This window comes from Hibiscus syriacus, unplaced genomic scaffold (genome assembly GCF_006381635.1).
Source record: "Hibiscus syriacus cultivar Baekdansim isolate YM2019G1 unplaced genomic scaffold, ASM638163v2 tig00112072_pilon, whole genome shotgun sequence".
In the NCBI taxonomy this organism is placed as follows: Eukaryota; Viridiplantae; Streptophyta; class Magnoliopsida; order Malvales; family Malvaceae; genus Hibiscus; species Hibiscus syriacus.
Window position 1 is genome coordinate 1188189 of NW_024063249.1, and position 72089 is coordinate 1260277.

A 72089-nucleotide genomic window follows, 5' to 3' on the forward strand; every position below is an offset into this window, starting at 1 on the left:
TCTATTCCTCAAATACATTCTGTTGTTACCCTCGCAAGTTTGGTAGATAAACAATCATAACTTTTTTTTTTGATAAAAGGGTAATTTTACTCTAGTAATAAACTCAATTTATCACTCTCGCCCTTTTTTTTTGGTAAAAGGGTAATTTTACTCTTGTAATAGACTCAATTTATCACTCTCACCCTTATAGTATTTTCGCACCAATTTAACCCTCAAAGTGCTCAATTACATCATTTTATATCATACCCTAAACTTAAAACCCTAAATTAAAATTATAAGATTTATGGTTTAGAGTTTATGAAGTTATGATTTAAGGTTTACAATTTAAGGTTTTAAATTTAGATAAAGTATAGAATGATGTAATTGAGTAACTTCGAGTACTAAATTGATACGAAAATTGGCACTAAATGAATTTATTACCGGGACAAAAGTACCCTTTTGCCTATTTTTTTTAAAAAATTGGCAGATTATTTTTGTTTGTTTAAACATATCATCTTTATTATAAAGATACAACTTAAAGAAAAAATAGTACCAGACATATCAGTAGAAAGGAAGTTTTTATTCAATATACTAAATGAGAAAAAATAGGATATTCATTAAAATGATTGTAACTCATGCACATTTTAATAAGGGAAAATAAAAAAATGTGGACAATAAAAAATGGGGGTAGATCTACTTAGACTTATGTGAAACTAGATGAAATTTACACTTCCATAAGTTTATAATTGTTACAGTAATAATCCAACCGTTGAATTTACTAATAAAAAATGGCAAAATACTTATTACACATAAATTTTCTAATCAATCTGATATCTCTATCATACTGATCTAAAATAATATTTAATGACAATTTGAAATGCATAATTTACTTAGAACATGAAATTCAAAGGTCGGATTGTTACGATATCAACTATAGAAAAAAACTTATGAAAATATATAAAGCTCAGTTAGTTTTATACCAGTACAAGTAAATCCCTCCCACATAAAGAATTAGGGAAAAAATAATATCTAGAAATAACCTGAGAGAGAAAATTGTGGTGTGAAAAAGGTATTTCCAACTGAGTTACTTTGAGAGAGGAGAGCCATATCCATATGGGTTTTTATTGGCCCAGTTCCATTGATCCATGCACATCTCCTCAATGCCATATTTTGCTCTATAATATCACAATTGAACATAATGGTAATTTTTATATGGATGCAAGAAAAAGTCGAGTGACTCAACAAAGCAATTCCCTATAGTTAGGGACCATTTTGTGACTTTTAAAAGTCGAAAAACTCAACAAAGTAAAGTCCTATAGTCGGGAGACCGTTTGTGTACTTTATCCTGAAAAGTATGAGGGCTTACCCGAATTAGTGCTCAAGTCAAGGGTTTTTCTTGTATTGTTTTAGCCTAAATCAAACTGGTATTACTATGCAAGCAGTTAATGAACCTGCAATAATATAAACTGTATGTAAGGCTCTTACTTCTATTTCAGTTCAGTCTCAGCCTTTTTAGTTGAAGCATAAACGATTTCGGCATCACCAGGTCGACGTGGAGCCATTTTAAGAGGGATTTTCTGATAAAAAGCAACAAATTTGGGATGTTAAAACTAAAATACCAAGAACAACAAATATGTACAACTCTATGTTAAAAAAAAACAGTACCTTCCCGGATGCCTTTTCGAATGCAGTAACCATCTCCAAAACCGATGTTCCCTTTCCGGTTCCCAAGTTGTAAACCTCACAACCTGTAATAGCATAGGTAATAAGGACGGATTCTATTGAATTCTACCTTCAATGTTAAGTTATTATGCGTGTAAAGTGTAAACTAACTAAATAGAATGCAGATATATACCTATTTTCGGATCGGATAGTTTTTTCAATGCAGCGATGTGGCCATATGCTAAGTCCACAACATGGATGAAATCACGAACCTGAAAAGATCGAAGAAATGGTCCCTTTGTCACAAGTGATCGAAGCATCAAACCCGAATTTAACCAACAAATATTGATGTTTGATTTACGAAAAGAACATTGTCATTCAAAATATAGTCCAAAAGTCCTCAAGATTATTTGTTTAAATTCGAGACTTTCGGGAAGGCACATACTTTCCACAAATTCTCTCTTAGCGCCAAAAGGGAGCCAGAGAAAGTATAGACAAATTCATAGAGATGTTAGGAGTTAAACAATATCAAGCTTAATCGACGAAGAGAGTTGTAAATAGAAGCTCAATAGAATTCAAAACCATATCACAGTTCATAGACATATTCAAAACGAATTCTTAAATACGAAATACGATTCATCGGAACCTAACACCTGACATACCGACAAAAACTAACCCCCTGTACATTCCTTTGTTGAATAATCACTTCCAAACACTGTCAATGCCGGTCGCCTCCCGACAGCAACTTGTTGCACAAAAGGCATGAGATTGTTTGGAATACCCCGGGGATCCTCACTTATGTGGCCGCTGGGATGTGCGCCAACTGGATTAAAATATCTTAATAGTATGATCTTCCACTTAGAATCAGAATTACAGAGATCACGGCAGATCTCTTCAATGAAAAGCTGACCAACCATGTCGGATACGATTAGATGACACTATGGGAGAAAATGCCCAAGTACTACTAAAAAAGGGGTAAAAAGTGTAATGGCATACTGTTTCCTAATCTTCTAATTACATGCACTTGAGAGATATCCATTGAATACCTTGGTTCGTCCGTATGGATTCACGGCAGCCAGAGGAAACTCTTCTGTACATGGAACCTCCTTTGGCCAGCCATAAACAGTAGCAGATGATGAAAATACAAGCTGAAACGTATCGTATTAGATTGGACAACATCCAAGACTCAAGAAGACAATACAATTCATAACTCATCAAAATATACAAAAGTTCATAAACAGATTCTAGATTCAACAGGATCCTACTTTTTTTCCTTTTCAATTACACCCTGAAGTTGCACAATCTATTTCTTGTATGGAACGATTCACATAGAGTATGCAAAAGGAAAAAAAGGTAGAACAATAAGGTCAAGAAATGTGCATTTTTACATCCGTGTGCAGCCATCACTTCGAACAGGATAATTGTCCTTATGAGATTGTTGTCATGATAGAGCAATGGTTCATTTACACTTTCACCAACTGCTTTTAGTCCAGCAAAATGAATCACAGCGTCAAACCTGATAATGTAATAACCTTAGAAATAGAGAAAGTTGAGAAGTCGCAATAAAAACCAAGGTATAAATTCTCGAGAGTACTTTGTCTGAGCAAAGATTTCCATCGCCGGTCGATCCCGAAGGTCCACCTGCAGTTGAAACATGTAGTCCAAACTTAAGTCCATCATATGTTGATGTTCATAATAAATCTTGGACACACAAATAAATACTTCAATGGCTTAAATGTATCTTGCAAACAGCAGCACATGGTGGATTTGATTTATTGGCAAAATCAGACAAATTCCAATGAATACCAATAGAAGCCAAAACATAATAACAGAGACACTTCAGCTAGTTTCCGGATGATTAGAAGCAGAGATTTGAATTACGGTTACAGTTGCATTGCGTTTATCACGATTGCGACAATAACGGGAGCTATTGATATCATTATGGGTATCATGGATGACACCTCTACCGCTATACAACAGCAGCTATTCCTAACATAAAGCTATTTAAATCCCAGATTTAAAAGTTAACAATAAATTACCAAAGAAAAGTGTATGTGTGAAGCTTTTAAAATATCATCAAGAAAAACAATTACTAGATCCAAACATTCCCAATCAAAGGAGTGGTTCCATGTGTAAAGAAAAAGTGTAAAATACAGTTCAAAAGACACGGGAGAAAAATACTTTTTTGGGTACCGCCGACAATATAAAATAATACTACCGAAAAAGAAGAAGAAAACACTTTATTTATTGTTATATTTTTACCTTGAAGGAATCTTCAGCTGACAACCCAATCAATCTGTTTAATCGATTATTATGCAGCTCACTCAATTGAGCAATTTCTCATAAATTTTCAAAAGCAGTTTTAAATCTATTCGTTAATCTAAATTAAATCTTCGAAAATCAAATCTACTATTCGCAATTATTTCCAACAGTTTTTCGTCTAAAAAAGAATCCAACATAGAATCACCGAATTTTCACAACACAACATGTTGCCAGCTATGGCGATTGAATCAATCGAAGTTAAACCAATGAGACTCCAAATTCAAAGTTTTCTCTCTCCGGCATACAACTAAGCAATCTCGCATTAAATTTAAGAAGAAGAAAAAAGGAAAATTGGTGAATTGAAGCGTTAAAACGAACCTGATGAAAGGAAAGGTTGTTGCCGAATTCACGGGCGAGTTCTTTGACTCTCTTGATAAAAACGTCGGGTTAATTGACGAGATTATCAAAGACCACCGGTTTGTAACCGCCTAAGAGCAACTGCAACACCGTCTGGCTCCCTATATAACCGGCGCCGCCGGTCACCAGAATAGTCTTGGACATACTCGATCCAATCAAACCCAAAAAAAAAAAGAATGAATGAAATTAAACAAAGAAAGAGAGAGAAAGGAGCTAACAAAAGGCTAAATATTGGGGAATTGAATGAATGAAAGGGCTGTTTGGATTGAAAAGAAAAGGAAGGAAGTTTTGTTTCCCGGAAGATGTGGAAAAAAAGAAAGAAAGGTCACAGAAAGAAAGAAAGAAAGGAATAAAAGATTATAGAATAAGATTACTGATAATGTTGTATTTTGTGTTTGGTTGGTTTAGTATTATTGTAAGATTATTGTATTTGGTTAAATGAATAAAAGATTATTAGAATATATATTTAATCAAATTGTCCTTATTATATATTTGTATAATATTATAAATTGTAAAATATTTATATATTTTTTTAAAAAAATTAAATTCATAATATTTATATAATTTTTTACAAAATTAAAAATATAAAAAATATTTAGGGTAAAAAAAATTTTAACTCCTGAACTTTATATAAAATTTTAATTATAGATTTTTTTTTGTAAATCTAAAATAATTTAAGGATAAATTTGTAATTTAACATTCGTAGAATTTTTATTATTCAATGACATAATAACGATATTTTTGGAAAAAAATAAAAATTTAAGGGTATTTTAGTCTAAAACGCCGGTAATATTACAATACCTAAAGAAATGGAGGTAATGACATTCCCGGTAATATACTCCAAAAAATCTACTATTGGTAATAAAACATTATCAGGAATGAGATTCCCGACCAACCAAATATGAGAATATAGATTCCCACAATCAATGAACCAAACACCCCTGAGTATTTTAGAAGACTAGCCACGTGGACCGAATATTGTGTATTTATTGGACTCCACATTACGTGGCACTTTTGGATCGTTTTAGCAATAAACTATCTTTTTCGCCTGCTTTTTTTATGTTTTAGAAGAAAAAGGATATTCTTTCTCTCTTAGTTGTTTATAAACAAATTATGCAGTTAGTAATTAAATTATCAGTTTTGATCTATTTTAATATTAAATTTTTTAATTTTGTTTTAAAATTATATCTTAAAATTTAGTTTTTATTTCAATTTAGTATAATGTTCAAAATTTAATGTTAAGTTTAAAAAAATTAAAAATTTAGGTACTAAAATGAACTAAAATTGATAGCTGAGGTACTAAACGCGATAGGTTTTTAACAGTGAGTACTAAAATGATAAAAATATAGTTAAATATGAATTTGAAAAAATGAAAGTTTAAATATTAAAATAGACCAAAACTGATAGTTTATACCTAAATTTATTGAATTACTATGCTTTTTATTTAATTTAATTTTAAAGTAAAATATATTTACGACATTATTTTGCTGAGTCATTTAGTTATTAAAAATTATAAAATGATTCTTTAACTATAAAATATTATTTTCGTAAGTCCTTTGTATTTGTAGTGTTCACAATCGAGACTTCAAGATATAATAATAAACATTTAATGTTTCAAAATAGTGTTCCTCCCTTAAATTGATACGTTGGGCTAAAATGTTTTTGAAAAATAATAAAAACTAAAGGGTAAACTATATACAGTTGACTACCTAATTATCTAGTTCTTTTACTTTTGCCACAGGTTTTTTATTTTTGTCAATCAGACCACTTAACTATTTAACTGATGTCAATCAAGTCACTAATCGTTAACTATGGACCAAAATGTTCACGTGACAGTTAACAAAATTAGTGTAATTTTGCATTTGATGTTCAATACTTATACATTCTATCAATTTAGTCCTAAATTTAATTTAATTCAATAAATTTAATCAACCAATTAGATAATGACACGTCACCATTAGATTATATATTTATATAATCATAGGGGATGGGGGAATCGAATTTGGGTTAGATGGAAAGGGGCACACACGTTTCAAGCCACTGCGCCAAACTCACATTAGTGATATGGTTTACACATTATTCTATATATTTGTATTAATTCCATAACGGTGAGACTTGAACCTAGGCACTTAATGAGAACTAAGCCACTAAAATAAGCCTTACATTTAAGTAATATATAGGTAGATTTTATATATATCAAACACTTGGGCAAAAGTCACATAATAATCCATTTGGGGAGATTTAATTCCCCAAATAATACAGTTAGTAGATTATTTCCCCAAATGGGGTGAAATCTACAGTAATTGCCTAAAGTCCCCAGGATTACCTGACATCTTTAGGCCAACCAGGAAGCTCCAGGATTACACGGCGTCTTCGGGCAAAATAATATACAGAAGTCCACGGGAATACCTGGCGTCTTTAGCGTTATTTGCATGGCGTGGCAAGCAGCAAAAGCTACTGCTGCATGGCGTGGGAATCTTTGCAAACCACTGATGCATGCGTTGGGAATACGTCTAATAATGACACTATTATTAGACCAATAATGCAAGCACCGGGTTTTGTTATAAAATAGGGGTGGGGATTGTATTGCATGCATGAGTTGGGTGAGTTGGGCTTAAGTTACAGAAGCAAGTGAGGTGTGTTGGAAATTTTTTTGCATTAGTTTCAATTGGAGATGCTGCTTGAAGTGGGTTTTAAGTGGTATTGGAGATTTTTGTGGGTTCGACAATCTTCCGAGTTTTGGTTTAACGCTGTTCAAAAACACGTAAGTTCTCTCTCATTTCCCATGTGAACTCTGTTTATTTTTCCCCCGTTGAAAGAATGCTCATATATGTTAAGAGAATAATAAAACCTTTATTACCATTTGACAGAGGGTAAAGTTGATGGCATTCAAATATTTCTGATATATTATTTTATGAAAATTTTAAATTATTATATATTTTAGATCTTTATTATATAATTTTTTTAAAAATTTAATTATCTTATTCATTATTAGTAGACTTAAAGTAGAAATATATATCGTGATTAGCACAACTTTAGATTCAAAACTTTAGATTTTAAAAATGCAAAGAATGATTTTAATAATAAAGGATGATACATTTATTGTGATTAGCACAAATCCTTGTAATATTTTTATTTGATACATTTAAATTTTGTTCATGAGACCATTGTAATTTGAGTATTATTGTTAATTTAAAATTAGAAAATTTAAGTTTGATTGATATACATAAAATTCATGAATATAAAATTATCGAATTTTATTTAAACTTAAAATCAAAAACCGAAGTTAAATTCGAACTCAAAAGAATTTAAACTCAAAACTTCTTGAATTTTGTTCAATTGAAATTTAAACCTAAATCTAAGTACATGAAAATTTAATATAATATCTCTTATAAAATATAACAACATATAAATGTATAAATATTTATATTATTAATAATTTACTTAAGAAAAATAAAAACTAATATATAACGTTTATAAATAGTATAAAACTAATATATTATGAATTTGATAGTATGATTTTACAGATTAAATCGTATTTGAGTAGTTTGGTAAGTTTAGTTTACATTTTATTGTTTTATTTCTTTATTGTAAATATAAATTAAATAGACTATTTATTTTTTTGATTTAACAAATTGTTTTGTTTAAATTTTATTTAATTATTGAAATATTTTTTTTATAGATTTGTTGAAATATGGCAGAAGAAAATGTTATTTTGAGGCTAGATGGTCGACACATTTCTAGTCATTTGGGAGCACTAGTATTTTGATCGAATAATATTTTTTTATTTGAGAACGGTGAATTAATTCTAATTACATAGAATAACAAATTGCAGGATGACGAACAACGAGTCATTCGTTGTCGACTTACCAATTGTGAGATGCCAGATGAACGTATTGTCGATAATTTAAAAATGGTAGGCTTTTACGATGTCACATTTCTAAGAGAATTTAGGTTGGTCCCCGATTTGATTAGTGCATTAATTGAACGGTGGAGACCAAAAACTCATACATTTCATCTTCCGTGTGGTGAATGTATGATCACTTTGGAGGATGTGGTTTTACAACTCGGGGTGCCTACAAATAGAATGACAGTGGTGGGAAAAAATGATCATGACGTGTTTGAAATATGTGGGGAGTACCTTGGGAAGGTACCAAAAAAAAGCATTAACAAAAGGGTCATGTGTGAGATTATCATGGTTGACAAATAAGTTTAAGCTCGGTCCTTATTGTACTGAGCAAGACATTATATATGCAACTCGAGCATATATATTATGGTTGATCGGGGGAGTCTTGATGCCGGATAAATCCAGTAATCTTGTTCATATACAATATCTTCCGTTTTTGGGTAACTTTATTAATACCCGTCAATATAGTTAGGGATCGCCAATATTGGCGTTCTTGTATTGCGAGATGTGCAAGGCGTCATTACTTGTAAATTATGTGTGTACGACGAAAATCGGTGGATGTATGATGTTATTACAATCGTGGGCCTGACACAGAATTCTATGGTTAACACCCATTAGCCGAACTGCAGTTGACTTTCGTCTTGCCGGAAGGTAATTTTTTGATTTAAAATATTTTATCTTAAATTAATTAAAGAATATTTTGTAAAGGAAAAATAATTAAAGAATTTTATTTTGATTGATATACAGATGGAGGCACAAAATAGAAAGAATAGGGTTGGCGCACAATAATGTGAAAGAGTTTACATTTAAGATGAACATCAAATGCAAAGTTGAGGTATATATATAATTAATTAGCGAATTTAATTTTTATTTTGTTTTTAATATTTTGTTTATTATTTAGTTGAATTTTATAATTATTTAATTAATTAATAACTATATAATTTTGTTTTATAGTTTATTTGGAGGTCGTACGATGATTACGAAATTATGTCGTGCGTACCGTAACATGTATGAGAGGGTTGTCAATATTAGTGTGTTGTTACACCATTGATCCATTTCACATTTGTTGAGTTCCAATTTTTCGATAGAGTGTTCAGTTCGACCTCCACCAACTTATGCCAGGAATTCCAGAGAATCATGATGCTCTCCACAGATTAAATGGGTGGGGTAGGGTCGGTGAGGATTGGGCTGTGAGGCATACCAACCATATCAATCATTGGAACAATAGGGCTTCATACTTTCCAACGCTCACTCCCATACAAGCGGATGACTTTGACTTTTAGAGTTCAGATTACCTGAATTATTATTGGGAACATGGAAAGCCGTTCTTGACAACGAACATAGGAAGACGACAATTTATACAGTATAAGAAAAAAATTGGTAAACTCGATAAACCAAGAATGAGTAGGAGTTCTTCTCACCATGGAGCAGAACAAGTGGCAATGGATACTATCCCACCAAATATTTTAGCGGCACAGGGTTATTTCATCAAGTGTTTGGTGATTCTGGTGTTACGCCCTATACGCCTCAGCTTGTTCCTCATCAATCACCCATGTTCTCTTCATGTTTGGGGTAACATATGATTTTGATTAGAGGACATCTATGATGTCAAAAGTATTTGTCCTCATATGGGAGAGCATAGTGGTAGTGGGCATATATTTACAACACCGAATCATATACCCTCGGTGAATGAGCAGGTTGGTTATGATGAACAAACTCTGAACATGTGCAACGACCACAACAAAACCGATGTGTGCCTCAACATTATTATTAACAACATCCCGGCACTGACAAGAGTTGTAAACGCTTTATATGTTTGAATTAATAAATTTTAAGTTTAATTAATATCCATCATTCAACTATTAATATCCATCATATTAATTCAAATATTGATATTAATCACATTAATTCAACTATTGACATTATTCATATTTCTTTTTGTATTGATATTAATCATATTAATTAAAATATATCGTCAATAAATATCCATAATATTAATTCAATTATTGATATTAATCGTATTAATTTTACTATTGATATTGTTCACATTCATTCAACTATTGATATTATCCATAATATGCTTTAATTAAAATAAATAAAATTAAACATTCATTGAAATACAAATAGGCAAGAAATTCAATTATTCGTTCAAATAGAAATACGATTACTAGTGAGGCATGTACCATGGAGGGTTTGGACAATTTCTTTTTGAATGACATTCACCTCTACATAATCCACATCTCTTCGGTTGACCTTTCTCTCTAATATGGATATCCATACTGGTATGAATACGAGTAAATTCAGGTTGACCCGTCGGAGTTCTACGAAGTAGTGGATTTGGCAACCATTCATCGTGATGTTGATTCTCCCAATAAGATTCATTTGGGATCGGTCTAAACTCATGGTTGTATATATTTAATATCTTCTGTAGGTGAAAGCACTCATCAACATAAGTGTATGAATTGATTCTAGTATGCATACATGCAGCGACTGCATGAGCACACGGATATCTCCATGACTGAAAGCGGCCATAATCACACCATCTTTGTTGTAAATTAATTGTAAATGATTCTCGATCTTCTCATTCGTTGTGACGTATGCATGCGATGACATCAAAAGTATGTCCAATTTGATCGAAGTCATGAACAAACATTGAGGTTGCCAAACACTAATTTACTTCCATTGCTTCTACCACCGTCGGAGCCCAGATTTTACCTCGATTTATCAGACACTCGATCTATTTCCCTTTATCAGACCAAACTTTAGCCAACCTAAAGTATGTATCTTTCACCTCCTCGCTATTGGGAGATGGCGTGTACCTTTTAGTAATGAATTAATGGCCTCAACAGGTTGGTAGTCATGTGTCCGTATCGCCAACCACCATCGTATGCTTGCAACCACTTTTCCTGCTCGATTTTCAACGCCCACTTCCAAACGCGCTCATCTATGACCTTCAAATCCTCCAATCTCTTGTCAAAATTTGGTTGGCGTAGATCATATCATGTTTCAAAATATATATTTGTTAAAGTCAATTTATAAACAAACACATAAATAGGTACAAATGCTGAAAAAAAAACTTACCCATGCTGACTATCTCTCTATGAATACGACAGTTATGAAACTTCTCAATAAAATTCTTACCAATATGACGGATACAATATGCAAGATATGCGTACGGAGGTGTCTAACGACTTCCGATCGTTAAATTACTGCCAAAAGGCCTGCTCCTCAATCGGATATCAAGGAAACTCCATCTTCTCGGATGAAATACTTACGTAGATTAGTCAGAAAGAAGTCCCATGCCTCAATCGTCTCTCCTTTAATGATGGCGAATGCAATTGGGAATATATTTCGTTGACCATCTGCACAACTGCTATTAATAATATATGCATGTATTGACTGTATAACCACGTACCATACTTGGACCATACATTTGCAAAATGGAAAACCTTCTATGCATGACTTGAATGCCCAGAAGAGTCTATGGAATATTCTCTTCCCTTGAAGAAGTTGACCTTCTCGGTTGTATGCAGGCATGGTCTGAGACTTCACGATGGTTCCAGGTATGAATTATTTCATAGCTTGTAACAAATCAGGTAATTCATTGTATGATGTATCACAATCACCATATATCAACCTCATTACCTTCTCCTTCGTATGCCAAACGAGTTTGTATTTTACATTGTATCTGAACTGGTCTCGAATAGATATAGCTAACACCGAGCAAGGGATCCTTGGATTTTGTTCAACCAACACATTCACATATTGACATATTACATCGGAGTACAGTAGTCGGTGGTCTTGTTTGATAGAGTTTTGCAAACATGTGTGTGGACCACTGTACCTTTTGATGACCTAAGTATATTGACTCTGCATTTTGGACACTTTGATCAGCCACTACACTCGGGCCCATATTTAACACACTTCACGTACATAGTTTTCTAGTTTGACTTTGCAACCTTGCAATCTACATGGCCTATTATACAATACTCTTTAATCACTAGTGTAGCTTCTTTTTTTCCTCTGTATTACTTCCTAACTGATAATTCACTAGATTTATCGGACGATTCAATCATGTACCTTGAAGTTAAATGTGACATTTATGGGAATTCAGGTGCCCTCATTGCTTCATAATCAATCTCCTGCATGTGAAGGGTAGGTTGATATGGTATCATATATTCATCAATATTGATATCAGCTTCATCACCATCAAACATATCGTCATGCTCAACCAAAAGGGGTTCCTCAATTTCTTCATCCTCACTGGAATCATCAAGTATTTCTTCCCAGCGGTTTTCAGCGTCATACTCTACGGCTCCAGATGTTCCACCAACTTCATTTGCACTTTCCAACATCGCCACAAAGCTATTCATCGACCTATTTATCGGGTTATCGAATTGACTATTGAAAGCCATTTGAGATGAAGTTCCAACCGCATTTCTTGATGACCCAGGCACATTAGATATATTACACAACTCAACAAATAACTCAATAATTGGAATATTTGTTGAGTCATGTAATTCACCATAGTTGTAATATCATCATCTTCTTGAAGTGGTACTGCAACATACCTGACTGAATTGGGACATACCATAAATCTGTACCTCAAACCATCAACTTTAGCACGAATTTTTCTTTCTATCCTCTCCTTCATCTTTACAAATATGATGTCCCTTTTAAACATCATATCCATTGTAATGGACCTCATTTTCCATAATATATCATTGTAATGGACAATCGTGAAAAAATTGTTGCTCATTTTCTCTACACGTAAAAATATAGATATTCAAACAAAGTACATTTATAATTATAATGAAAATAAATTATTTACAAAATTATAATTAATAAATGTAAATATGTTAACAATTTTTTTTAAAATAATGCTTAAATACTATGATTTCATTAATGGATAATTATTAACCACCAGCCTATTGATATTATTAACATATAATTAATGATGCAATTATTTTTGGTCATTATATAATTTTATTTTTCTACTACAAATACTAAATTTATTACTTCGGATTTTTTATAGCTACTTATTATTACTTCGAATGTATTACTCTCTAATTCATTATACTTTCCCGTTCAACCACCAACCACTAACTTACTCGGGTTATTAATGGATAATTAATAACCACCAACCTACTCGGGTTATTAATGAATAATTAATTACTGGTGTCATTATTTTTTGTCATTATAATTAATATTATTTTTTGTCATTATAATAAATATTATTTTTCTACTACAAATATTAATTCAAATATTCATCTAAATATCTTAAAATTTCTACTACAAATACTTTATTGAAGTGTTTAATTTTTAATTCTATTAACGATAAAAATCTATTTATTTATTTTATTCATAGGAATTAATGAGAACAAATACACGAAAAATGTAAATTATTTTTTTAAAATAGGAATCAAACTTAAATTTAAAAATTTTAAATTAACAATAATACTCAAATATATGATTAAGTTTGTGAAACTAGAAAATAGAATTCGGTACCGGAATTTTAGTAAAAAGAGCCACAGAAGCACTGGATGTAAAACTTATAACATATACGATTGCCAAACATGCAACTTACATAAACCGTATAGCTCATAACAACATCGGGAAAAACCAATGCAAAGAAATAAGATAACTATAAAAACACTGGATTTTTGACAGATATACACATCAAAGGTAAACATAAAATTTAAAATAAAAATAATGGAACAATAAAATTTACATAAAACTTACCAAATATTCGAATTATTTCTTCCTTTGTTCGAACTTTTTATCTATTTTCCCCTACTATCTCTCGGTCATGCAAGCTTTCTTCATTTCTTTTCTAACTTTACCCTTCTTCTCCCCCAAACTCCCAACACCCTATATTTATAAACCCTATATCAGTTTGAATTATTGGTGCACAATAATTGCACCATTTTCCCCCAATAATGGCACCAACGCATGCATGAATCCCATCGCTTTGGTTCTTAGTCCCCATGCGCTCTGCAGCGGTTTGCAGAGATTCCCACGCCATGCAGCAACAGCTTTTTCTGCTTCCCACGCCATGCAAATAACGCTAAAGATGTCAGGTATTCCCGTGGGTTTCTGCTTATTATTTTGCCCGAAGACGACGTGTAATCCTGGAGCTTTCTGGTTAGCTTGAAGACACCAGATAATCATGGGGACTTTAGGCAATTACTGTAGATTTCACCCCATTTGAGGAAATAATTTACTAGTTGTATTGTTTGGGGAATTAAATCTCCCCAAATGGATTATTTTGGGACTTTTGCCCAAACACTTGTCTATACAACATTAAAAAAAAGTTAAATTTAAGATTTATATATTTTAAAAATAAATTTAATAATTTTATTTTCATATTTATATTTATAATACAAGAATTATTTATAGTTTTAAATTGAATCTTTTTTTAATTAAAAAATAAAATATATTAGCCAATGGGTGTTGGCACAAGTTGTTGAGATTCAGGATTTTGAGTTTGTAAGGCCAAGTTAAAATCCTACCGCCGTCACTGGTTGACAATCTGTAAATTCCTATGTAAATCCCAATTGGGTCTTAGGTATGACTTAACCCTCCACTGGGGGAGTTACTCCCAACCTAAACTTTTATGTACCAATATATATATATATATATATATAAATCATCTATATTTTAATTAATTTATTAACAGACATGGTAGTTCAAAATGCGTAATTTAAGTTATATGACACTATTAAAATCGATTTTAAATTACACATTTTGAACTACCCAATTTAATAAAAATTAATTAAAATATAGATTATTATAAAATCATTAACTAAATTAAAAAATCAATTTAAAATTATATATAATCCTTGAATTATAAATGTGAAAAATGAAAATATGAAATTTATTTTTAAAATATATAAATCTTAAATTTATTTTTTCTTTTAATATTTTATAAACAAGTGTTTGATATATATATAATCTACCTATCTATTCCTTAAATGTAAGTCCTATTTTAGTGTTTTAGTTCTCATTAAGTGCCTAGGTTCAATTTTCTCCATGGGCATTTTCCTTTTTTTTTGAATTAATGCAAATATATAGCATATTGTGTTATTCAAATTAGAAACATGAGCTTGGCACGGTGGCTTAGTGCGCATGTTCCCTTTCCCATTAACCCAGGTTTGATTCCTTTATTTGTGTTTGATTTTCTTTAATTATATGGTAAGATGTTCCACCATCTGGTTGAAAGATAAATATATAAATTATAAAAAAATAACATTTGATCTAATGCACCATCTAATTGGTAGATTAAATTTATTGAATTAAATTAAATTTAAGACCAAATTGATAAAATGTATAAGTATTGAGGATCAAATGTAGAATTACACCAAATTTGTTAACTGTCACGTCATATTTCTGTCCACATTTAAGGGTTAGTGGCTTGATTGACATCATTTAAATAGTTAAGTGGCTTGATTGACAAAATTAAAAGATCGGTGGCAAAAGCAAAAGTTAGATAATTAGGTGGTCAATGGTATAGTTTACCCAGAACTAAAATGATTATTTAGTTAAACATTATAGATCTTTTATTCTAAAATCAAATGTTGGGAGTCAAAATACTCCAAAAAATAATATAAAAATAAACTAATTATTTAATAAAATATTATGAATATTTCTTTAGTATTATACATTTAATTTTACTCATAAATCTTTTATTACAATTTAATTAAATACATATTAAAATGAATAAATACATTCATGTTAAAGAAATGTAATTATTTTATATATAATATAAAAATAGAAAATAATGTTACATAGATAATAATATTAATTTTTTAACAAGATAGAATTCACTAATTTTATTAAAAAATATTCAAATTATAATAAATGTTTACAATCACAACTGTAAACTGAACGCAGAATAAAACCATTTTCCTATAATCATTAATACAAAAAATTAGCCACTTAAGATCACATAAGAATTATATAAGGAAAAGGTTAAAAAAACCTAACCAAATAAACTCAAATAAAAGGTATATACGAACATATTTATTAGGTTCAAATTGATCAACTGAAAATCATCAAAGGGGGTGAATTGGCCTTTAAAAAACTTTGGTGTTGATGCAATAAAAGATAGACAACTTGCACAATGATTTATATTGGTTCAACTTCCTTAATAAAATCTACATCCACTACCTTAGCTCCACACTATGGATTTCTAACAAATCCACTAATTTGTTCGTTCATTTTCTAGGTTCAATTGTAACTTTTACAATTCGATAGTTTTTCAAGGTTAAACTAGAATCACTCTCCTTTTCAACAATGGATAACTTGTGTAAACAAGAAGACCTCTCTAGGTAGGTGTTTACAATGATTAAGCTCACAAGAATACGAATAAAAGATATGCAATTAAGCTCTATACACTTATGTACAACGAGTTAAAATGAAGGAAATAAAAAAAGATGACTCTTTTCTCTTGATCTCTAAGCTTGGATAGATGTAGTAACCTTCTTCAAGTGTCCTTGGGTTATTTTTATATGATGAATGAGCTTGTGGTCGTTTTTAGCTGTTAGGGATGTTTTGGAGCCATTGGAAGCCTTTAATCCCCTCAATTTTAGCATTTCTACATAGTAGTTTCAAAATCACTAGAGGGGTTTTGAAACCCTCTTGAAAAAATGTGATCGTTGGAAAAAGAGTTTAGAAACCATGCATGGGTTTTGAAACCGGGGGTTTTGAAATCGGGGGTTTAGAAATCAATCAAGGAGTTTTAAAACCCTATGGAAATTTTGATCATTTGAGCATTCTGTCTTAGAGGTTTTGAAACCTTAAAGGGGTCTTCAAAACCTTACACCATAAATTGAATATTTTGACTTATTTTGATTTTCTAAACATATTTAAGGTGTAAATCAAGTAAAAAAAAATACTTAGAAAACATTTTTCAAATTTTGTGGACTTTGAATTATTTTTGAATCATTTGAACAAATTCAATTAAGTCTAAAAACATTTTTGCCCTTATTTCTTATATCAAAATATAGGTTCAACAAGATCTGAACGCATCGATAAATGAATCACAAAAAGAGATCAAGCTATTGAAAGATCACTGACAAATCGCAAACAATGGCGAAACTAAAAAAATTATTAAAGGGGGTTAAAATATATTTTATTTTTTAGAAATATATTTTATTTAATTGAGGAGGGCCTAGTGAAATATTCTTTATTTATTATAAAAATATTAAAAAAAATAATTGGCATGGATCCAAGCTCATGCTGGTTTATGCTATGTTATGTTCATTATCACAAATTAAAATTGAGCGACGTGAGAAAATTATCTACGAGCGCAAATTATCTACGATCGCAAATCGCGTATCCAAATCTTATTCGATGGTCAAAAGTAGGAAAGATCAACACGATAACAAATCATTGTCATCTTGATCAATGTTGCGATGTCAAGTCTAACCATGAAAAAAGATAAACAAAAATAATGATCAAACGAACAAAAATGTAAAGGTGCCATGAAGACAAAAAAACATACAATGAAGACACGAATATTAAAATTTTAAAAAATTTAAAGAAACAATATAATAAAATTTTAAAAAATATATCGACAAAAAGTTAAAGTAAAATTATGATGATTAAAATAGTATTTTTATCAATAAATTTTAATTTAATAATTATACATTTATTAGAGAAATTTAAATTTAAATTTTAGAAATTATATTGTTGACAACTATAAATTTAAGAATGAAATTAAAGTTATTAGGGATTAAGAGTAAATTATAATTTTTAAAGGGATATACTATAATTTTATTACCGTTCTAGTTTATAAATTTATAATTTAAAATGGATTAAACTGAAATATTATAATTTCTGAAAGATTAAAATATAATTTTATTATAGATTTAAATTTTAAAATTTTAAAAGAGTAAAATGACAAGTTTACCGTTTTAGGGAGTCATGGCCATCATCGGCCCCTCCAAATTTTAAACACACATAAAATATTTATAAAAACAATATGGACTTTCATTTTTACTAAATAAATTTAATTATTTCGAGTAATCACAATACTAATAATATGAAAAGAATCCTGGATTGATCGAGAGGGGGCAAATAGGGATGGTTGTTTTTCTTTCAAATTTTTAATTTTTTATATATTTTTAATTTTTTGTTGAAAACTTGCTTTTACCCCTAATTTTTTTTAAGTTTAATTATAAAATTTTATAAGTTAGTCTCCTTTAACTTAAAATATTGTGAATAGTTATTAATTTAATATCAACATGTGTTGTTCTTTTGAGCTTCAAGACAAGGAAACTTCTATTCTCAACTATGTGGAAGAAAGCCATTGAAGAAGGCATCATTAAGGAAATGTAATATATACCAGGCATAATAACAAAATTTTAACCTTGGACATTTTCATAAATGATCACTTTATTCTTTATCTTTCTTTTAGAGTATTTTAACATCCAACATTTTATTTTGAAGCAAAATTTCCTCTGAGTGGATAGAAATCATTAGTCGACTAATGGTTAATGCTTCTATTGACGTGGTAGGTCCAAGTGTAATGTCACATTATCAAAAAAATATTTTAAACTATTTCTAAATATATTTTTATAAATGTATATGTAATTAATTATAATTATAGTTTACTCTAAAAATAACTTTTTCTTGAAGTGGCATCACACATGGACTTGTTACGTCCGTATGAAACATTGACAGGTAGTCAACTGACAATTGTCATCTAATCAGGTGATATTTTGTTCAAAAATGAAATGTTGGAGGCTAAAATACTCTAAGAAAAGATAAGAAATAAAGTGATCATTTGTACGAACGTTGAAGGTAATTTTATTATTATGCATCTGTATATATATATATAATGTGATCAAATTCACAACTCATATTTGGTATGCTTCATTTGTCCTTAACAGCTTCCTAATCCTGGAGTTTTATTGGAAGGGAGAATGTGACATACACCCAAATGGAAATGAAAGTTGTCCAAACAACTCTATATTTATATTCATGTAAAGTGTAATCTTTCAAAAATAGACATTTAACAACTTAATATCTTTTTAGTCTACTTAAATAATGGTTCAACCTTTAAACAAGATCAAATAAGGATTTTACATTTTTTAGTATACTCGGATAAGGATTTAACATTTTATAAACAAGAGAGAAAATGAGAGGAAAAATTGAGAGAATTTTGAAAATTTTAAAAATATGGAAAGTTTAATGAATTTTTGGATTTTTTAAAAATTGTTGTCTCGTTTTAACTTTTAAAAATATTTTTGGAAATTTTCAAGAATTAATGTTTGAAAATTTGCCAACCCTAAAATATATTATAATTTTGGGTAAATTCTATCATTAAACTTTTATTTTTTTTTTCAAAATCATGCCTAACATTTCGTTTTGTTTCATTTTAGTATATGTCGTCAAAAACTTAATGGACATGCTAACATGGCATAGTTCTGATGGACGAACAACCCATCCATGCGATGGACCACGAGAGAATGAGTTGACCAACATAGTCCAATTTTAGACCCATTAAACGGTGGACCAAGGAGATTGAAGGATGAAGAAATCAAAGAGTCCATCATCAATTTGGTGAGATTTAGGCATTTTCGGTGAAACAGAGGTCGAAATTGTATTTAGGGGTGAAAAAGGTGTGGGCTTAAAAGTTTGGGCTTCATTGTCCGATGGATGCGACATTTGACAACTGTATATGCTACGATCGATGAGCTCTGCCATACCCTAATTTAAGGGTTAAATTTTTATTAAAATTAATTTTGGGGATTAAATTGAAATTCTAGTTAAACTCAGGGACCTAATATGTAATTTTTCTATTTCCTAAGTATAGTGAGTTTAAAAGCTTTTCAAACTTGAAACTTTCTATTTTGGAAACCCTAAATCTCTCACTCTCTCATATTTCCTGTTTTGGAAACTTTTATCTAAGAAACATCAAACGTCGTTTTGTCATTGATTGAAGTTCTGTTTTTGACAACCCCATACAATCGTGATCCTTGCATTATCCTGAGTCCATCGATGTTCGTTTTATTATCGTTTTCGTCGGTGTGTGAATGGGTGAGGAAGAATAAATTCTCGATGTTGCGTAATTGAGCTCTCCGCCATTCATCAATGTTAATCGAGCTTGTTAAGTGTCTCAAAACCCCATAAAATAATTTTAATTTTTGTCATTTTTTCGATGCCCAACGTCGCATACGCCACTACATGCGCCACTATGCTTGGGGCTTTCCGTCGCCTGGTGGATCTTATAGAATCGAGTCAACCTGACTTGTTGACCCGCATCCGACCCGACTGCCTAACCCGTCTAGCCTGAGTTGAGCCGTGTGTTGATTGTCGCCATTCACCTTTGACCGACTTGAATTTGACCGTTGATCGTCATTGACGTTTTTTGAAAACCTTTCTCTTGATGTTTTTTTGACGTCTTGATTTCAATTCTATGATCCGTTTTGCCAAATTCTGACCCAAAAGCACCGAAATAAGCTCGTTAACCCGAAAATGCTTAGTATTTTTAGCATTTTTACATGATTATTTGGGTCTTGATTATAGAATTGATTTGGGAATATATTTTTATGAAGGTACTCGTGTTTCTCCCGATCGAAGGTCGACTATTTCAGTGCTTACCATATGTAGATCAACATGATCCACATACTATGAGATTTATTCATAGGTTTCTGTAAATTGTTTAAGTATAATTTATTATTTATTATATTAGGATTTTGATACAGTTCTTCTGATTCATAGGATATAGCATTGTCGCTGATCGTGATAGGGAGACCTAACAATAAACTACCCTACCTGATTCCTAAGACCTATACATGTGTGTTCTTGATGGTGTTACATTACTGTTTTGAATTACCTATTTGAATTGTTTTGAAATTCTGATGATATTAAATATTTTGATTTCATGATATCTGATTTACCGTATGTATTGGGTTGATATCTAATTTACCGTATACTTTTGACATGATATCTAGTTAATGTATTTTTCTATTTGATCTTGGAATATGGAATGTTTTCATGTTTTAATGAATTAAACTATCGTTTTCACTCAAATACATGCACATTTACTGTCATTGGGGGTATTATTAGATGAAATATCTCAAGCTTAGTCTATGACTTGTAAGACTTTCATGCATACTCCTCTACTTTGTGTACCGGGTAAGTCCTTATGTCCTTATAAGTAAGGTCCGTACGTGTGTATATATGAGTTTATTGTATCAGAGAACCTACACATTTTGGTATTCAGATGGGGGTAGCTTCATGTTTTGAAAGCTTGTTTTATGAATTTATTTTACCAAAGTATTTATCTGATTGTTTTTATACACCGCAAGGAGCACATTGGGTGATTTAACTCACTCTTTAGTTTTTAAATTTTCAGATATTACCTGATAGTAGGCTAGCAGATTTGGCATCAGGAGAATCGACCTTTCTCCTTTTTGTACCCACTATATATTTTGATATGCCTTTTCTGTTATATTTTGATAACATGAGTTTTTACTAATGTCTTTATGTATATGTATTACCGGTATTCTATTCTGAACCTTTTTTTATATGGGCTACCGATGTTGGTATATGTATATGTTTACTGTATGAGCCTTATCATTGGATATTTACATATTTTTACTGTTATATATATATATATATATTATTCATTGAAATAGATTCTAACTACGTTTTGAATATGGAAAGGATTTCTGAAAATGATATGTGACCACCTAGATTCGGTCGTAACGTCTAGGCCGGGACTAGGGCCTAGACGTTACAAGCTTGTATGTTAAGTTTTTAATGATGGGGGTACTAAAATGAAATGAAAACTAAACATTAGATACATTTTTAAAAAAAAGTTACATACTAAAATAAAGCAAAATCGATAGTTTAAGTACTAAACGTGTATTTTACCCTAGATTTTTAAAAGGATTTCAAAAAAATAATTCACCAGAACTCGATCCAACCAACCATCGGAACTACTAAATACTACTAACCTAATTTTTAGGATGTTACTGAATTCGCGGACAAAACGATTAGTCTACTAACTACGTCTATCCGAGTACTATTGTAGATTGTGGGAAAGTTTTGACTTAGTGAAAACTTAATGTCGTATTTTTAAGTGTATGTTTACTCGAATGTTGAGTGTTATAAATATATTAATAAATTATTATGTTTTGAATAATCTAAGATAATATTTGTTTAAAATATTTATTAGTCATCGACAACACATATATATCCGTAGGTACATCTGCTTAAACTCGGGATTTCTAAGTACAATAACACTCCCTTTAACTACAGAGACTATTTGATGAATTCAAATTCATAAATTATTATTATGTGTTAGTAAATTAACCTTGTATTTTGCAATATGACTACGGCATTGTACGGAATCGAGGTAAAATCATTAATTGAGCTGAGCTAGCCAAAATTTTACATGTATTTAAAACACAGACTGGTTTCTAGTCAAATTAATTTAGAATTACTTAATTTGATTAATCTTTTTAAAAAAATCTCCAGAACCAAAATCTAATTATCAAAAGTCATTAATTAAAATATACTTAAATTAATTTTAATTCATAATTAAATAAATTAACTCTATGATAAAATTAATTTTAATACAAATAGGAGATATAATTTTAGAATATGTGAATAATTTGCTGCAAATAAATGATATTTTCACTAAACCTTTAGACAAGAATAATGTTTGAACACTTGAAAGAAAATCATGTCTCACAAACTTACCTTGATTTTATGTTTATAAATTGTTTTATAGCATGATATTCATTAAAAATATGTTATAACTGTACTTAATGTCAAATTGTTTCATATTTAGATTTTAACCATCATAGCACTTTATATGTTATAAAAAAAACTGTGTAAAAAAAATAGTGATTTTTTATGTTTGGTTATGTTTTTATCAATGTACATATAGCACTTTTATGTCGTAAAAAATAGTTTTGTGTAAAAAAAAATTTATACATTATAAATGTGCTCGTCGACCATTTACATTCACTTACATATTTCAATGGGTCTAAGAAATGTTTTCCAACACTTATTTTTAATTATTTGTGTAGTTTTGATGTTCTTCTAGAATTGATATCGCTAATTCAATATCGATATTACTTCATGAGTATTAATACTATAGCCACTCTTATTCGAGTGGTCGATTGAACGAGCAGGAGATGCCACATACTAATATTGGAATGCTATCATTTTAATTAAATAATTAATATGAGTATAAGATAACTTCAATCATAAAATACAAGGACCAAATTACTTATTTTATAAACGCAAAAGGACCTTTGAGTAATTAGAACCTAAATACAACAGTTTTTCAAGATTGAGGTATCGATATGTTATCATTTGATATCAACACTAAATGTTAAATATCGATACGACTTTTAACTTCCAACTTTAGAAGAAAAAAATCAAGGAAAAATAATATGTATCAATACTTTTACTAGAAGTATTGCATAAATATCGATATTATTTTTTACAACTGAATCTTTTTGAATTGTTTATTTAATACGGTATCAATATTAATTCTTAGGTTATTGACACCTTACAATTAATATATCTTATCTAGATAGTTTTATCAACTTCAAAATTTTGGTATAATATCAAAAATAGCCCCCAACGTTTATTAAAATGGTCATTTTGACTATTATTCTTTTTTAGAACATTTTAGTCCTCAACATTTAACTTTAGAACAAAAAACTCTCTCTCTATATGAAAATCATTAGTCAACACATGATTAACGCTCCAAAATAGAAGTCTTTTTAACCTAAAATGAAACGTTGAGGGCTAAAATGCCCAAGAAAAAAAGTGATTATTTTGTTAAAATGCCAACAATCTTTCTATCCTAAAATAAAACTTTGGGAGCCAAAATGCACCAAAAAAGAATATGAGACAAAATGATCATTTTGATAAGCTTTGGGGGCTAATCTTCAAAGTTGACTTTCAGAAGGCTTATGATACGGTTGATTGGGCTTTTTTAGACTTCGTTATTAAGAAGATGGGGTTTGGGAAGAGGTGGCGACGCTAGATATCCTTCTATATTTCATCCCCGTCCATTGCTTTATTCATAAATGTGTAATACTCCAAAATTTGTCTAGTGACTAAAATGCTAGTTTTGAAATTTTGGTGACTAAAGTGTAAACTTTGAAAAGTTTAGGGACCAAAAATAAATTTTGAAAAGCTATATATTTCAGCATGTAAATGAATAGTTTGGCCTAAAAAAGGATTTTTGTGGGAATCATATTTTCGGTATTGAATTTGTGTAAAAAGCTATAAAACAATAATGTTCGTATTGAAATCGATAATCGGATCGAACCGGAATTTCATTAAAAATTGAAGAATGTTATAAAATGGTTGGAAATATTATTTCCATATTTTAGGTCAAGAAATTTAGCATAGAACAATGTAATTTTTCGTTTTGGGCCGAATAGTGAAATTTTAGGACTAAAATACGATTTTTGAAAATTGCATGGCCAAATTAGAAAGTCAAAGCCAAATTGATTCATATTTGACCAAGAAATATTTTAAAAGAAGATAATACAATGACATTTTGTAATTTTCAAGATTGATTAATGGTATAATTGTAATTTCTCATTAATTGAATTTTAAATTCAATTAAATTAGATAAATGTCATGTGTATATTCATTAAATACTAGAATAATCAAGAGAAATCATCAAATTTTAAGCCAACTTCCTCCTTAAGGCCGAAGCATCAAGTTCTCCAAGGTATGAATTTTTAATTTGATTTTCAAGCTTATTTATTGATTTTTTGATTAAGCTATTAGATAGAGAATTAACCTACATAAAATTCTTTATCATTTGGTACCAATATTGTTTGGTGAAGATGCTTGTGTGTTGAGATTTGATTATTAGGGTTTAAAAGGGTTTGGTGATCTTGAAGAAATGGTGAAGGATTTTTTTGTTTTGATGTTGGTGATTATTTTTAAAGCATGTATAATGATTAAAATTATTTGTACATGCATATATAAGGTTTTGACATACTAAGGGTTTGTGAGAATGATGGGATTTTTATTCAATTTTATGTTTTGATGATTGGAAATGCATGAATTTAATCATAGGGGGTTCAATTCATGCTCGAAATTAAACAAAAAGTCCCGCTTATGTGACGTGAAGCATTCGACCATAGGGAAGAAATGGGGGGGGGAATTGTTGAAAAATTTCATATGGATTAGAAATGATATTAGAAGTACTCTATATGAATTGGAGATTGATTTTGATCAATTTCGAACCTTAAAAGTGTAAAAGGGCTAGTTTACAAGTTTTAAGATTTGTGGGACATTATGTCTAAATGTGAGTTTTGGGGTGTTCAATGTTAATTTTTAATATTGAAATGCTGGAAAATTAAGATTGGAAAGTTGTTTGGAACCAAATTTCAAAATTTGGTAAAATTTGGGGCGGAATTCGACAAGTCTAAGAAAATAGGGGACTTGATTGCAAGTTATTAAATGTAAGAGTATTATTTGGGTAAATTATGGTAAAGCTGGAAATTTGTATTAGCTTGCTGATTTTTGGAATTTAATATTGAATTGGGGTTGAATTGCAAGTTTATGAAATTGGATGGTTAAAGTTATTAAATGTTTAATTGTTTATTTGAATGTTTTACGAAAGTGTTGGAATTTCATGTGAATAATGTGATATGATTATAATAGTGAAGGGCTATTATGAATTTAATGGAAAAATTGAGGTGAATTTTAGAAAGAATTCAAAATTTTGATTTAAATGTGTAATTGGCAAAAGTCGAGGGATTTAAGTTGTAAATAAATATTTATGGAAGCTAAAGCGTATTTTGAGAAGTTTGAATTTTGGATGAAAGCACGTTTTAAGTTGTATCGATTTGTATCAATTTATATTTTTTATATATGCTTTTATATTTTAAGTTTAAATTATGTTAGTATGATACTCACTTATAGTTGAATATTTTATATTATTATGTTATGTTGTCAGACTATGATAAACCTAGTGATCCGAACGACTCAAAAGGAAAGGAAAAGTACACGAAATAAAGAATTAGCATATAAAAGTTCGGTAGTGAGGAAAATGTGAGTACAATTTATTTATTTATTTTAATCGAGGACGACTTGCGATAAGTCAACCTCACATTATTTATTTCAAATATATGAATTATGTTTTGATTATGAAATTATATTCGTAATATTTTAATAAGTTTTATGAATGATTTTGGGTATGAACTGCCCATGTCATGTTTTACGAATATGATCTATTATAATTTTGATTCGATATGATTTTTATCAAATGATTATAAAGTGAGAGGAAAACTCATTTTATGTTGTATTGAGAGTCATAGGTACAATTGGCATGCCATGAGGTGGAATGATTATATACAGATTTTGATATATTGTGGTGTACTGGTGGGTACACTAGTATATATATTCCATTGTGATTACACTTTGTGTGCATATTGTGATTTCCGATGTGATAACACTGTGTGTGCTTATATATTCTGATTGTGATAATAGCACTGAGATGCATATTGCACACACTCGTCTGACTCACGTACCTTATATTCTCATAAATATACTTTGGGCTGTAAAAATGAAATATAAAAGTTCTGAAAAGTGTCTGATTGAAAAGGAATGTTGACTGGTTATTCTATCTGATATGGCCTATTATGATTTTGTAAAAAATCATAAGATGATTATTTTCAGGTTTGTGATAAAGATACAACATGACATATCCGGTTTGAACGTTCTGAAAGTTTTGTCTGAATTGTTTTTAAATATTTTTATATATTTCGACACTTTATTTATATATTCTCACCTTTAATATTACTTCCTCACTAAGTTGTACTTAGCGCGTGATGGTTTCCACGCATAGGGTTTGATAGAGATACGTACGTACTGAGAGGAATCTCCCGAGCATCTTGTGAAGATAATTTATAATATCAATATTAATATCAGTAAGACATCATCGATGTTTCTTTTGACTAGTAGTGACATGTATAATTATGTTATTAGTATGCTTTATCAGTTTTTGATTAAATGATTTGTAATAGTAATTTAGGACTGTTTATTTTAACTAGTTTAGTTTATTAGTATTTGATATGCATAGAACAATATTGTGTTTTTAAATGATATGGAAATTCAAGTAGATATAAATGGTTTTAAAGTTTCTTTACCCAATGTGATATTAGTACTGACAACAACAAAAATGATGGAAAAAGGCTATACAACTTTCCTGGAAAATGTAATTGATACCCGAGCATCTGAAATTCGATTAGAGAATATACTGACAGTTCAAGAATTTCCAGATGTATTTCCTGATGAGTTACCCGAATTACCTCCTAATTGAGAAGTTGAGTTTAAAATTCCCGGGTACTACACCTATTTCAATGGCTATATACATGATGACTCCAATGAAACTTAGAGAGTTAAAGACGCAATTACAGGAGCTACCTGATCGAGGGTTTATTAGATCGAGTGTATCTTCGTGGGGTTCACCAGTACTTTTCATTAAAAAAAAGATGGACCGATGCGATTATGTATAGATTACCATCAACTGAATAAAGTGACAATGAATAATAAACACCCTCTTTCGAGGATCGATGATATGTTTAATCAGCTTAAGGGTGCTTCAGTATTTTGGAAGATCAATCTTCGATTAGGGTATCATCAGTTAAAGATAAAAGAAGAAGATATTCCAAAGACGGTTTTTAGAACCCGATATGATCACTATGAGTTCGTTGTGATGCCGTTTGGACTGACCAACGCTCCAGCATCGTTTATGGATTTGATGAATCATGTGTTTTATTCGTATTTGGATCAGTTCTTGGTCATCTTCATTGATGATATTTTGATGTATTCTAAGACCAAGGAAGAGCACGATGCATATCACCACATCGTACTTCAGAAGTTGCGAGATAAAAAATTATATGCTAAATTATCAAAATGTGTATTTTGGCTGTCAGAGGTCGCCTTTCTGAGTCACGTGATTTCAGTAGAAGAAATTAGAGTAGATCCCAAGAAAGTACAAGCGATAGTGGAGTAGAAAACTTCAAAAAAATATCTAATGTCTGAAGTTTCTTGGGATTAGCTGATATTATCGGAGATTTGTGAAGAATTTTTTGATAATTGCTTCTCCACTTACCAGGCTACTTAAAAAGGATGTACAATTCGTTCAAACTGAAAAGTACCAAGAAAACTTTGACATGCTTAAAAAGATTTTTACAGAAGATCCAATTTTAGTACAACCAGAGTTAGGCAAGATTACGTGATTTACAACAATGCGTCTCATAATGGTTTGGGGTATGTTTTAATGAAAGAAGGTAAAGTCATCGCCTAAGCTTCAATGAAATTAAAGTACACGAATGTAATTATTCGACGCATGATTTAGAGTTGGCTACGATAGTGTTCGCTTTGAAAATATAGCGCCACTACTTATATGGTGAGCGATGCTATATTTATACATATCATAAGAGTTTAAAATATTTACTCACTCAAAATGAATTAAATCTAACGCAAAGGAGATGGATTGATCTCCTAAAAGATTATGATTTGATTATTGATTATCATACTGGGAAGGCTAACGTGGTAGCAGACACACTTAGTCGAAAAACCTTTGCAGCTATGAGAGCGTTAGATGCACAATTATTAATGAAAAATAATGGTGCATTGATTGCAGAATTGAGATTGCCCTATTGGATCGGATCAAAGATCTACAGAATAAAGATAAAAAGTGTTTAGATAGAATGAAGCAAGCGAGGAAAGGAAAAATGAAAGATTTTGATATTAAGTCTGATGGATTTTTGTATTATCGGAATCGAGTTTGCATACCAGATGATGAATAACTAAATAAAGATCTTCTTTCTGAAGCTCATTGTAGTCCTTTGACTATGCATCCAGGAGGAAATAAAATGTATCAAGATTTGAAGAGCCGATTTGGTGGGTAAGTATGAAAAGAGCTATCATTGAGTTTGTTTCTAAATGTCTAACTTATCATCAGGTAAAAGAAGAACACCAAGTGCCTTCTGGATTGTTGCAACCTATTTCCATTCCTCGGTGGAAATGAGAACGAGTTACCATGGATTTCGTAACAGTTTACCTTTGACACCCAATAAGAAATATTCTATCTGGGTGATCGTGGATAGATTGATTGAGATAGCACACTTTATCCTAATTCGAGAGGATTACTCAATGGACAAGTATGTTGAATTATATATTAGAGAAAAAATACACTTCATGGAGTACCTATTTCGATAGTTTCTGACAGAGACCTGATATTTACTTCGAGATTTATGAAGTCTTTGCATGAAGCATTAGGAACTCGACTGAATTTCAACATAGCTTATCATCCTCAGACAGATGGTCAATATGAGTGAACTATTCAGATAGTTGAAGAAATGCTAAGGGCGTGTGTTATTAACTTCAAAATATCATGGAAAAAATATTTGCCTTTACCATGGTTTGCTTATAACAATAGTTATCAATCGAATATCAAAATAGCTCATTTTGAAGCATTGTATGGAAGAAAATGTCGGACTCCACTAAATTGGTATGAACTAAAAGATCGAGATGTAACTGGTCTGGATCTGATTAAGGAAGTGGAAGAAAAAGTGAAAGTAATTCAAAATAATCTCAAGATAGTTGCTGATAGACATAAATCTTATGCTGATTTAAAGAGAAAAGAGATTGAGTATCAAGAGGTTGATAAGGTATTTTTTAAAGTGTCACCCTGGAAAAAGATTCTGAGATTCGGGTGCAAAGGGAAGTTGAGTCCAAGATTCATCGGGTCGTACGAGGTTATAAAGAGAGTTGATCAGTAGCTTATAAGTTGACATTACCTCCATAGATGGATAAGATTCATAATGTATTTCATGTATCGATGGTTCAGAAGTATCAATAAGATCCTTCACATGTGATTACTCTAGAGGAAATTGAGATTCTGTCAGATCTATCATACGAAGAGGAGCCAGTAAAGATTCTAGCACATGGAGTCAAAGAGCTGAGAAATAAGACGATTCCACTGGTAAAAGTTCTTTAGGCGGAACTATAAAGCTGACGAAGCAGCTTGGGAACGAGAAAGAAGATATAAAGAAAACGTTTCCTCATCTGTTTATTTCAGGTATGTAGATACGTATGGAAAATTTGAGGATGAATTTTCTTTAATGGGGAAGAATTATAATACCCCAAATTTTGTAAAGTGAGTAAAATAAGATTTGAAACTTTAGTGACTAAAGTGTAAACTTGGAAAAGTTTAGGGACCAAATATAAAATTTTGAAAAGTTATATATTTCATCCTGTAAATGAAAAGTTTGGCCTAAAACAAGGATTTTTGTGGGAATCAAATTTTTTGTACGAAATATTTGTTAAAAGCTATAAAGTGATAAAGTTCGGTATTGAAATCGGATTGAACCAGAATTTCATGAAATTTTGAAGGATGTCATAAAATGGTTGGAAATATTATTTCCATATTTTAGGTTAGAGAAATTTAGCACAGAACAATGTAATTTTTCAATTTGGATTGAATAGTGAAATTTTTAGTGACTAAAATGCAATTTTCAAAAATTGCATGGCCAAATTAGAATGTCAAAGACAAATTGATTCATATTTGACCAAAGAATATTTTAATTGAAGATAATACAATGACATTTGGTAATTTTCAAGATCGATTAATAGTATTTTTGTAATTTCTCATTAATTGAATTTTAAATTAAATTAGATAAATGCCATGTGTATTATTCATTAAATACTAGAATAATCAAGAGAAATCATCAAATTTTCAGCCAAATTCCTCCTTATGGCCGAAACATCAAGTTCTCCAAGGTATGAATTTTTAATTTTATTTTCAAGCTTATTTGATTGATTTTTGTGTAAGCTATTAGATAAAGAATTAACCTACATGAAATTATCTATCATTTGGTACCTGGTGAAGATGCTTGTGTGTTGAGATTTGATTATTAGGTTTAAGAAGGGTTTGGTGATCTTGAAGAAGTGGTGAAGGATTTTTATATTTTTGATGTTGGTGATTATTTTTAAAGCATGTATAATGATTAAAATTATTTGTACATGCATATATAAGGTTTGGACATACTAGGGTTTGTGAGAATTATGGGATTTTGATTTCAATTTAATGTTGTGATGATTGGAAATCATGAATTTAATCATAGGAGGTTGAATTCATGCTTGAAATTGAACAAAAAGTCCCCCTTAGGTGACATGAAGCATTCATCCATAAGGAAGAAATTTGGGGGGGATGTTGAAAACTTTCCTATGGATTAGAAATGATATGAGAAGTACTCCATGTGAATTGGAGATTGATTTGTATCAATTGGGAACCTTGAAAGTGTAAAAGGGCTAGTTTACAAGTTGTAAGAATTGTGGGACATTAATGTCTAAATGTTGTTTGGGACCAAATTTCAAAATTTGGTAAAATTTGGGGTGGAATTCAAAAAGACCAAGAAAATAGGGGACTTGTTTGCAAGTTATTAAATGTAAGAGTATCATTTGGGTAAATTATGTTAATGATGAAAATTTGTATTAGTTTTCTGATTTTTGGAATTTAATATTGAATTGGGGTTGAATTGCAAGTTTATTAAATTGGATGGTTAAAGTTGAAAAGTCTAAGACAATTTAGGATGAATTTGCAAGCTTTTGAATGTTTACGTGTTGATTTGAATGTTTTATGAAAGTGCTGGAATTTCATGTGAATAATGTGATATGATCATAATAGTGAATGACTATTATGAATTTAATGGAAAAATTGAGGTGAATTTTAGAAAGAATTCAAAATTTTGATTTAAATTTGTAATTGACAAAAGTCGAGGGATTTAAATTGGAAATAAATATTTATGGAAGTTAAAGAGTATTTTGAGAAGTTTGAATTTTGGATGAAAGCATGACTTAAGTTGTGTCGATTTAGTATCGATTTTTATTTTTTATATAAACTTTTATATTTTAAGTTTAAATTATGTTAGTATGATACCGACTTATAGTTGAATATTTTATATTATTATGTTACGTTGTCAGACTACGATAAATCTAGCAATCCGAATGACTCGAAAGGAAAGGAAAAAGTACACGAATAAAGAATTTGCATATAAAGGTTTAGTAGTGAGGTAAATGTGAGTGCAATTTATTTATTTAATTATTTTAATCGAGGGAAACTTGCGATAAGTCAACCTCACATTATTTATTTCAAAGATATGAATTATGTTTTGATTATGAATTATATCTGTAATATTTTAATAAGTTTTATAATGATTTTGGGTATGAACTGCCCATGTTATGTTTTACGAATATGATCTGAATATAATTTTGATTCTGATATGATTTTTATGAAATGATTATGAATTGAAATGAAATCTCATTGTATATTGTATTGAAAGTCAAATGTACAACTGGCATGCCATGATGTGGAGTGATTATATACCGATTTTGATATATTGTGGTGTACTGGTGGGTACACTAACATATATATTCCATTGTGAATGCACTTTGTGTGCATATTGTGATTTCCAATGTGATAGCATTGTGTGTGCTTATATGTTTTGATTATGATAATAGCACTAAGATGCTTATTGCGCACACTCGTCTGACTCACGTACGTTATATTCTCTTAATAATACTTTGGCATGTAAAAATGAAATATAAAATGTCAAAAAATTTTCTGATTGAAAATGAATGTTGACTGATTATTCTATTGATATGACATATTATGATTTTGTAAAAAAATCATAAGATGATTCTTTTCAGGTTTCTGATAAAGATACAACATGAGATATCCGTTTTGAATGTTCTAAAAGTTTTGTCTGAATTGTTTTTAAATGTTTTTATATATTTCGATATTTTATTTATTTATTTATTCTCACCTTTAGTATTATTGCCTCACTAAGTTGTACTTAACGCGTTATGGTTTCTATGTGCAGGGTATGATAGAGATACAAACGTACTGTGAGGAACCTTCCGAGCATCTTGTGAAGATCATCTATAGTATCAGTATCAGTAAGACATCATCGATGTTTCTTTTGACTAATAGTGACATGTATAATTATGTTATTAGTATGCTTTATCAATTTTTTATTCAATGGTTTGTAATATTAAATTAGGATTGTTTATTTTAATTAGTTTAATTTATCAGTATTTGGTATGCATAGAATAATATTATATTTTTAAATGATATGAAAATTGAAGTAGATTTAAATGGTTTTAAAGTTGAAATATTAATGTTTAAAAAAAATTTAAACAATTGTAAATAGTGAATATTGGTCAATTTGACGTGACATTTATAACTCTATTTTTAAATGATTATGGGTTACGGTGGTAACAAAATGGGTGTCCTTGCAGTTTCAACATCCAGAGGTCTTAGACAAGGATACTCCTGTCTTCTTTCCTTTTCAACTTAGTGGGAGAAGCGCTTAGTGATCTCTTGTACAAAGCTGTAGAAGTGGGGTTACGCAAAGGAGTGCCAGTTGGTTCGGGTAGTTTTCTCATTTCATACATCCAGTATGCAAATGACATAATTTTGTTCTCCGAAGCGAGTGTTGAGACAGTTTTAAACATTAAGAAATTTCATAGATTGTTTGAAGTTGTAGCCGGATTAAAACTAAATACGAAGAAATCTACTCGTTTTGGAATCAATGTAGTTGAGGGGATCATCCAAGAGTGGGTTGTTCTATTTAAGTGCGGGTGAGGCAGTCTCCCTTCTAAATACCTTGGCCTTCCATTAGGTCAATAGAGGAATTCTCCATAGCTTTGGAAGCCTATCCTTGATAAATTTCGATCAAGGTTTGAAGGGTGGACAGGGAATTTCCTTTCCTTTGGGGGGCTCATAACTTTGGTAAGGTCGGTCCTAGTCAATCTTCCAGTGTATTTTCTATCGCTTTTTAATACGCCTGTTTCGGTTGCGTCATAGTTGAACAAATTGATAGCAAAATTCATTTGGCACTCGATATTAAATAATCCGATACATTGGGTGAAATGGGAAAATATGTGCAGGTCAAGAGTTCTAGGCGGCCTTGGTTTTTCGATTTGCGACTGAGGAATGGATCGCATCTTAGCAAGTGGGTTTGGAGGTATGACGCTGAGTCAGATTGCTTGTGGAAAAAGGTAGTTGATGTCAAGTATGCCTATGATAATCAATCGTTACTGCCCCGAGGTTTCAAATCCTAGAAAATCTTCTTGGGTTTGGAGGAACATCGCTCATCCTTTAATCAAGAACGATGACTTGTTCACTAAAAATATCAAGTGTGTGGTAGGCAACAAACATTTGATTGATTTTTGGGTTGATAGGTGGACAGAAGTTTCATCTCTTAAAAGAATCGTTTCCACGGATTTTTTCTGTTGCTTTAAAGAAAAGTGGGAAGATTAGTGAGTTCGGCGTTAAGATTAACGGATTGTGAGAATGGAAGATTGAACTCAGGAGAGATATTTTTGATGGGAAAAGAGTATCTGGATTGAATTTTGAATGTGACCAATAGAGCAGTTAGAGTAAGTTACAATGTTGATCGCTTATGGTGGAGAGGTTGTCCGAATGGCATCTTTACTTCTCGTAGTTTCTTGGGTTGTTTCAAATTCTAAATTCCATAGGGGATCCCCTATGAAATTTTGGTTTGGGCCAATTTAGTTCCATCAAAGGTGGCAGCGTTTGTTTGGAAACTCGTTCAACATAAGATTCCAACACTTGTGGAGCTTGCTAAACGTGGTATTTCCAATTTGGGGAGGCAGTCTGCGTTTTTTGTAAGATGGAGCAGGAGACGGTTCATCTCTTCTGCCATTGTAAGGAAATTTGGGGTGTTTGGCAAAAGTGGTGTAACTTTTGGAACATAAATCTCATTGTTCCTGGAAACATAAAATCATTCCTTTCCTACTGGGATTCCCAACCTATTCAGAGTAACTACAAACCAATATGGAAGATGGCCCATTTCGGGATTATTTGGTCTATTTGGCTTGGTAGAAACGATGCCATGTTCAACAACAAAATTCTAGCCGGTGCCCAAATCTTTGAGGGGCCCCTCCTCCGGACTGGTCTATGGTGCAATAGTAAATGGCCGGGTTTAGTCCCAAATTTTCTTGGTTTTGCTAGAAGCCCAAATTCATCTGTTTTTGGCTTTTCATGTCGGAGGTAAGGTATGCTCCTCTCATTTTTAATTAGTTTTTGGTCTGATGGATGCATGGTGCTGTTGATTTGTTTTGAAGTTTCATTATTTGCCTCAAGTTGGTTCAGTTGTCTATGGATGCACGGTGCTATAACTTATCAGGGGTTGCTTTGGTTTTTATATTGTGTGGATTTGTTTTGTCTGCTCCATTTTTTATTGGTTTTGCTAGTGGGCTGGTTCGGTTGCTTTCTGTGATTGAGGTCTTGGGTTTTGTCTTCTCTAGCAAAGTTGTTTTTGTTGGAATGATGTGTGCTTATTCTTCGGCTTTTAACAGTGGGGGAAATTCTTTATGGTTTTAATGTTTTGTGAGGTGCTTGGTTAGCTGTTCTTAAAGTTCCAAATTTGTGCGTAAGCTGGTGTTAATGGTTGAGTTCATTTGGTGTGGTGGACGTTAAGCGTTGAATTCAGTTTGTAGCAGATGGTTTTTCTGTTTCATGGTGGTCCAATAGTAGATTGTCATGTGTGTTGTGATGGAGCGTGGTTTATATCTTCGAGCTTGGTCTTCGGCGTGACTCCATTTATCTAGGTGGTTGGGTTAATGGTAGTCTTTGGGTTGCCTATTGCGCCCCTTGTGGTCTCTGGATGCCTATGTGTGTTTATTGTTTTCAAATTATGTTGTTGTTTCTTATTCTAACATCAATTGAGTGTACTCTCTTTCCTCAACTTAAGTTTAAGGAGATTTTTAATAAGGCCTCTATCGTTTGTCTTGTTTTATATGCACTTTACCAATAATATCATACAAAACGTCCCTTACAAAAAAAATATTATGCTAAACTTATCCAAATGACATCTATATTCAATTACACCAATTAGAGCACCTCAAAAACTTGTTAGAATCACCAAGTTTACACCTAATGCATGATTTAGTTCAAGTTCCGATTCATGCATTTATATTCTGCAGACGAAGTTGTTTAAACTTGAAACCTTTAAGGAGGATAATATTTTTTCAATCACCGAAACTATTTGATATAAATATTTCCATTTTTTAATTATTATTTGTGTATTGTGTGTCCAAAATTGTGCCATCTATGAGGTAAACATTGAAAATGAAGAGCAAATGATTAGGAGAGACAAATTTTCAGAATGTGGTACTATGTCATAGTCCCTGATATAGATAACTACACTCGGTTACACTGAGGTTTTTTTTATAGCTAAATACCTAACCAAATAACCCAAAAAACGTATATCCCTACAGCTAACACTTAATTATGCAGAGAGCAAGGTAATGAATATTCTAATACTGCTGCTAAGAAGTATCAAAACCCAACCTCGGCTCGTCCGGTAAACCTTATCGGACGGATTGGTCGATGATCCCAAAACCACCGTGACTAACTTGACAACCGAAATGCTTACAAATAAAAGACTTACGACTAATATTACAAGTTCTTTAGTCTCCAAACTTGCTTGATTTTTCACAACCTTTCCAACATCCAACCTGTTGGGAAAAAGATGAGCAAAGAAAGGAAGATGAGTGTCGGACCAAGTTGCATTGCATTAAAACTTCATGATAAACACTCTTAACAAAAGCCACATAACATATATATATATATATAGGCATAATGATAAAATGATCACTTTAACCTCTATTTTTTAGAGTATATTAGTCTTTAATATTTTAATTTTTGATCAAAATACTCCATACCAAAAGAAAATCATTACTTAAGTGACATTCAACACCTGCTGTTGATGACATTATTACGTGTGTTTAATTGTTAACATGACACATGCTCTGTCGTTACTATAGGCGATGTGACATGGACGATATGACACATACTGCATCTTCATTATGAGTGACATGAAAATATCATGTCATCATTATAATTGACGTGACATGAGTGATATGATACATGCCATGTCATCACTATAGATGATATGGATTATGTCACGTCATCACTATAGGTGACGCGACATTGTTGAGTTAATCGATCGATGGAATCGGTTAAAAGGGGGTGAATTGGCAATAAAAATTTCGATGAAAGCTTTTGTAGAAAATTGAAAATATTTGCACAGCAATTTAGAGTGGTTCGACTTTCTCAACCAAAGTCTATGTCCATTACCTTAGCTATCCACACTAAGGATTTTCCACAAATCACTAATTTTTCTTTCTTTTGAGGGCAAAGAGTAACCTTACAAATCCCTCAAGAATTATATCCCAAATTCTTGAGAACACTCTCTTCCAAAGAGAACAATACAAATTTTGCAAACTTACAAGAAAATCCTCACAAGGCAAGATGTTTGCACAATTCTAGAACAAAGAAAGAACACTCAAGAATAATACAATTGAGCACGATAAATATTCTTGAAAGCAAAAATGAATATTGAATGAAATAGGCTTGGAAATGCTTAAACTTGAGGTTTTATGCTTTCTCTTTGATTCTCTCTTGATTCTTGATTATTGTTCCTGATCAATGGCTCCTAAGCTTGTTTAAACATAACTTGGATCACTTCTGAACGTTGGGGATCATTAGTGGAGTAAATAGAGCTGTTATTGTGTGAAAACAATTAATAAAACAGTTGGGAGCATGTGTGCATCGATGCATAGGCTTTGTGCATCGGTACACTATGTGTAAAATTCAAATATTTCGACCGTTGGAAGACTTAGTGCATCGGTACACTGGGGTGTGCATCGGTGCACAAATCTACTTCGATGTTTCAAAATAGCCAAAGTGCATCGATGCATGTCTTGTGTATCGGTTCACTGAATGCATTCGATGTTTCAAAATATTTAGGGGTGCATCGATGCATGACTTGTGCATCGGTGCACTAAATGCATTCAAAATTCAATTTAATTAAGAGTGCATCGATGCATGAACTAGTGCATCGATTTATTCCTTTGAAATTTGAACTTTTGGCTCGTTTTTTGTTCGAAATACTTTGTGAAAATTGTTTCAAAAATATTTTAAGATTAAAACACAATTTTACACTTTAGTAAGGATTAAATTTGGATTTTGAAAAACTTGGAGTAATATTTTGATATTCGGATAATTGTATCGAATATACTTAGAAAATCATTTGTAAAATCATAAAATTCATTTATCTTAATTTGTTATATCGAAACATCAAAATGTTTTCAACAATCTCTCCCTTTTTGATATAACAAAACATTTGAGTAATTTTAAGATTTTCTATGAAAATAATTTTTGAAATCAATTTTGAAATTACTTCCCCTTACTATAATATATCTTCTCCCCCTTTTTGTTAAATAAAAAAGACTTTAAAACAGTTTTAAACAAGGTATTTGAAAAACATAGCCATTTGATACTTAGAATTTTAAAGTTCAAGCTGTTAAGATCAAATATAAGGAGAAATGTTAGCCATTAGTTTCATAATTCAATATCCATAATGTGAAATGGCAAAATTGGTCATAATGCAACTAATATGTAAATGATGCAAAAATAATAAACATTAAGCTCAAATTGAAAATTCAAACCAAACCAAATATATAATAAGTTCAAACATCCAATCATCCAAAAACATAAATCCAAAAGCATAAAAAAGATTTAACAATTCAAGGCAAGACAATCCAAAAAATTAATCCAAAGTTTAATTCAGGCAAACTAAAGCAAGATAAGTCTAGTCGTCCATAAGAGGATCGGGAGGAGGAGGAGGATAATGTGGTCGCACTTCAAGTGTGAGAGCATCCATACGTTCCCACATCTCTCGTTGAAACTTAGTCAGTTGAGACTCCATGGAAGAAAACCTTAGATCAAATGACTCCATAAATGTTCGAAAATATGGAGGCATTTGTTCCTCTTGCTGTGCGGGTACCGACTCATCGTCTGGTACGTGATCGTCTATATGTTGAAAAAGTTCTTGAAGTTCGGGATCATCGTCTGCTGCTGGTGCCGGAGGAGGTAGAGCTCGTGAAGAGATAGCTTCCGGAGTTTGCTCAGTGGGTTTATATTCCCATTGACCCGTTTTCTTATCCTTTTTCCATCCCGATTTCTTTAAGGAAGTGAGATTAATTTGGTTTTAGAGAGGGATGGGAATGTCAACTGAGACCTTAAGCCCTAGTTTGATAAAAAGATTAGAAAAAAGACAACCGTAAACTAAAGTTTCTATATTTTTGGAAGGGAGAACGTTTACGTTCTCAACATGCTCACCAAAAATAATCTGTGGCAAATTAATTTTCTTATTATGTTGGATACAATGTATCCACCATAAATCGATGACTCTAAGAGTGGAGTACCTACCTCCGGATGGTCTAAACCACCAAGAGGTCATTAAATGAAGAAATCAGTCATGATGTGTTTGTAACGTACTAACACTATCCTTAGACTTATATGGTGTGGCCACAAGGTCTCTTTCATTAGCTATGTTGGCACCGTCGAAACCAAAAGCATTAGTGATAGTTTTCGAATTGAAGAAAATGAATTCTCCTAAGAGATAGGATCGTATGCCTATGGTTTCGGTTTGACGAACATTTTGAACATATACCGTATTGGAGTAGAAAATGCGGACTAATTGTTGATAGACAATGGGCTTAATTTGGCACAATTTATCAAATTTCCAGGGACTAAGAACGTGAATATATTTGAAGTTAATATCCTCCATCACTTGAATTGAAGGAATACGTTCCTCTCAGATTTTGTAGGATTAAAAATAACTAACGAACCTATCATATAATTCATCTCTACGATGATCGGGTTTGTTGAAGCAAGAATGAAGAATTGTTAATTCGGCTTCGTTTGGGTTTGGATTTTGTGGTGGAGGAGGAATAGGAGGGTGGTTTTGACTTGAGTGACTAGACGATGTCCTAGGTTGTTTAGGATTAGACATTGTTCAAGAATCAGAATGGGATAGGTAACCTGCAAATTTAAAACACATGTATGCAATAAAATCAATCCCAAAACTCAATTGGGTCTGCAATAGTCAAGGTTCTCTAAACCGAATCCTAATGGGCAAAGTTTGGAAAACTATTTTGAAAATAATGTTTAAAGATTATAATACGAATAGTTTTCATGAAAACAACATAATTTAATCAAAAACATTAACATTTAAAATTAAATTAATGAATTTCTAATTTTTTTAATTTCAAAAATTCAAACATTATTTGAAAAATTAAGAATTTTTGACAAAATTAGTTGTAAAATCTAGTTTATAATCACTAAACAATCAATGACAGATGATTTGTTTATCCTAGAACTAATTAAAACCAATTCTAAGTTCAAAATTCAGTAAAACAGAGGTTTTAGAAAATATTACCTTGAATATTTGGATTGAGTGAGAATATAGTGATGTTTTGCACGATTTAATGATGCAAGCAGGTTTTGGAGATGAAAAACGATCGAAATCCGTCTAGAATACGTTGATTTAAGGCAAATGGAGAGTTTAGAGAGAGAGAGAGGGACGAATGATAGGCTGAATAGTTTTAAGGGTTTTGAGAAAATAAAGAGGAAATAGGGATTTAACACCAAAAACCCGATGAGTGTATCGATGCACAACAGAGTGCATCGGTGCACCTTCAAGGTGTATTGATGCATATTCAAAGGATGCATCGATCCACTATTTAGTGAATCGATGCATTAAGCACAAAAATGTCAAAAATCCTTTTTAAACACTCAAAATACTAAATTATTTAGTTCTAGTGGTATTGGCAACTCATATATTGAAAATTAATCATGTTTAATCAATCAAATCTATCTTTAAACATAATTTGAACATATAATTAATTTTCACTAAGAATCATAAACTCCCCCTAACTAATAGCAAAGAATGCAATCAAAAATATTATTTTTATAAGCATTTTACAAAAACTAATTAAAAAGTGCTAAACTTATTTTAAACACTAAGTCAAGGTAGGTTGGTCAAACCTAGTTCTCTCCTAAGTGTCCAAAATCTTTCTTTATCTAAAGGTTTTGTGAAAATATCCACTAATTGGTGCAAAGTATCAACATATTCTAGAACTATATATTCTTTAGCGACATGATCTCTAATGAAATGATTTTGATTTCAATGTGCTTAGTTCTAGAGTGTTGGATAGGATTCTTAGTGAGACAAATAACACTAGTATTGTCACACTTGATAGGTATGATACCTACTTCAATTCCATAATCAAAAAGTTGTTGTTTTATCCATAAAACTTGTGCACAACAACTACTCCCTGAAATGTATTATGCTTCAGTGGTAAATAATGAAACACAATTTTGTTTCTTTGAAAACCAAGAAATCAACATATTTCCTAGGAATTGGAAAGTACCGGAGGTGCTTTTCCTATCTATTTTGCATCCTCCATAATCTGCATCTGAGAAGGCATGCAAGCTAAAGCTAGAGTCTCTAGGATACCAAAGTCCTAAACTAGGAGTGTCTTTAAGATATCTAAAGATCCTCTTAACAGCTAGTAATTGTGATTCCATAGAACATGATTGAAATGTAGCACATAAGCAAACACTAAACATGATGTTCGACCTACTTGTGGTTAGATAGAGCAAAGAGCCAATCATTGGCCTATATAAATTAACATCCACACAGTTACCTCCTTCATCTTTGTCAAGCTTTGTAGAAGAACTCATTGGAGTGACATGAGGTTTCCCATTTTCCAGTCCAAACTTTTTGAGCATATCCTTGACGTATTTAGCTTGATTGATAAAGATGCCATCGTTTCTTTGCTTCATATGGAGTCCCAAGAAAAATGAGAGCTCCCCTATCATGCTCATCTCGAATTCACTATGCGTTAGCTTAAAAAACTCTTGGCAAAGAACATCATTAGTAGAACCAAATATTATATCATCAACATAAATTTGAACTACTAATAAATCTTTACCTTTATGCTTTAAAAACAATGTAGTGTCAACCTTCCCTTTTGAAAAACCTTTTTCAATTAAAAAAATTGACAATCTTTCATGCCAAGCTCTAGGAGCTTGTTTTAAACATAAGGCACTTTTGTCAATTTAAAAACATGATTTGGAAATTTTGAATCTTCAAAACCAGGAGGTTGTTCCACATACACTTCTTCTTTTATAAAACCATTTAAAAATACACTTTTAACATCCATTTGATACAATTTAAATTCGTTGAAACATGCAAATGCTAATAACATTCTAATTGCTTCCATCCTAGCTACGGGAGCATATGTTTCATCATAATCAATGCCTTCTTCTTGAGTATACCCTTGAGCAACAAGTCTAGCCTTGTTTTTCACTATATTACCACTATCATCAAGCTTATTCCTAAATACCCATCTAGTACCTACAATAGATTTATTACTAGGCCTTTCAACTAATGTTCATACTCTACTCCTCTCAAATTGATTGAACTCTTCTTGCATAGCCATAATCCAATGTTCATCATTTAATGCTTCTTTAATATTCTTAGGCTCTATTCATGAAATAAATGCAACATAATTACATATATTTCTAAGAGAAGATCGAGTTGTTACCCCTTTGGATGGATCACCTATTATTTCATCATTCTTGACATAGTTGTATTCCCTTGGGTAAGAGACTTCCCTTTCTTCAATGGTTGGATTCTCGAGAGGATCTTGAGTTTCCTCATTTTTCGTTTCTTACTTTGATGATGGTACTTCAACGTCATGTCTAATGTCATTTGTGTTTATAATACCTACATTATCATTCACACAAGAATCCTTCCTCGGAAGGGGATTATTATCGAAAACAACATGTATATACTCTTCTACAACTAAAGTTATTTTATTAAATACTCGATAAGCTTTAGAATTTAAGGAATAACCTAGAAAAATTTCTTCATCACTTTTAGCATCAAATTTGCCAATATTTTCTTTACCGTTGTTTAAAACAAAACATTTACATCCAAAAGGATGGAAATAACTAATGTTAGGTTTTTTATTTTTGAAAAGTTCATATGGTTGAATCCCTTATCACAAAATTGACTAATACTTAATAGATTATGATTTAACCTATTCACATATAAAACATTTTGAATTTGTATGGAAGAGGTATTACCTATAGTGCCTATTCCTTCAATGTGACCTTTTTGAATTATCACCAAAAGTCGATTATCCTCCATTTTTGGCGTTAAGCTCTATGAACCGGTTCTTGTCTCCGGTAATATGTCTTGAGCATCCACTATCAAGGTACCATGAATTTGAATTTGTTTCACGTGCCTTGTAGCAATGCTCATTTTCCTACAAACATAGATTAATTTTTGATTTTGGGTACCCAATTTCTTTTGGCTCCATATTCATTAGTTTCCAAAATTCTAGTCCCCTTAGGTATCCATTTGTGTAGGATATCCTTATCTTTAGTAGTAATGAGTTCTTTAGGAACTCATATACTTCTAATGATTTTTTCATTAGAGGTTCTTTGGGGACCTCTATTATTGTAGTTTTTAAAACTTTTTCTAACAAAGTTGGATTTTGAATTTTTTCCATTTTCAAAACGTTTTGTTCCAACTTTTTTAAAGAAAGTTTTAAGATCATCAATTTTCTTTTGATGATCATCATGTACTCTTGAAAGTAAGTTATGCAAATCAATATTTTTCTTTTCAAATTCATCTAATTTGATTTACAATTCTTTGATCTTACTTTCAAGATCATTGTTGGTTTTGGACATAAGACTATTTTCATTTTTCAATTTTGAAATATCATTTTTATATTTTGAAAATAAAGTCTTATAATCCGAAGCCAACCCATTTTAATCCTCTAATAACTCATCATAAGATAAATCATCTAAATCAAATGAGTTAGAGGTTAACCGAGAGTTTTCCCCGATGGCCATCAAGCACAAGTTTGCAACTTCTTGTTCCTCTTCATCAGAACCTTCTTCATTGCTCCATGTAGCCACATGAGCCTTGTGCTTTTTCTTTGATTGACATTTTTTCTTCAATTGTGGGCAATCATATTTGACATTCCCCATCTTTTTGCACTCATAGTAAATGATAGGGTCTTTCTCATTCGGTTCATTTTTGAAACCTTCATTGCGTTTGAATTTTCTTCCTCGGTTGGGCCTCATTAATTTTCTGAACCGTTTAGAAAATAATGCCATATCCTCGTCATCTTCATCCGAATCATTCTCATCTTTTGTGGATTTGAGAGCAACTCCCACGTTCTTCTTCTTCTCCGTCTCTTTCTTTATCTCGTCCGTCTTTTCGAGGTCGACCTCATCTTGAAGCATCATTTCATGAGTGAAGAGAGAACCAATTAGCTCATCGACAGTTAAGGATTTTAAATTTTTAGCCTCGATGATCGCCGTCTTCTTTGATTGCTAAGATTTTGGAAGAGAGTAAACTAACTTTCTCACAAGCTTCTCATTTGGAATGATCTCTCCAAATGATTTGAGACCATTGAAAATCTTGGAAAATCTATCCGTCATAGCTTTGATATCTTCATCCGGTTTTGTCCTGAAATTTTCATAGCTATGAGTTAGAAGACTAATTTTGGATTCTTTTACCTCGTTTGTGCCTTTATGAGTGACTTGTAGTTTATCCTATATTTCCTTGCAGTTTTACAAGATGATACTCTCACGTATTCATCCGGTCTAAGAACACAAAAGATAATATAGATAGCTTTGGAGTTGAGCTGGAACATTCTTGTCTCTCCTTCACTCCATAATCTTGGATGAGTTGAAGGTTTAAGATATCTGTCTTCTATGATATTCCATGCTCCCATGTCACTTGCTTGAATGAAATACAATATTCTATTACTACAATAAGCATAATTAGCTCCAATTGAAGAAAAGAGGCTTGTTGACAGGCAATGAATCAAGACCGAAGTCGTGGTTTTAAGTAGAGGCCATTGATGACTTGATTATCGATGTAACTCTTCCCGAATAGACTCAAGAGGTGATTAAACCTTCAAATAAGTGAGGCTCTGATCCAATTGTTGAGTTAATCGATCGATGGAATCGGCCAAGAGGGGGTGAATTGGCAATAAACATTTCGGTGGAAGCTTTTGTAGAAAATTGAAAATATTTGCACAACGATTTAGAGTGGTTCGACTTTCTCAACCAAAGTCTATGTCCACTACCTTAGCTATCCACACTAAGGATTTTCCACAAATTCACTAATTTGTCTTTCTTTTGAGGACAAAGAGTAACCTTACAAATCCCTCAAGAATTATAACATAAATTCTTGAGAACACTCTCTCCCAAAGAGAACAATACAAATTTTGCAAACTTACAAGAAAATCCTCACAAGGCAAGATGTTTACACAATTCTAGAACAAAGAAAGAACACTCAAGAATAATACAACTGAGCACGATAAGTGTTCTTGAAAGCAAAAATGAATATTGAATGAAATAGGCTTGAAAATGCTTAAACTTGAGGTTTTATGCTTTCTCTTTGATTCTCTCTTGATTCTTGATGATTGTTCCTGATCAATGGCTCCTAAGCTTGTTTAAATATACCTTGGATCACTTCTGAACATTTTGGATCATTAGTGGAGTCAATAGAGCTGTTATTGTGTGAAAATAATTAATAAAACAGTTGGGAGCGTGTGTGCATCGATGCATAGGATTTGTGCATCGGTGCACTATGTGTAAAATTCAAATATTTCGACCGTTGGAAGACTTAGTGCATCGACACACTGGGGTGTGCATCGGTTCACATATCTTCTTCGATGTTTCAAAATAGCCAGGGTGCATCGATGCACTGAATGCATTCGATGTTTCAAAAATATTTAGGGGTGCATCGATACATGTCTTCTGCATCAGTGCACTAAATGCATTCGAAATTTAATTTAATTAAGAGTGCATCGATGAATGAACTAGTGCATTGATTCATTCCTTTGAAAATTAAACTTTTGGCTCGTTTTTGTTCGAAATACTTTGTGAAAATTGTTTCAAAAATATTTTAAGATTAAAACACAATTTTACACTTTAGTAAAGATTAAATTTGGACTTTGAAAAACTTGGAGTAATATTTTGATATTCGGATAATTGTATCGAATATACTTAGAAAATCATTTGTAAAATCTTAAAATTTATTTATCTTAATTTGTTATATTGAAACGTCAAAATGTTTTCAACAGACATACATCACATCATTATTTTAAGAGACGTGACATATGTCACATCATTACTTTGAATAATTAAATGTCACGTTAACAATTAAACACGTGTGAAAATGACATGTCAACAATATGTATTCATTGTTAGTCAATTAACTTTTTACTTCCTACATGAATATTTTGACTAAAAATTGAAATGTTACGATTAAAATACTAAAAACAATATAGTCGAAAATGATTATTTATGTAAATGATGCGGTAATTTTATCATTATGCTGTGAGTATTTATATTATTGATGATATATATAGGAGATATCTAACCTTAACATCATGTTTTAATCAATGCATCTATACTTGAAGAGACAACAGCTTTCCATGATTGAAGGTCTGCAAATTCTCTTTCCTGTAAGATAATCAAGTGGTTATATATAAGAAAGGCACCAATGGTACCGAAGATGGTAAAGAAAAACATAGTTTTACAGTAGCATTGCCTCTTTCTGACGCATAAGATCTTTTATTTCCGTTTTGTTTTCTCCAAAAGTAGATAAATTCTTGACAACTCTGAATTGATCTCTGGTAAAACATCAGCTTCTCTTCGGTTCAATTCTTTGATATACTCTTCCAAAACAGACAAGTTCATATCAAGAGACCTTACTTTCTGCATCAAAATCTTCAACACAGTGTCACTTGGTATCCTTCCGACAGGCAGTTGTTTACTTTCAGTTAAAGGATCAGGAACCCTTCGAGTAGTTTCATTGAGTTTTTGAACATCCTCCGCATTTTCTATCCTTAAAGTAGCAAATTGAGCCTCATCGTTTCTTTTACCATCATGAGAACTTGCATCTGGTTTTGCGTAAGGCCCTGTTGAGTTAGATTCCGCCAGTTTCATGGCATGTTGTTCGGACGGAATGAACAAATCTTCGAGCATCCTCTTGATCGCATGGACGCCGTTTACCTCGACGATGCTCTGCGTGCAGTAAAACTCCGAACTGTAATGACTTGGTAGATTTAGTTTCAGATACCTCAGCCATTTTGGTTCAGAGAGTGTAAAAGTTTGGATTTGCTTGACATTTGCTGCAACAAACTTTCCTAACGGTGACCATGTGTCTGTTGGATAATTCAAGCTACCATACAGCTCGAATTCCTTGAAGTTCGAAGAATGGTGTTCGAAATTTTCGATTTTGACGTCATCAACCAGAGTCTCTTCAGATAGTTCAATCACAACAAACTTGCCTTCCACGGTACAAGGATTCCTCAGATACTGATCATGATCTTTTCCCAGAATATTGTTTGCTCCTTTCGCATCTTTGTTATGTGCAACCACTTTTGCACCTTTTAAGGTAGAACTTTAATTGTACTCCAAACCGTCGGATTCGAGACGATGAGTGATCTTAAACGTACCCAGAGGATCACCCTCTTTCGCTCGCATCGTTTTGTTCTGGAATTCGTCTAACTTGATATAAGCCAAAGGGGTTTTCAGATTAGGTTGTTCCAATTGTTGTCTTGCATCATGCTCCTCTTGTTCAACAATGTCGCAACTAAAGGAAGTGTACCCCAAAACTTTGAGGATCACGTCATCAAGCCTACTTGTTTTGCAAAAGGGGTACTCATACTTGACAAACTTCATGTAAACAGTGGTGTTATTATAACTCACTGACTTATTCAGCTCTAAAAGCATTCCATTGGTGCAGTTATCTTCTCTATCTGCATCATCACACAGCATTCCATGACCAACACTTGGAGAACATGCGGTTTGGTTCTCAGGATGTGAATTTCCTGAATAAGATACAACCATGTCAATGCAAATTTTAACCAACTTTGTGCCAGTGTTCAAGCAAATAATTTTGTTTTCTTTGCCCCAAATTTTCTACTTCAAAGAATCAAGAACAGATTGTGTAAATAACCAAAGAAAATGGTGTGCACTGCCCATGCATGATTTGTGGGCAAAATCAGCTAAATATTGTAGTGGAAATTCCCCCCCCCCCACCAAATATTACATCCCTAAGATTATTCTGTCAAGTAGAGTGATTTGAACTTTAACAATTGAAAGACGCATGAAGCAGTGAACATCTTCTACATGGTTCGAAGAAGCATGGAGCAGTGAACGTCTTCTGCATGACTTGAGGAAGGCATAGGTGTGCACCTACCATGGGAGCATGGGAAAGACACCAAATCTTTCATACATCTTTACATTGACGTCTGATGGTCCATACAACTTTTGATGTGCAACCATTTGAGAAAATTATATAGGAAAAAAGTTTCCCCGAGTCATTATATGGGAAAGACATCGGTTAGTTCATGAAGATGTTGAGTGGTTCATGTGATTTTTTATGTGCACTATAAGATTTACACTTTTTGAGAAAATAATTTGGTATGATCGTTTTTTGGAGAATATCTTTTTCAATTTCATTATCAGGCTGATTTTGGCATGATTTGTGTCTCTAAGAATCTATTTGGGAGGGTATTATTTGTAAATAATTTTGGCATAGGCGTGAACCAACCATGGGAGTATGGGAAGACAACTAGAGTTGTAAAAAGCTTACCCGACCTGCAAAACTGACAGAAACCGATTCGAGTCAAAACTGTTTTTAATATGTGCTGTAGCGATCCGAAACCGACTCGAGTCGGAACTGGTGTTTACCTAAACCCGAGTTGGACCTGGAAATTGTGGATCTGAACCTGACCTGCACCCGACCTGAGAACGACCAGAACCCGAATTGAACCGAAAAAAATGATACTCGAACCCGACCTGTATCCAATTGATATGAACCCGAACCCGAGATTGACCTGGTAAATAACTGGTATTATTCGACCTGTTTTCAACCTGACTTCTGATGAACCTAGCCTGTTTTTAACCTGGTCTGTAAATGATCCGACTTGTTATTGACTTGATCTGATATTTACCTGACTTGACATTTACCTTACTTATATATTACCATGAACGAAATTATAAGATTTTAATAAAGATGTGAGTTTTTGAGTTTATGATATAATTAATAAATTAATATGATTAATTTTTAAATGTTATAATAAAATATTTATTATGATAATTAAATTAATAAATATACTTATTATATAAATTTATTTAATAAAATTGTTTAAATGTAATTATATAAAACATGATTAATAAAATTATTGCCATTGAACAATGATTAAATGTAAATTAATATAATTTAATTTATGTAAATTATATAGTTTAATTTATGTAAAGAAAAAATAATATTAATAATGTAAGCATTTATTATGTAATTTATATTGACGTTTAACATGATTAATACAAATAATTTTGGCATTGAAACGATAATTAATTTGATAATAAATAAATATTAATATTAAACGTGGTTAATTCTCCAAAATATAAATGTAAACTATACAATTTAATTTTTGTAAAGAAAAATTATTTAACAATTATAACATACAAAAAACATAATATAAAAGATAAATTTAATTGATATTGATAATGTAAATAACATTTGATCTAAAATTTGAATAACATTTGAGTTATTACAGTTGAATACAATAAAATAAACAAAAATAATATTTTTTAAGCTCACAGGCTAAAAGCTTAACTTTGCTACCAGAAATTTCTTCATCGTGCTTTAGTATCGAAATATCTAAATGTTGTCAACATTGTTAAATTATGGGCAACTTTTAAAGCCACCAATATAATTTAACATGAGTAGCTATTTAGAAAAAAATGACAAGTTACAACAATCTATTTAAGTTAGACCAACAAAATAAATTACAAGGCATCAATAGACAACATTTCTGCATTAAACAAACATGTAGTCAATGGTAAAGCCAAAGGGAATATGATGGCCAACAGTGCCAAACATTTCTGACTTTATCAAACCCTTACAGAATCAAACATTCAACATTGTTTATAATAACAGAAATAATATCAAGCAGAATTAGGATATGTTACTTTGGACAGAAGCATCCTACAAAAAACAGAAGCATCAATAAAAATTGGTTTCAGTTACTGTTAAACATAATAAATATAATAAGTCATTAATAAATAGAAGTTGTCTGTAAAGGGAAGAAACAAGACAGAATCTTCAATTCCAATGGTTTCACTTAACGTTAAACACCCTAAAAAATTAAAATTAAAATAATTAATAAACAATTTGAAATATTGAGATTAACATAAAAAATAAAACAGTTCTATCATACCTTTACATAGCATACTCATTAACCACAATAAGGTAATCTTCATCCTTATCCTCCTGCTCAAAACCATACAACCAATTACGGGTTGTTAATAAAATATCAACATTTTTTGGTAAGAGTGAAGCTCTTAATTTGTTCAAAATTCTACCCTTATACTAAAGGATGATTCAGATGCAACTGAAGTAATTGGAATAGCCAATATATCTCTCGTCATGCGAAAAAGTACATGATATGAAACACTTTGATTTTTCCAATACTCCAAAATATCAAAGTCAGATTCTTCAGTACGAGGGATAAGGGGCAAACTGATATAAGTGTCAACGTCATATCGTCCACTCCTTGAAGCAACTATTTTGACATCAAAATTCTAAAAAACAAAAGATAATAAATTAGTAAATGAAAACGGGAAATAAATAAGTTAAAATTCAACTAGAAATTATACTAACTAACCTAAAATAAATATGATTTTCTAAATGTTTGAGGCCGATTGAAACTCGAGTCACTTCTGTCCAAGGATGTGATACTTTGGACAGAAGAAGAAGATGAAGAACCACAAGGATTATTTTTTGAATAAAATACATATAACTCAAGAAACTCATCATAAATGAGACTTACCTTCCGTTGAACCACATCCTCAACATAAAGAACATTGTACAACTCCTTCAAAAGTTGTAATTTATATCGAGGATTAAGTAAAACAGCAAAAGACATAATCATAGAGTGATCAGACCAATATTTCTCATATAGTTCAAGCATGAGTCCTACCATTGCAGAAATATCTTTATAAGGATTATTATGAGCATAACACAACAATTTCTCAATTGCAACTACGTTAGCCAATACAAGTTAGAAGTGTGATACTTAGAACCAGAGAATAGAGTAGTAATTTATATTATATATATAATTTATGCATAGTGTTTCTATAAACTATATACTTTATTACTTTATATATATATATATATATATATATATATATATATATATATATATATATATATATATATATATAATTATAATTTATACATACTATATACTATATATATAATTATAATTTATAAACTATATACTTTATATAGTTTATATATATATATATATATATAAATATAAATTGTAGTTTATAAACTATATACTTTTTATAGTTTATACATATATAATTTATATACATAGTTTATATATATAGTTCATATAAACATAGTTTATATATATAGCTTATAATAATTATATAGTTTATAATATAAATATAGTTTACATATATAGTTTATATTTAAACTTACATTATATTAATATAAATTATATAATTTAATACTTTATATAGTTTATATATTGTTTACACATAGTTCATTAATAAATTTTACAGTTTATATATAAACTATATAATTTTTAATGTAAACTATTTATGTAGTAATATATACATATATACTTAATATACTATATATATAAACTATATACATAAATCTTATATATTATATATTTTTATATATAAATTACATAGTTTATTAATAAACTACATGTAAACTACATATAAACTATATATATTATATATTTGTCTTTATATACTTTATATATATATATATATATATTATAAGTGTTTTATTTTATTTTTCAATTTTTCAAATTACTCAATTTTTCATTATTTCTTCACATTTTGCATTTATTTCAATTTCATCCTTTTGTTTTTTAAATTTATTTCAATTTTAAGTCTTTTACTTTTATATGTATTCAATTTAGTCCTTAAATTTATATTTGCATCTTAATTTGGCCCTTTGTTATTTATATTTTTGTAACTGGCCCATAACTTTTAAATGGGTATAATTTAGTCCTTTTTTATATTAATTTAAACCTCACATTTTAAATTTATTTTGATTTGGTCACTTACCTATGTGTGTTGTTTAATTTATTTAAAATTTTATTTGTAATTTTACATTTATTCAATTTTGTCCTTAAATTTATATTTTTTACAAAATTGATCCATGATTATTTTTTTTTGTAATTTACTCGAAATTATGTACAATTACAACTTGCAATTCAACAATCACAAAAGATGAGAAAATAATTAATCAAAAAATAAAAATGACCTGACCTGAACTCAATCTGTATCTGGTAAACATCTGACCTAATTTTATTTGTCAATGAAGTGACCAGATCTGAACGAGATCCGACTAAAGTCCACTTGAACCTGAATTAACCTGGGCTTTATCTGCTTCAGACCTGAACTGTTTTGACCTAAACTGACATCGATCCGAACTGAAAATGAAACGACTTAAACCCGATCTGAATCTGATGTCAAATCAACCTGAAAATGACCCGAATTAATTTGATCTGTACCCGACCTGATCCGAGTCAAAGCATCAAATTAACCTGACTTGACATATATCCGATTTTACCCGACCTGTTAGGATCCGACTGAAACCTGACCGATTACGTAATTTTACATCCTTAAAGACAACAGATTTTTACGATTTTATAAAGACGTGAAATGATGTATGCGACGGCGTGTACTATAGAGACCACATCATTTAAGAAAATAAATTGGTATGGCCACTATATAGGAAATAAGTTTTCCCCAATCATTATATGGGAAAGACGGATAGTTTAGTTCATGAAGATTTCAGCTGGTTCATGCAATTTCTGGTGTGCAATATAAAAATAACATTATTTGAAAAAATAAATTAGGACTATCATCATATGGAGAATTTTTTTTCCAGTTCATTATCTGGCTTTATATATATATATATATATCCTTTTAAAAGTATATAATCAATAAATACACTTTGCAAGCAACAAATTAAACCTTTTTTTTAAAGCTTCTCATTTCAGGAGCAAACAAAAAATGAAATTTGAACAAATATCTGAAATTATAATTTTAAATGTACAAAAAATGGGGGGTGATTTAAGCAGAGCAGGGAGAAGAAAAGGGGAAGAATTAGTGTTTATTTACCTACATTTTCATGGCTATGACCGAGTCGAAAGTAGAACAAGAAACTGAGGCACTAAAGAGAGATGATGACAGACAAGGAGAGCTCGTAGATACTCTTTGCATTAATAAAGCTGCTGTTGTTCTTGATGGCGTCTCTGTTTGTTTTGACAGCCACGTTCCTGCCATCGTTGCACTCGTTTCGACATGTCACGTACACAATCGAATGCCCATTTATTGGTTTCTTCATGTCTCATCCGTAATGCGAAACTGGAGAGAATAATGAGGGAAAAATGGGATTTTTTTCCCTTTGAGAGAAAGAAATGAAGGGAAAGCTATGGTCCCCCCCCCCCAAAGAATTTGGAGTGGAGAGAACAAGAAAAGTGGGGAAATACCGATTATTTTAAAGGGATGGGGAAGGAGATTTTTCTTATTTCATTTGCGGGCTTAATTAGTTTGATCGAACCCAAAGGTAGCGGAAACCAATTTTCAACCATCTAAAACTAAAAACTTTATTTTTTAAACTAATAATACTTAATTTTAATCAATAAAGGAGATATGATAAAATTATGAGATATGATAAAATTATGGGTAAAGTACATAAATAGTCCCCAATTATAGGGTACTATTTTTAGTTATTTGACTATTAAAAGTTATAAAATGATCATTTGACTATAGGTTATTACTTTTTTAGTCCGACTATTAAAAATTATAAAACAGTCATTTGACTATTCATTTGTTCTAAACTTGTTCTTTTCGGTTAAAAAATTGATGATAATCCAAGTTAGATGTTAATCTGTTGACTGAGATATGATAAATTATGATCCTATAATCTCAAACAACTATCATCTCCTAGTCAGCGTGTTAATGTTAAGTTCAGACGACCGTCAATTTGTTTAACAAAGAATGATTATTTTGGAACATATGAATAGTTGGGGGATCAGTTTGTAACTTTTAATAGTCGGTGGACTAAAAAAGTAATACCGTTTAATTAGAGAACCATTATGTAACTTTTAATAGTCAAGAGAATCAACAAAACAATGTCCTATAATCGATAGACTATTTGTATATTTTTCCCTAAAATTGTAAAAATATAAAATTAGAATAAATTAAATATATTAATGTTAATTTTTAAAATATTAACATATATAAATTAATCTTTAAAAAATAAATAGAATCATATTGAAAAATCAATTAAATAATTTAAAAGGTAATAAATTAAATAATACTATTAACGATGAAAGATAATCATCATCAAATTAACCTGAAAATACATATAATAATAACGATACATTAATATATTGACTTTACCATAATTTAATATTCTCTTATTTTATCAACAAATATTGTCTTATTTTTTTATGATTGTGAGTACTAATAGTAAAAGAAAACCAACCCATTAGATTTAAACTGAGGTATATTAATAAGATAATTAAATAGGTGTTAACAAAAAATAGTCATTCGTTATAAGAATAGATAAATAATATATTATAAGGGCAAACAAAATTATCTATAACTTTTATATATAAAGAGAAATATTAAATAAATAAAATAAAATAAAATAAATTAGATATATAAAAATACGATAAATTACACATTTAGTATCTAAACTATCAATTTTGATCTATTTTAGTTCCTAAACTTTCAAAGTTTTCAAAATCATTCATAATATTTAGTTTTTATTTCATTTTAATACTTCACCATTAAAAACTTAATGTGTTTAGTATGTAAACTATCGTTTTGATCCGTTTTAGTACCTAAACATTCATTTTTTTAAAACTTAACGTTAAATTTTGAATTTGGTAATAAAATGAAACAAAAATTAAACTTTAAGTATGTTTTGAAAAAAAGTTTAGATACTAAAATAGATTAAAACTAATAGTTTATATACTAAATATGTAGTTTACCTACAAAAAAATATAAAAAAGCGAAAAAGGGTGATACTAGAAAAAATGTAAATAAATGGTCGACGAGAGATTAATGTTAAAATAATATAAAAACTTATTTAAAAAAACGACACAAACGACGGGAAAAGTGAGAAGAACATCTAGGTTTTACTTTAAATGTGATTATACTTTACTTTAACCGTGAATAAACAAATAATACAATAATTTATAATAGGATTAAGTTGAGTAAAGTACACAAATGGTCCCCCATTTATAATATATTATTTTATTAAGTCCATCGACTATTAAAAGTTATAAAATGATCATTCAACTATAGAATGATGCTTTATTAAGTCCATTGACTATTAAAAGTTACAAAATTGACTTTTTTAAGTTAGATGTTAACATGGAAACTATGATATGATAGTCGTTTGAGATTCTGTGATCAAGTTTTATCATACCACAATCAACAGATTAACATTCAACTTTTCGTCCATTTTTACGGAAAAATATGAGTTTGGAACATAATTAATAATCAGATGATCATTTGGTAACTTTTAATAGTCGAGAGACTCAACAAAGCAACATTATATAGTTAGGGCCTCATTTTGTAACTTTTAATAGTCAAAGGACTAAATAAAGTAGCACCCTATAGTCGAGGGACCATTTGTGTACTTTACCCTATAGTTTAATAGATAAGATGACCCTTAAATTATAATATGATTCTCATATTGATTTTTAATATATAATGTTTTTTTCAAAAATAACCTTTAATTTTTTTAAAATATTTTTTGGTCCTTCCAAATAATACAATTAAAACATTTTGTCAATAAAATCAGGACATACATTATATTTGTAAGAAACAATACTACAATAAAATAAAATATTAATAATGTTTGATCCCAAAATCTCAAACGACCATCGTATCCCATTTTTTAATGGAAAATGATGAGTTTGGAACATAATGAATACTCAGATGATCTTTTTATAACTTTTAATAGTCAATGAGCTTAATAAAATAATACCATATAATCAGGAGACCATCTGTGTACTTTACCCTAATTTTTAACGACAGACACCAAAATAAAACCTAATGTCAATTAAAATCCAATATATTATTCCAAATATAATTAAATTAGTAATTTGAATATATTTAAATAAAAATGAATTAAAACTGAGTTATATATATATATATATATATATATATATATATATTGATTGCTTTCCTGATTCCAAGGCTTAGCCTTGACTAATCCAGACCAACCCACACCTGGTTTTGTTAGGTGAGTCTCCCAACGGGGATTTTCTGCATATACAAAGACTCGAACACGAGAAATTGCTTAAGAGATATCAAGTTGCTTACAACTTGAATCAAACCTTGTTAGTACAAAGTTATATATATAATTTTATTTAAATCATTATAAAATTAAAATTAGGCATATACATAAAATTTATAGATGACTAAACTTAAAGTTTAACATATAAAAGTTGCCAAATTTTGCATTTTTATCTCTGAATTTTGTTAACTATACAAAAATTTTATTTCTCTTTTGACTTTATTTAAAATATTATAATTGTATAATGCCTCAAAACTTGGGTTACTGGTTTTAGGCTAACCCGAGTTGGTCCTTGAATAAATTCCTTGGCCTATGGAAAGCCTTGACCCAAATTAAGTGGAGTTGGGCTTAGGATTGAGCCCAATAGTTGGTAAAAAGTAGGATCATGAGAGTTGACCAAAAGTAGAGTGACCAAAAAGGTAAATAAACCATTTTCTCAAAACAAAAGCTAAAATCCCTTAATTGCATGATGACATCACATTGTGCTCTTCCCATCTTCTCTTTTTGATCACTCTCATTACCTTATTCTCCCAAAGCTCTCATCTTCTTTTCTAGCAAACTAAACAAAGGTGTTAGTTTGGTGACTGATACATGCATGACCAGGCTCAAACCTTCATTCATCTATGAAAGTATCCATGGAAACAAAGGGAGTTGTCATTACCTTATTTTTTTATTATTCACATGCTAATTGCATTATGTATGACAAATATATTTATGATATAGCTTGTTATAATATTCCATTAGTTATACATTCATTCATATGAAATATTCCTAAATTAGTTATGAATGTTGTTGTATGATATTAATCCACATGTTTGTATTATTTGCTATACAATATTATTTCAAGCATGTTATTATGTTATATTAGTTTTGCATTCATTTAAGTGTGTTTCAATTTATTCATGAAATAACAACATGCTTAATCATTCATTTCTTAGTTCATTTGCATTCAATTAAGCTCATAAGTCTTATACATTAGCTTACATATGCTATATCCTATAGTTCTTAGTTCATGACATGCATTCATAATTCATAAGGCCATAAACATGCATGAAAACAAGGTAATTGATTCATTCCATCTCATTTCCTTTGATTTACCTTGTTTTCTTTGCACATGTAGGTACATGGAAGCAAGGTACACATTGGGACAACTTGTTGGAGTATTTGGAATTCATATGCAGCTCACAATTAGCTCACAAGCTTCATGGTAGCTCATGGAACACAATAAGAATCTTAACTCAGCTAGAGGAGATCAAGGCTAGCTAAACTCAGCTAGGTGGACATTTGAAGCTAAGTTGATAAACTTGAACAAGTGACCAGTTGAGTGTAGCTATAAAAGATGCTAAGGAACCAAGGAGGACTCGGCTGGAACAACAACTCATAACAGCCCCTTGCTTGCTAGCTACATGCACACCTATGCTAGCTTGAGGGAGAACTCATCCACGCCCAAGGGGATGCACATGACCAGCCTTCATCCTATGCACAAGGCTGCACCACAAGCATTCCTAGAACTCCCATGTGCAAGCCATGTGATCAACAAGTGTGTGCAATGCGTGTGACTCCTTCTAAGCGCGCCAAACACCAAACACCATATACATTCAGCCCAGGGCTCCTAATGCTTCATTTATGCACCAACTTGAAGGGGTTCAAACACCATTCAGCCATGAGACATGTCCCCTCCATTTAGTCAAATCATCATACCTTTTAATTCGTGCATGTAATTAATTAGTTATGTATTTTCAAAGAGACACAAGGGCTGGTCGAACCATTATGTTCCCATTCGACTATATCTCTTCAAAAACTATAAATAGGCTAGTCATATTCATTTATAAACACGTCTTTCATATTAATTAAAGTGAGATTATTCTCTTTTCTCAAGTCCTTGTGACTTTTATCGACTTATCAAGTACATTCTTACTTGTGGCGTCAACCTCTATTCCATTGATACTTGTCAAGTCATTTTCTACCATCCCTTAGAGAGATTTGTAAGACTGGGTCTTTGCTCATTGTAGCACTGGTCCTTCCTTGGTCTTTCTAAGATACTATCCTCACCAACCATCATTTCATTCATAAGCCATACAATAGACAAATCAAACATACTTTCGCTACCTATCTCTTATCATAAATAACCCTCTGTTTCACCTTTACATCAACTACCAAACCATTCTATTTAAGCCATTCACTTAAGCAGGTTGTTTTGATTCCTTCCTAGATCCACAATCAATTGAAGGTAGGAGTACCTTACATCAGTGACCTTACAACCCTACTTGAGATTTCTGAAGGTAATTTTCATAATCAACACCTTCATAGCTGTAATTTATGCCCACAATCTCTTCACTCCACCTTGGCTCCCAAAATGTGGGTTTAGTGGGGGGTTTTAGCAACCTTGTGAAATCAGTCCATTTTGAAGGATTTTAAGTCTTAAAAATGGTTTGTAATCTCTCCTAAACTTCTAGAACAAGTTAGTAACACAAGTGTTTGATTCTTGTCTAGTGAAAGGAGTGAGAGAGACCTCTCAAGCGAAGAGAAATGAGAAGCTTTAGGAATTAAAGGTAACTTACTTCAGACTCATCTATACCATATGTAGGTTAATTAAATATGTATAGTAGGTTGCATGAGTTAGGTAGCATTTTCATTGTAGAAATCGGAAATCAGTGTTTTCAGCATGCTATAGCCCCTTTATGACCCTTTTAATCATACATATGACCTTAAAAACAGTTGAGAGCATAAGTAGGCATTTTGAAATGGAAATGTTGTATTTTTTGTGCCTAAACAAGGCATTTTCAAGCAAGGGTATCGGTATTGGAAGAACAATATCGATATTGTTCTTAAAACAAAAGGTAAATTCAACAAGGAGTATCGATACACATTCAAAGAGTATCGATACTGCAAGCTTGGCATCGATACCCATGGGGTGATATTGATATCGATATCACTTAGCAAATTCCAGTAGGCAATTTTGGTACCGACACTTAAGGGGGTATCGGTACCAGTATCGACACTCTCTATAGGGGTATCGATATTCAGTCAATTATCAAAACATCGAAGCTAAAAATGGTATCGATAACCAAGGGTCAGTACTGATACTGAAAGTTTAGTATCAGTGCCTACGTATAGTTTTGGGTAAAGAACCTAAGAATTTAAGGAGTAGGTTCTAGGGGTCTCATTTATATCATAATGTCATAAAATAAAACTACAAGTGAGAACATTAAATTAACTCATAAGAGTTAGAAACAACAACATCTAAGATGAAATAAAACTAGCCTTGTTTGACGTTCATGACACAGTTAAGACACCTAAGTCACTTTAGCAGATAAAATCGTACAATCAGATATCCCAATCAGTGCTAAGGCATTTATCACAAATTGGACGTAGATGCCACAAGACTCGATGGAGTGAGTTAGTCGGGTGTAGGTTTTCGTTGTAGATTTTGGATCTCACCTAGAGTACCTTCGGGTATTCAGGCAGATTAGAGGGGTGCACGAGATCCAAGATGTAGAATCCCTCAACCGCGTTATGATGTCCGCCATAGTATAGTAGACCAATATCTTTTATGCCTTATACTTGTTCCACCAGCTAGCATATTTAATGAATGCATGTTGTATAGTACAGTTTTTAGTGAGACACTAAGCTCATAAGCTCAGTGTTCGTAATGTATTTTCATGTGTAGTTTATGAGACCATTCGTGGAGAGTTATAGTCATCAGTATTTTAGTGCAGCAGACCAGAGCAATAACATATTTCAGAGTATCTCTTGAGTCACTTTTAGAGCGCATGTACTATTATGGACCCTTGTATATTCAGTTATAACTATTGATTTAACTCAGTATTGTATTATTTTGAATATTTTTGGAGCTCTCTCGTACTTTCAAACTCATTTTTTTTTATTTTCATTATTATTATTATGAATGATTTTATCAGATACTTGACATTCAATTATTTTAAAAGAAATTTTTTGGGTTAGCCACTTAGGTGGTCTCGTGTGACATTGTGATCCAGTGATCTTCGTGTTAGACTAAATTAGGGTGTTACAGTTAGTGTTATCATAACGTTAGGTTTAATCGGTTCTAGGACCCGTTGGTTAGAGCCAGTCAGTGTCTAAAAGTGTATATGCCTCTAGAGTATCAGGGAGTACTTTTAAAATTGGAATGATGATAATAACCCTTATTCTTTCTAATTTCAAAATGGCAGACGATATAACCCACTGTCAAGACGGTTGGGTAGAGAGTCTGGCTTCCCTAGTAGGAGATTCAGGGGACGAGTTCATTCCTAATGCTGACCAGCAGAACATTCATTTGATCCGAGGGTTGAGGAGACAAACTTCTTCAAGGACTTCACCTCGGTACTTAGGCAGATTGCTAGGTCCTTATATAGTACTTTAGTTGCACCCCCACCCACACTTGTACCCTATCTCAGCCAACAGTATTTTCCTTATTGTCTCATATGAAGAGGCTCTGTAGATATAGGACAATCAATTTTTTTGATACAGGGGATGATGATCCCATAGCAGCCAACTAGTGGCTTAGAGAGACCGTTCGTACCCTCAGACAACTGCATCTCACCTCTGAGGGTAGACTTGAGTGTGTTACCACCCTGTTTAAGGGTGATGCTATAGATTGGTGGGATACCATCGAGTTGGCATTGGAGCGAGAGAGGCCAACATGGGAGATGTTCCTTTATGAGTTTTGGCAGAAGTACATTGGTCAGGTTCACACCAATGATCTGAGGGAGCAATTTCTATATTTGGTCTAGGGTGACCGAACAATGATGGAGTACGAGTATGAGTTTTTCTGACTTAGTAAGTACATGTTCAAGTTGATCTCCATAGAGGAGCATCATTTTTGTAGGCTTAGGGAGGGCCTACACCTCGATATCCTATCATACCTTACAGCTGACCCTCTATGAGTTTTTGCTTAGTTATCCCACTAGGCTAAGGCAGTCGAGAAGGTTTTGAATAAGAGGGCTAGATAGGCCAGCGTGACTGAGGGGTGGTCTAGGAAGGTTATCAAGATAGCTAGATAATCACAAACTCTAGCCAAGAGGGTTAGAGCTAGTCAGGGTTTAGGGAGACTTTCAGTCGTATAATTGAGGATGACTGGGTAGAGCTCATATCGAGGAAAGTAGATATGATTCTAGAAGGATGCCCTTGACACTGGATTCAGGATCTCGTACTAACGGGTCGACCAGAGGCTTCACTCACCTTGTTTGTGATCAGTGTAGGAAGATGTACATAGCGGCATGCCAGTAGGGATCAAGGGGTTATTACAATTACGACGCTTTAGGTCGCTTTGCCCGTGACTATTCGAGAGTTTAGGGAACAACATCGATGATGACTCAGAGGTCAGTCTCATCCATGAAGAGAGGTTGAGGACAAACAAGGGGTGGTAGTACGATATCAGAAAAGTAGAACAGAGGGATGACCACACCGATAACCAGTGTAGAGTCAAGAGTAGCCTCAAGCCAGCGATGAGTGTGATGCGGAATACGTGATCTGAGGTACCTTCACATTATTTTCCATTCTAGATACTGCATTGATAGACCCTAGTTCCACCGACTTCTACATATGCTCTGACCTATTTCAGGAAATAAGAATCCCAATAGAAGACTTAGAGATATGAGTTCATGTACAAAGCCCTCTAGGTCTAGATATCCTTGTTGACAAAATTCATATATAATGCTCAATAAAAATCTAAGGACAAACCTTATCAGCAGATTTAATGGAGTTACCCTTCCGAGAGTTCGACATGATTCTAGGCATGGTTTGGTTGTCTGAACATGATACTAATTTGAAATGTAAAGCCAGATAACTCAAGATGGATGATCGTGTCAAACTAGTAATGACCAGTGAAAAATTAAGTCAACTAAGGATAGTGTCCGCCATAAAAGTTCAATAGATTATCGATTGAGGTTGTGGGGCCTTCTTGGATCACGTGGTTCCAACAATCATGGACATCCCAGTAGTGTGAGATTTCCCCGATGTATTTCCAGAAGAGTTGTCAGTCTTGCTGCCCGATTGAGAGTTAGGGTTTGGCATTGAGGTAATGACAGGGTTCAGATCCGATGTCCATTTCCCATACTGTACGACACCGACAGAGTTAAAAGAGTTAAATGCTCAGACTCAGGAGTAGTTAGAGAAAACTTTATCTGATTGAGCATGTAATACCCCAAATAATAGGATAATAATTAAATTGAAAGGAATTAAAATAGGGAGGACTAAATTGATTAATTGATAAAGATGAGAATAAGTAGGAATAGTAGTTTAGACTAAATTGTAATGAGGAAAAATTAAAAAGGGAATTTTTTAGTATTTGGAGATAAATAAATTTATCATTCCTTTATTATAGTATAGTATATATATATATTAGAGAAATAAGAAAGGAGGAAAAGAAAAGTCAAATACTCTCTTCTTCTTTCTCTTTTACGTGAGAAAGATCTCAACCCTAGCTAAAGGTAAGTTTCCAAATTAATGATTTATTCTTTCAATTTTTGTTAGCTATCAAATCTTTTCCTATGAGGGAAACTTAATAAAGGTTTAGAGGGGATTAAAACTAAGTTAAGAATGAGATATTAAAGATTAAAGAAATGGGTTTATAACGATATGTTAATAATTGAAGGTTGGTTGAGGTTGTTGGTAAATTTACTTGTCCTTAAGGTAAATAAAATATTAGAAGCATTGGTTGAGAGAAATAACATGCTAGAAATTAGGGTGTGATTCTTAAAATCAAATGTTCTTAATGAATATGAGATGTTTTGAGTGGTTAAATGAACGAATGTTAGTAAGGTTAAGTAGAGAAGTATTATATAGTATGGTTAGGAGTAAAGGAGATGAAAATTGGCCCAAAGTTGGGTAAATTTCAGGGGAAAATTGGAAAATTTGGGTAGGGGTATCGGTACCCTATGAAATAGTACCGATACCCTAGGCAAAAAATTAGGCTAAATTATATCAGAGATATCAATTCTGATTCAACCAGTATCGGTACCCAAGAAAAGGGGTATCGATACCATGGAAAGGGTATCGATATCAGTAAATATCGAATCTAATTTGGGTATCGATACCTAGAGGAGGTATCTGTACCATAGCATAGGGGTATCGATACCATGGTGAGGGTATCGATACTAGGCCATATCAAAGCTAATTTCGGTATTGATACATTAAGGGGGTATCGATACCCTAATAGGGTAGTATCGATACCATAAGCAGGGGTATCGATACCTAAGGGTCAGAAATGTTAAGTTGGTACTAATAATGTTGTAGGAAGTTAATAATAAATATTTTGATTGATGTTAAGTAACAATTGTTAGGAAACATACTACCAATTTATATTATGCATGTTTATTTTAATGAATGTGGAATACATCGCAAACAAGCTCCTGAGTCAAGTAAGTCAAAAGGCAAAAGGGTCAAGTTCCAAAATAAGTATCTTCTCATTTTGGATAGCTAAGCAAGGCGAGACAGGTGAGTACATTTAAATATGTACGTATATGTTACGATAAACCTATTTGTATGACTTATTAATGTAAATTGGTGATTTCAAAAGGGCACTAAGTGTGCAAAATATAAGAAATCATATTAAGTGTATGAATTTTAGATAGGGCGTTTCGTACGCTAAAATGTTAAGAAATCATACTAAGTGTATGGATTTCAGATAGGGCATTTCATACGCTAAAATGTTAAGAAATCATACTAAGTGTATGAATTTCAGATAGGGCGTTTCGTATGCTAAAATATTAAGAAATCATACTAAGTGTATGAATTTCAGATAGGGCGTTTCGTATCCTAAAATGTTAAGAAATCATACTAAGTGTATGAATTTGAGATAGGGCATTTCATACGCTAAAATGTTAAGAAATCATACTAAGTGTATGGATTTCAGACAGGGCGTTTCGTACGCTAAAGTATTAAGAAATCATACTCAGTGTATGAATTTCAGGTAGGGCGTTTCATACGCTAAAATGTTAAGAAATCATACTAAGTGTATAAATTTCAGATAGGGCGTTTTGTACGCTAAAATGTTAAGAAATCATACTAAGTGTATGAATTTTAGATAGGGCGTTTCGTACGCTAAAATGTTAAGAAATCATACTAAGTGTATTAATTTCAGATAGGGCGTTTCTTATGCTAAAATGTTAATAAATCATACTAAGTGTAGGAATTTTAATTTATTGTGATATGAGTGGGGTATAAGTGATATGAAAGGATATATATATATAATGTATAATCACGCATAATTGGTATGGAAGAATGCCATAAATGAAATGTATAATAGGGTATAAAAACATGAAATGATATCATAGTGGGAATGGTTTAATGATGTTTTATAAGCATGATGGGATGCTATCAATGAAAATAAAAATTTAGGACTAAAGGGATAAATAGTTAAGAAAAAAATATAGAGGAAGATATGTATGCTAGGCATACTAAAATACTTAAGATAATTGTGAATGGAATATAGTTTAGATGAGGAGGATCATAGAATCCTTAAGGACTATACAATTTAGTACAAATTAAATAAAAAGAACATACTTATGTATACACAAAGGTTATTTTATAATATTACGTCTCACTAAGTAAATACTTATGGTGTGTTGTTTCCACGTGTAGGTAAAAATGGAGATAAATTGAGTAAGGAGTGCAACAGTATCAGCGGGTATCATTAGTTAAGGTTGATTCTCATTAGTAACGGTAGGACAATCTTATTCAATTTAAGAACTTAGTTGGCATGTAATTAAACTATGGTAAATATTGTATAATGTAATTAAGTGAAGATTTGAGTATGTTGCTTTCAAAAATATTCTATTTTGTGGTTAATTAAATTGAAACAAAAATTAACGGGTTTTCAAATGACAAATCTTTTTATTAAAGTGACGTGACATCTATATCTCATGTACGGAAGGGTATACGTAAGATGGGTGTTACATTTATTGGTTTTAGAGCTATAGGTTTAGTCAATTCTCGGCCAAAACCGAGTTTAATTGAACTGAGAAAAAGATTACATGCCACTAAGATTGTCAAAGTTACTGATATGGTATCAATTAGAGTGTGATAGACGCCACTCCTTACTAATTTGAGTGTTATTATTATATATGTTCTAATAGATGTCGGAAACAAATGAAAAAAGTAGATAATATTGAAAAGATGATCGAGATTAAAATTGACCCAAGAGAATCTGACATGACTTCAGTATCATGTTTTAGAAGGGTGAAAATTGCTAGGGATTTTGCTCTATTCTGTGAAAGGAATGCCCCAGCGTTTAACAACGTTTTTGCATTTGAGAAATACTTAAGTGAAGCATTAAAGTATTTGAAGTATGGTTAAATTGAGTAAGCAGAAATGAATAAGCGGTAAGTACATTGACTGCTAAAAGCTAATAGAAAGAGGAGTTGTTAGTGGATCAATTGATTATGAGTTGTCTAAGAGTAAATTGGTTACTAGGGTAATTTTAGAATTAACTGCTATGAAATTATTGCTACAAAGTTGTCAAGTCTTTTTAGTAAATGATGTGGATAATTAGATTTTCATAGTTGAAATAGAAGATATTTCAACTATTAGAGAATATTTTAAAGGGATCTGGAAAATATATATGGATTTCCTCAATAAGGAAATGAAAGTTTTTAAAGTAAAAGTATTCTATTCAACTTAATCTTGTGTGAGATGATAACAGTAAACCCTAGTGGGTCATGGTGTAAAGATGAGTTGGATAGGTAGTAAATAATTGATAAAAATTGTAGGGGCTATGTTTCTGGTGAACCGATAAAATTATCATTTGATGAGTTAAAATAATATTGGAAATAATTTGTTTGTCTTTGGAGAAGATTATTTCAAAAAGATGTATAGATTATGGAAATTATAGTTTTTAGTGAGAAAATAAAATCATCGCACAAGGTGATGTCGATAATGATGGTGAAGAAAATGATGTCAGAAAGATATATATATATATAACTTTTATGGTTAATGATATAGATAATTAAATAATTAATGTAGAATTGTTTGATAATCTCACAAAAATTTGGGAATTTATAGATGTCTTTGTAAGTAAATTTATTGAGTTACCTCCAAATTGAAAGGTAGAGTTCAAGGTTAATAGTTATTAAGGTATTGAACATGTTTCTATGATTTAGTATTAAATGACGTAAGTGAGTCAAGAGAATTAGAGACTCAATTATAAGAGTTGATTTAGCAAAGTTTTATCAACTCAAGTATTTTATCTGGGGAGGTATAGGTGTTATTAAAGAAAAGAAAAATAAATCTATGTAGGTATACATAAATTTTGACAGTTATATAAGACTTTTCGAGAGAAGAACTTGTTTGCCAAATTATTCAAATATGAAATTCTAGTTAACAGAGATAACTTTCATTTGCCAGGTTGTTTTAGTATAAGGTATAAGCGTAGATTCTAAAAGAAACTCATGTTGTAGTAAATTAGAAATTTTCCAAAGAATGATCCTAAAATTGGACTTATTCGGGGCTTGTTGGTTACTAATAAAGTTAGTGAAGAACTTTTCAACGTTAGCTTTGCTACTAACCAAGTTTTAAGGAAAGATATGTCTATTTGGGAGCATGGAAAAGGTCAAGAGAGTTTTGAAATACTAAAGAGGATTGTAACAGGAATACCAACATTTATACAACTTGAGTTGGATAAAGATTATGTAGTGTTTTTTATAAGGCATATATCAACGGTCTAGGAAGTGTGCTTATGCACAAAGGTAAAGTTGTGAAAGATGCCTCAATAAAGTAAAAGACTCACAATAGTAATTTTAGAGTCGGCTGTAGTCGAGTACTTTAAAAGATATGATGTCATTGCTTGTATAGTGAGCGATGTTATAGTGGCGCTAATTACAAAAGTCTTTTGCTGATTTAAAGAGAAAAGTAGTTGAGTGACAAGAAAGTGATAAAGTTTTCCTGAAAGTATTGTTTTGAAAGGAAATATTGTGGTTTGAACTTAGTTCGAGAATTAGTGAACCTCAATAGATTTTATCAGTTAGCTTTTATCTCCTGAAATGGACAAGACCTATAATGTTTTCATGTGTCATTGCTTATTAATAACCAATTCAATCCATTACATGTTCTTACTTTGGGAAATGGGGATTCGATTAAAGTTTAATTATGGAAAAGAACCAATATAAATTTCGATTAGAGAAACTCAGGAAACGAGTAACAAAACAATTTTCTTTAGTTGAAGTACTGTGGTAAGAGCATAAAGTTTTAAATTTCGAGGACAAATTTTCTTAAGGGGAAAGATTTTTAATACCCCAAAGATTAAATTAAAAGGAACTAAAAATAGGGAGGACTAAATTCATTAATTAATAAAGATGAAAATAAGTATGAATAGTAGTTTAGACTAAATTGTAATGAGGAAAGATTAAGAAGGGCATTTTTGAGTATTTGGAGATAAATTAATTTATCATTCCTTTATTATAATATATACATATATTAGAGAAATAAGAGAGAAGGAAAAGAAAAGTCAAATACTCTCTTATTCTTCCACTTTTACGTGGGAAAGCTCTCAACCCTAACTAAAGGTAAGTTTCCAAATTAATGATTTATTCTTTCAATTGTCGTTAGCTATCAAATCTTTTCCGATGAGTGAAGCTTAATAAAGGTTTAGAGGTGATTAAAACTAAGTTAAGAATGAGATATTAAAGATTAAAAAAATGGTTTTATAATGATATGTTAATATATGAAGGTTGGTTGAGGTTTGTTGGTAAAATTGACTTGTCCTTAAGGTAAATAAAAGATTAGAAGCATTGGTTGAGAGAAATAACATGTTAGAAATTATGGTGTGATTCTTAAAATCAAATGTTCATAATGAATATTAAACGTTTTGAGTGGTTAAATGAACGAAAGTTAGTAAGGTTAAGTAGAGAAGTATTATATAGTATGGTTAGGAGTAAAGGAGATGAAAATTAGCCCAAAGTTGGGTAAATTTCGGGGAAAAACTGGAAGATTTGGGTAGGGGTATCGATACCCTATGGAATAGTACCGATACCCTATAGAATAGTACCGATACCCTAGGCAAGAAATTAGGCTAAATAATATTAGAGGTATCGATACTAATTCAACCAATATCGATACCCAAGAAAAGGGGTATCGATACCAGTAAATATCGAATCTAATTTGGGTATCAATACCTAGAGGAGGTATCGGTACCATAGCATAGGGTTATTGATACCATGGTGAGGGTATCGATACCAGGCTATATCGAAGCTAATTTGGTATTGATACATTAAGGGGGTATCGATACCCTAATAGGGCAGTATAGATACCATAAGCAAGGGTATTGATACCTAGGGCCAGAAATGTTAAGTTGGAACTGATGATGTTGTAGGAAGTTAATAATAAATATTTTGATTGATGTTAAGTAACAATAGTTAGGAAACATACTAAAAATTGATATTATGCATGTTTTTTAATGAATGTGGAATAGATCGCAAACAAGCTCCTGAGTCGAGTAAGTCGAAAGGCAAGGGTCAAGTTCCAAAATAAGTATCTTTTTATTTTGAATAGCTAAGCAAGGCGATCCAGGTGAGTACATTTAAATATGTATATATATGTTACAATAGACCTATTTGTATGACTTATTAATGTAAATTGGTGATTTCAAAAGGGCACTAAGTGTGTCAAATATAAGAAATCATACTAAGTGCATGGATTTCATATAGGGCGTTTCATACGCTAAAATGTTAAGAAATCATACTAAGTGTATGAATTTCAGATAGGGCGTTTCATACGCTAAAATGTTAAGAAATCATACTAAGTGTATGAATTTCAGATAGGCATTTCGTACGCTAAAATGTTAAGAAATCATACTAAGTGTATGAATTTTAGATAGGGCGTTTCGTATGCTAAAATGTTAAGAAATCGTACTAAGTGTATGAATTTCATATAGGGCGTTTTGTACGCTAAAATGTTAAGAAATCATACTAAGTGTATAAATTTCAGATAGGGCGTTTCGTACGCTAAAATGTTAAGAAATCATACTAAGTGTATGAATTTCAGATAAGGCGTTTCATACGCTAAAATGTTAAGAAATCATACTAAGTGTATGAATTTCATATAGGGCCTTTCGTACGCTAAAATGTTAAGAAATCATACTAAGTGAATGAATTTTGGTATTTGACATTTTGGGTGCTAAAGGACAAGAAATTCATATTATGTGTATGAGTTTCCTTATGGGAAACATAAGGGTGTACATATAAGAATTACATAATAAAGAAATGGATCTTTATATTTATAATGGGTATGCCAACCACATAGATTATAGAAATGGTTGAGGAATAACGGTATAAGCACTACATGTGCATCTTAATAAATGCACAAAAATAAGAAGTTGGTAAATTACCATGTGATCACTAAGGGTGCTAATGTATAAGGTTTATAATAATTAAAAGAGTTAATTAATATTAAACATAAGTATTGGAATAGAAATTATTCCAAAATAAAAGATGTGATGGCTTAGCTGTGCAATTGACAGAAAATTGTCAATTATGCCAGTTAGATAAAGGGTTAAACATTGTTGAGTAGGAGAATAAATGAATTTTAATATATTGTGATATGAGTGGGGCATAAGTGATATGAAGGGATATATAATGTATAATCACACATAATTGGTATGGAAGAATGCCATAAATGAAATGTATAATAGGGTATAAAAGCATGAAAGTATATCATAGTGTGGTTTGATGGTGTTTTATAAGCATGATGGGATGATATCAATGAAAATAAAAGTTTAGGACTAAAGAGATAAATGATTTAGAAAAAAAATATAGAGGAAGATAAGTATGCTAGGCATACTAAAATACTTACGATAATTGTGAATAGAATATAGTTTAGATGAGGAGGATTATAGAATCCTTAAGGACTATACGATTTAGTACAAATTAAATAAAAAGAACATACTTATGTATACTTATGTATACGATCTCTTTGACCAGTTTAGGGGAGCGTGTGTGTTTTTAAGATTGACTTGAGGTTGCGACATTAACAGTTGAAGGTTAATGATGCCGATATAGCGAAGAAAGCTTTCAGGACAGGGTACAGTCATTATGAGTTTCTAGTAATGCTGTTTGGACTCACCAATGGCCCGATGGCATTCATGGACTTGATGAACCAAGTCTTTTACCCCTACTTGGATCAATTTTTAGTGGTGTTCATAGAAGACATCCTAGTGTACTCCCGTTCGGAAGGGGAACATGATCAACATCTTTACATTATTCTTCAGACCCTTCGAGACCGTCAATTGCATGCTATGTTTGGAAAGTTCGAGTCCTAGCTCTAAGAGGTAGTATTTCTAGGATACGTTGTGTTAGCAGACGACATCAGAGTGGACCCTCAGAAGATTCAGGTCATAGTTGGGAGCCTCATAAGAATGTATAGAAGTGCGTAACTTTCTACGTTTAGTCGGGTACTATCATCGTTTTATTCAGGGCTTTTTGATGATAGCTGTCATGTTCACCAAATTGCTACAGAAGAGAGTTTCCTTTGTATGGGATGAGAAACGACATAAAAGCTTTGAGCAGCTAAAGACTATTCTGACCCAAGCTCTAGTCCTAACCCAACCAGAGTCCGGTAAAGACTTCACAATTTTCAGCGATACTTCATTGAATGGTATCGGGTGCGTCTTGATGCAAGAAGGCAAGGTGGTGGCCTACGCATCTCATCATCTTAAGCCCTATGAGCATAATTATCCTACCCATGATCTCGAGCTAGCAACAGTTGTGTTTACCTTGAAGATTTGGTGACACTATTTGTTTGGGGGAAAATGTTACATCTTCACTGACCATCAGAGCCTTAAGTATTTACTCACCAGAAGGAATTGCAATTGAGGCAACGTAGGTGGGCTGTGTTGCTCAAGGACTACAACTTCTTGATAGATTACCATCTTGGAAAGGAAAATGTTATGGTAGACGCCTTAAGCTGAAAGTTGATGTCAGATTTATGAGCTCACCTTACACAGTTGAGCTTATCTAGGTGGTGAGTTGTTAGCCGAGTTGTGAATCGAGCCAGAACTAGTCGATGAAACCAAGGGACTATAGAGTTTAGATGAGCGATTGAAGGCTCGGGTTGAGCAAGTTCGTAAAGGTGAGGCATCGGGTTTTGAGTTGCGATGATGGCACATTGTACTTCAGTTATTGATTGTGTGTACCCACAGATGCTCGGTTGTGTAGAAAGATACTTCATAAGGTGCATCACAACCCACTGTCAGTCCATCCAGGTAGCAATAAGATATATAAGGAGCTTCGACTGTTGTTTTGGTGGTCGGTATGAAAAGGGAAGTGTCAAAGTTCGTCTCTTGGGGTCTGGTTGTTAGCACGTTAAGGTGGAACACTAGGTTTCCTCAGGATTACTCCAGCCTATTCAGATTTCTAATAAGAAATGGGACAGGGTGACCATGGAATTTGACTGGTTTACTGATGACTAGACAAAGACATGATGCAGTTTGAGTCATAGTCGACCGTTTAACTAAATCAGCCAATTTATCCAGTTAGGATGGATTATATCCTAGAGAG

General features: G+C 31.7%; 2 pseudogenes; both read right to left on the bottom strand.

Moving 5' to 3' along the window:
- Positions 1-915: 915 nt before the first annotated feature.
- On the bottom strand, positions 916-4553 carry LOC120174372 (annotated as a pseudogene).
- Positions 4554-36532: 31979 nt separating this feature from the next.
- Positions 36533-53702, bottom strand: LOC120174376 (annotated as a pseudogene).
- Positions 53703-72089: the final 18387 nt, after the last annotated feature.